This window comes from Engystomops pustulosus, chromosome 9 (genome assembly GCF_040894005.1).
Source record: "Engystomops pustulosus chromosome 9, aEngPut4.maternal, whole genome shotgun sequence".
Classification (NCBI taxonomy): Eukaryota; Metazoa; Chordata; class Amphibia; order Anura; family Leptodactylidae; genus Engystomops; species Engystomops pustulosus.
In genome coordinates this window covers 76,301,295-76,371,575 of record NC_092419.1, presented here as the reverse complement: position 1 = coordinate 76,371,575, position 70,281 = coordinate 76,301,295, and the positions used below count along the sequence as shown (strand labels likewise).

Below are 70,281 nucleotides of genomic sequence, written 5' to 3'. Positions count from 1 at the left end.
TGCTGTTTTGTGTGATGACCCAGCAGCTGCCACCTCTACACTGACCATCTCCACAACAGGGGCAAGGGAGGACAACCACTCTCATCATACATACAAGATATCATACAGTGAGTAATGTCAGTGACTGTATGATAGAAGACAGTCATCTGGGCTTGTGTGTCAGTTTTGTGATGTACAAGCTCTGAAATAATCGCAATGCTTTGCAAATCGCCAGACAGGGCATGAGGGAGATGCAGACAGCGGCGCCTGCGCCCTCGCTATAACCTATGAACTTTCATGACTGAAAGGTTGCAGGTTACTAAGCATTTCCACACCTGTCTGATTGTAACCGATCTATTACAATGTGCGATTTGCACATAGTAATAGATGATTGGGAAAATCCCCATATACTGCCATAATGTAGTATGGCAGTATATGGTAGGATCAATCAGACAACCTACAGTTAAAGTACCCTAGAAGTTATAGTATACATATTTGTTATTTAAACTATAAATATCAAAAAATTATGTTTTTTTGTCAAGGTGACACACCACCCGAGTTATGCTCGGTTTTTTGGCGAATTTTGACACACCAGGCTCAAAAGGTTGCCCATCACTAAACCAACATGGGGAGAGAAAAAGAACTGGACCGCACATCCACACATCACACAATGATCTAATGCCGCTAGGCTACATTATATAACGAACTCGAGGTTCTTAGTTACATTTTGATCAAATTGTATAAGCCCACCAACCACTTCACGGTGACCTCTTTATGGTGGGTCCCTACGCTATTATGTGCAGCATCACATGGCGTCCACCCCCGCTGCAGCACAGCACCGGCAGGGACCAAGACCCGGTTGCCCCCCAGTACCCATACTGGCGGGCATAGCCCCCATGGCTCCGGGCCCAGGCCCCCACCAGCACCGCACCACAGAAGCGGCGGACGCCATGCAACACCGCACCATGTGAACAGTACATTCTATACCTTCATTTATTTTGTTTTTCCTGGTACCAGCACTCCGCCCCATTCGACCCAGGTGTTTTTAAATTAGCAGGAGACTGCATTTAGGGGCCGCCTACTTCCTCTCAGCCAGTGTCTGAGACCACATGGAACGGTGAGTAGTTAACACCTGTTCACACTCGGTGAGCCTTTTTTCCTGTTCACATGGTGCGGTGTTGCATGGCGTCCGCCGCTTCTGTGGTGCGGTGCTGGTGGGGGCCTGGGCCCGGAGCCATGGGGGCTATGCCCGCCAGTATGGGTACTGGGGGGCAACCGGGTCTTGGTCCCTGCCGGTGCTGTGCTGCAGCGGGGGTGGACGCCATGTGATGCTGCACATAATAGCGTAGGGACCCACCATAAAGAGGTCACCGTGAAGTGGTTGGTGGGCTTATACAATTTGATCAAAATGTAACTAAGAACCTCGAGTTCGTTATATAATGTAGCCTAGCGGCATTAGATCATTGTGTGATGTGTGGATGTGCGGTCCAGTTCTTTTTCTCTCCCCATGTTGGTTTAGTACATTCTATACCTTCATTTATTTTGTTTTTCCTGGTACCAGCACTCCGCCCCATTCGACCCAGGTGTTTTTAAATTAGCAGGAGACTGCATTTAGGGGCCGCCTACTTCCTCTCAGCCAGTGTCTGAGACCACATGGAACGGTGAGTAGTTAACACCTGTTCACACTCGGTGAGCCTTTTTTCCTGTTCACATGGTGCGGTGTTGCATGGCGTCCGCCGCTTCTGTGGTGCGGTGCTGGTGGGGGCCTGGGCCCGGAGCCATGGGGGCTATGCCCGCCAGTATGGGTACTGGGGGGCAACCGGGTCTTGGTCCCTGCCGGTGCTGTGCTGCAGCGGGGGTGGACGCCATGTGATGCTGCACATAATAGCGTAGGGACCCACCATAAAGAGGTCACCGTGAAGTGGTTGGTGGGCTTATACAATTTGATCAAAATGTAACTAAGAACCTCGAGTTCGTTATATAATGTAGCCTAGCGGCATTAGATCATTGTGTGATGTGTGGATGTGCGGTCCAGTTCTTTTTCTCTCCCCATGTTGGTTTAGTACATTCTATACCTTCATTTATTTTGTTTTTCCTGGTACCAGCACTCCGCCCCATTCGACCCAGGTGTTTTTAAATTAGCAGGAGACTGCATTTAGGGGCCGCCTACTTCCTCTCAGCCAGTGTCTGAGACCACATGGAACGGTGAGTAGTTAACACCTGTTCACACTCGGTGAGCCTTTTTTCCTGTTCACATGGTGCGGTGTTGCATGGCGTCCGCCGCTTCTGTGGTGCGGTGCTGGTGGGGGCCTGGGCCCGGAGCCATGGGGGCTATGCCCGCCAGTATGGGTACTGGGGGGCAACCGGGTCTTGGTCCCTGCCGGTGCTGTGCTGCAGCGGGGGTGGACGCCATGTGATGCTGCACATAATAGCGTAGGGACCCACCATAAAGAGGTCACCGTGAAGTGGTTGGTGGGCTTATACAATTTGATCAAAATGTAACTAAGAACCTCGAGTTCGTTATATAATGTAGCCTAGCGGCATTAGATCATTGTGTGATGTGTGGATGTGCGGTCCAGTTCTTTTTCTCTCCCCATGTTGGTTTAGTACATTCTATACCTTCATTTATTTTGTTTTTCCTGGTACCAGCACTCCGCCCCATTCGACCCAGGTGTTTTTAAATTAGCAGGAGACTGCATTTAGGGGCCGCCTACTTCCTCTCAGCCAGTGTCTGAGACCACATGGAACGGTGAGTAGTTAACACCTGTTCACACTCGGTGAGCCTTTTTTCCTGTTCACATGGTGCGGTGTTGCATGGCGTCCGCCGCTTCTGTGGTGCGGTGCTGGTGGGGGCCTGGGCCCGGAGCCATGGGGGCTATGCCCGCCAGTATGGGTACTGGGGGGCAACCGGGTCTTGGTCCCTGCCGGTGCTGTGCTGCAGCGGGGGTGGACGCCATGTGATGCTGCACATAATAGCGTAGGGACCCACCATAAAGAGGTCACCGTGAAGTGGTTGGTGGGCTTATACAATTTGATCAAAATGTAACTAAGAACCTCGAGTTCGTTATATAATGTAGCCTAGCGGCATTAGATCATTGTGTGATGTGTGGATGTGCGGTCCAGTTCTTTTTCTCTCCCCATGTTGGTTTAGTACATTCTATACCTTCATTTATTTTGTTTTTCCTGGTACCAGCACTCCGCCCCATTCGACCCAGGTGTTTTTAAATTAGCAGGAGACTGCATTTAGGGGCCGCCTACTTCCTCTCAGCCAGTGTCTGAGACCACATGGAACGGTGAGTAGTTAACACCTGTTCACACTCGGTGAGCCTTTTTTCCTGTTCACATGGTGCGGTGTTGCATGGCGTCCGCCGCTTCTGTGGTGCGGTGCTGGTGGGGGCCTGGGCCCGGAGCCATGGGGGCTATGCCCGCCAGTATGGGTACTGGGGGGCAACCGGGTCTTGGTCCCTGCCGGTGCTGTGCTGCAGCGGGGGTGGACGCCATGTGATGCTGCACATAATAGCGTAGGGACCCACCATAAAGAGGTCACCGTGAAGTGGTTGGTGGGCTTATACAATTTGATCAAAATGTAACTAAGAACCTCGAGTTCGTTATATAATGTAGCCTAGCGGCATTAGATCATTGTGTGATGTGTGGATGTGCGGTCCAGTTCTTTTTCTCTCCCCATGTTGGTTTAGTACATTCTATACCTTCATTTATTTTGTTTTTCCTGGTACCAGCACTCCGCCCCATTCGACCCAGGTGTTTTTAAATTAGCAGGAGACTGCATTTAGGGGCCGCCTACTTCCTCTCAGCCAGTGTCTGAGACCACATGGAACGGTGAGTAGTTAACACCTGTTCACACTCGGTGAGCCTTTTTTCCTGTTCACATGGTGCGGTGTTGCATGGCGTCCGCCGCTTCTGTGGTGCGGTGCTGGTGGGGGCCTGGGCCCGGAGCCATGGGGGCTATGCCCGCCAGTATGGGTACTGGGGGGCAACCGGGTCTTGGTCCCTGCCGGTGCTGTGCTGCAGCGGGGGTGGACGCCATGTGATGCTGCACATAATAGCGTAGGGACCCACCATAAAGAGGTCACCGTGAAGTGGTTGGTGGGCTTATACAATTTGATCAAAATGTAACTAAGAACCTCGAGTTCGTTATATAATGTAGCCTAGCGGCATTAGATCATTGTGTGATGTGTGGATGTGCGGTCCAGTTCTTTTTCTCTCCCCATGTTGGTTTAGTACATTCTATACCTTCATTTATTTTGTTTTTCCTGGTACCAGCACTCCGCCCCATTCGACCCAGGTGTTTTTAAATTAGCAGGAGACTGCATTTAGGGGCCGCCTACTTCCTCTCAGCCAGTGTCTGAGACCACATGGAACGGTGAGTAGTTAACACCTGTTCACACTCGGTGAGCCTTTTTTCCTGTTCACATGGTGCGGTGTTGCATGGCGTCCGCCGCTTCTGTGGTGCGGTGCTGGTGGGGGCCTGGGCCCGGAGCCATGGGGGCTATGCCCGCCAGTATGGGTACTGGGGGGCAACCGGGTCTTGGTCCCTGCCGGTGCTGTGCTGCAGCGGGGGTGGACGCCATGTGATGCTGCACATAATAGCGTAGGGACCCACCATAAAGAGGTCACCGTGAAGTGGTTGGTGGGCTTATACAATTTGATCAAAATGTAACTAAGAACCTCGAGTTCGTTATATAATGTAGCCTAGCGGCATTAGATCATTGTGTGATGTGTGGATGTGCGGTCCAGTTCTTTTTCTCTCCCCATGTTGGTTGCCCATCACTGTTCTATGGAGTCATTTTTGCGGGACATGATACCTAGTGTTGAGCGGACCTGAACCACAAAGTTAAGTTCCGTCCTGAATGTTGCAGGTTTGGGTCCTCTGATCCGGACCCTGAGCATCATTCAGAGTCTGGGTTTAGCTCAACTTGCCCGCCATTAATGCCAGTGATCAGTTCTGGCAGTGAATGCCAGGGCTATGGAGTTGGGAAGCCAAACCTCTGACTCCTCAATTTCCTGGTCACGTAAGCTTCACCAACGGGCCACATTCGGCCTGTCAAGCCATGAGTTGCGGATTGGACCCTGCTGACTGTCTGAGTGCAAGGACCACTTCCATAACTGATGTAAGCTTTCATTTGTGCAGGAGGCTGTGTAGCAGTGAGCCTGGAAAGGAGAGGATTTTTTTTTTATTTTCTCCACTCTGGTCTTTAGTATTAGTTTTATGTTCTAGGGGTCTCTAGTATTGCCGTCTATTTTTTTGGGGGGTCCAATATTTGTCTTCACTGGGGCTCTCTAGTAATACTACTGGGGGTCTCCAGTAGTATTGTCTGCTTTTGAATGTAGTGTTTGGTTACTGATGCTTCCTGGGAATGCATGAAGTTTATAGCCAAAGAGGGAGCATAATCCAACAATACCATAAGGGCCCTTTGGAAGGGGGACGTCAGATCGAAGCTCAGCAACATCCATTTTACTGGGGAATTCATGTTTGGCCCGGAATTGGATGATATTTCAGAATGCGCTGCTGATGAGAAGAAAGATTTCCCAGGTATAATTTTTGCCCCTTCAGATCACAGCCTCTTAACCCCTTCCTGACATTTGACGTACTATTACTGCATCGCGGGAGGTGCGTTCCCGCAATGTGCAGTAATAGTATGTCAAGCTTCTGGCGGCGTGTCGGGGGCATTTAGCTGGGAGGGAGGGGGGGGGGGGAGATAGGTGGTACGAGGCTCTGATCGTAGCCCCGGGACTGTGCGATCTCCTTTCGGCTGTGACACACTGAGCATGTGTTACATTACACAGTGTAATACATCTGTATTACACTATATTAGGTGAAGAATAGCTTCAGTGGATCGCTTGTTCAAGCTAACCGGTAAAAGTAAAGAAAAATAGTTAAAAACACTAAATAAACACACTTTTTTTTAATAAAAAGAATTAAATAAAGTCCCCTAAACACAAACATTTCCTATATACATCTAATAAAGTAAAAAAAAACCCTGAAAATCACCAAAACACCCCACGTATTTGGTATCGCCACGTCCGTAAAAATCTGTACAATAAGTCAGAAACATTATTGGACCCGCTCGGGGAACGCCTTAAAAACAAAAACTGAAAAACTCGCCAAAAATTTAAATTTTCATAAAATCCCTTCACAAAAATGTTCCAAAAAGTGATAAAAAAAAAAGTTATGTGCACCAAAATGGTACCACTGAAAAGGACAACTCAACACATAAAAAATAAGCCCTAAACCAGCTCTGTCAACCAAAAAATAGTTATCCGAAAAGATGGCGATGAAAAAACAAATGAGATTTTCTTAATTCTTTTTTTTTTTTCCTGTAAAATATATAAAAAAAAAGCTATATAAATGGGGTATCACCATAAGAGGGAAGGGCAAAGGTGGTATCCAGACAGGATCCAAAACAATGACTTAAAGGTAAACTGTCACCACATTTTTCACAAATACGTTGAGTGGCCCTAGTAACTTACTGGCACCCTTCTTTTGGCTAAAAATTGTTCCCCTCACGTCCCCATATATTGCACTTTATAATTTTACCTGCCATGCGGGGTTATCTATAGCGAGTCACACCCACCACGGGCTGAATCCAGCAGCTCATACCTATGTTCTCTTAGCATGCAGCAGTATTGTCATATGACCAGGGTAACCTCATCTCAGGTCCTTTAGCCTCATAACATTACCAAACTGCACCATGCACCTATCTGAGCACATGAAATCAGAGGCCAGCTTGGAGAGGATTAGAAGTAGTAGCAGGCATGCTGTGATTTTATGTGGTCAGATATGTGCATTGTGTACAGTGTACTACTGTTAAGAGGCTGAAGGACCTGAGATGTTACCCTGATCACATGAAAATAGGTAAGTTTACACACATTAGGGTTTTATTTGACAAAATTAGTACAACGTAAAAGAGATGTTACCCTGATCACATGAAAATATGTAAGTTTACAACTGATTTTATGGAGATGTGTAAAAAACAATTTTTAGCTTAACCCTTGCCCGTCGCAGCCCTTTTTTTGTTTTTGCTTTTTATTTGTCCATGTACAGAGCTGTGTGATAGCTTGTTTTCTGCGTAACAAATTGCGCTTCAAAATGGTGGTATTGAAGCGGGAAAAAATTTCCAAACAAAGTGAAATTGGTGAAAAAACAAATTTGCACCATTTTCTTGTGGGCTTGGATGTTACATATTTCACTGTACGCTCGAAATGACAGGTCTACTTTATTCTTTGGGACAGTACAATTACGGGGATACCAAATTTGTATAGGTTTTGTTTTCATGCTTTTACAAAAAATTAAAACCTCCGGACAAATTTTATTTTGTATTTTGCCATCTTCTGGCACTAATTAACTTAATCAACTTTAACCCTTTAACTCTCTGGGGATGGCACTGCTAATACCCTGCAATACATTAGTATTGCAGGGTATTATCATGAACAAGCAATCAGATGATTGCTTGTTCATGTCCCATTGTGGAAAAAAAGTAAAAAAAAAAGTTATTCAATAAAAAAAAAAATCAATAAAAATATTCATAAGCCCCATAACATATGAGACATATAACCCCCCAAAAAGTCTAAATCATAACACAAACCCCACATACATAGTATTACCGCATCTGTAACAACCAGTAGAATAAAAGTAAATAATTATTGCACCCGCACAATGAACGCTGTTAAAAACCGTTAAAAACGAGGCAAAAATTATGATTTTTTTTTTACCTATACAATCCCACAACAAAATGCAATAAAAAGTGATTAAAAAAAAAAAAAAAACACGTACTCCAGAATGATGCTGTTGCAAAGTACAACATGTGCCGCAAAAAAAAAAAACAAGCCATCAACCAGTTCCATAGCCAAAAAAGTAAAAATGTTATGCCACTTGGAAGACGGCAATGCAAAAATTATAGATTTTTCCCACATTAGGGTTTTATTTGACAAATTTAGTACAGTGTAAAAAAATATTCATATGTGGTATCCCTGTAATCGTTTTGACCTATAGAATAAAGATAACATGATTATTAGGCTATACAGTGAACACCCAAAAAAAAAAACGTAAAACATCCAGTACAGAATTGATGTTTTTCTACTCCTGCCCTCAAAAAAAAAGTTCCAAAATTTTCAACAAAAGGGAATAACAACCCCAAAATGGTAACACTGGAAAAAGCATCTCGTCCTGCAAAAAAGAAAATGCTGTCACATGACCCCAATAATGAAAAAGCGAAAATTTTATAACCTACAAAAGGGACCAATGAGGAAACTAAAATCCTGGCAGCTGCAGGGTGATCCTTCCCTTCTCCGCCTCGCTGTGCGCCCATAAAACAAGCAACGGCCACATGTGGGGGGTCTCTGTGCTCGAGAGATATTGCAGAACAAATTTTAAGATGGGTTTTTTCTTTTTATCTTTTGAAAATTTTAGGGCTTAATGAATGTATAACCGGCACAATTTGACCATTCTAAATTTTGCCTTCATTTTGATTCCGCTACTAAGATCTCAAGGGGTTACCGATCTTCCTAAAAGCTGTTTCTGATAGTTTGAGGGGTGCAGATTTGAAAATGGGTTGATTATATAGGGGGTTTTGATGCTAAATATGTAAAATTGCATTCAAAACAGTATTTATCCCCAAAATAGTCAATTCTGAAAATCCAGAAAATTGATATTTGATTTGTAAGCCTCGTGATATCAAAATAAATTATCCAAACATTTCAAAAATTATGAAAATGTAAATTAGGCAAATGGGAAATGTTATTCAGCAACTTATTTAGGTGGTAAATCTATCTGCCTGAAAACGCAATGATTTCGAAAATGGCAAATTTAAAAAATCATTTTTTCTTAAGTTTTGCGTTTATTTACAAAAAAAATCTGTCAAAATTTACCACTAAAATGAAGTACATGTGGGGAAAAACTCTCAGAATCGCTTTGATAAGTAAGGCCTCTTCCACACTAGCGTTGCGTTTCACGTCAGGGTGCAATGTGTGAAAAACTGACGTTTTTGGCTGCGTTTTTGTTCCATTTTTCCTTGGAGTAATTAGCGTTTTTGCGTTTTTCACGCGCGTATTGTTAGCGTTTTTGGCGCATTTTTCACGCGCGAGTCAATGGGAGACTCGAGCATTTTTCAAAGGGACCATGGTTTGGGATTAAAATGTGTTATTTAATTGAAAAATAATGTCTTCTGATAAGTTGCAAACATCTGCGATCTATTCTTCACTGTTCCCCGTGTATATTATCTCCCGACAAGTTAGCAGATGTGAAGAACAGTGAAGAATAGAATAAAACCAGTGAAAACAGTGAACACAGGATCATTTAACCCCTTAAGGACGCAGCCTATTTGCAGGTTAAGGCTCGCAACTTTTTTTTGAAATTTGACCAGTGTCTCTTCCTGTGGTAATAACATTTGAACACTGTTACTTATCAAAGCAATTCTGAGATTGTTTTTTCCCCACATGTTGTACTTCATTTTAGTGGTAAATTTTGGCTGATAAGTTTTGCGTTTATTTACAAAAAAAAGAAAAAAAATGATGAATTTTTAGAAAAATTTGCCATTTTCGAAATTCAAAATCACCACGTTTTCAGGCAGATAAATTTACCACCTAAATAACTTGCAGAATAACATTTCCCATTTGTCTACTTTACATTTTCATAATTTTTGAAATGTTTGGATAATTTATTTTGACGTCACGCGGCCTACAAATCGAATAGCGATTTTCCGTATTTTCGGAATTGACTATTTTGGGGATAAATACTGTTTGAAATCAAATTTTACATATTTAGCTACAAAACCCCCTATATAACCAACCCATTTTCAAATCTGCACCCCTCAAACTATCAGAAACAGCTTTTAGGAAGATTGTTAACCCCTTGAGATCTTCATAGTAATTGAATCAAAATGGCGGTGAAATTTAGAATGGTCAAATTTTGTCGGTTATACGTTCATTTAGCCCTAAAATTTACACATTTCCAAAAGATAAAAAGAGAAAACTCACCATAAAATTTCTCCTGAGTGCAGCGACCCCCCACATGTGGACATTACTTGTGTTATGGGGGCACAGCGAGGCGCAGAAGGGAAGGAGCACCCTGCAGCTGCCAGGATTTTAGTTTTCAGGTTGCCCCCTTTTGAAGGCTATAAAATTTTCGCTTTTCCGTTATTTGGGCCATGTGACGGCATTTTTTTTGCGGGACGAGATGCTTTTTCCAGTGTTACCATTTTGGGGTTGGTATCACCTATTGTTGAAAATTTTGGAACTTTTTTTGAGGTCATGAGTAGAAAAGCATCAATTCTGTACTGGATTTTTTACTTTTTTTTTTTTTTCGTGTTCACCGTATAGCCTAATAATCATGTTATCTTTATTCTATGGGTCGATACGATTACGGGGATACCAGACATGAATATTTTTTCTTATGTTTTACTAAATTTGCCAAATAAAACCCTAATGTGGGGAAAAATCTATCATTTTTGCATCGCCGTCTTCCAAGTGGCATAACATTGTTACGTTTTTGGCCATAGAGCTGGTTGATGGCTTGTTTTTTGCGGGACATGTTGTTCTTTGCAACAATATCATTCTGGAGTACATACGTTTTGTTGATCACTTTTTATTGCATTTTTAGTGGGATATAATAGGTAAAAATCATAATTTTTGGCGGGTTTTTAACGTTTTTTTTTTACGGCGTTCATCATATGGGTTCAATAGTTATTTAGTTTTATTCTATGGATTGTTACGGACGCGGTGATACTATATATGTGGGGTTTGTGTTATGATTTAGACTTTTTTGAGCGTTATATGTCTCTTTATATGTTTTGGGGCTTATGGGCATTTTTAGTGATTTATAAAGTAATTTTTTATTGAAAAACATTTTTTTTTACATTTTTTTTACCTGATCCACCATGGGATAGGAACAAGCAATCATCTGATTGCTTGTTCTTGATAATACTCTGCAATACTAATGTACAGATGCAGATGCATAGGCTGACACTTTGCCTTTAAGATGACGTCACAGACGCCATCTTAAAGGTAAACCCTCCAGGCTTCTCTGGGGTCCCGATCGGACCCCAGAGGTGCCAAAACAGCGATCGGACCCCCGAAAACGGTGCGGGGGGGGGCGATCGTGGGGTAAAGACCCCCAGAAGGCATGTTAAATGCCGCGGTCGCGTTGACCGCGGCATTTAACGGGTTAAACACCCGCGATCGGAGCCCACTCCGACCGCGGGTGTTAGCCGGGGATGTCAACGGTAGATTACCGTTGAAATCCCGCGGCTAACGATGCCGGTTGGGCTGCTATACAGCGCTGAACCGGCATCGTCTCTGCGCAGTAGCTGTACTGCGCTGAGCGCTATTCGCGGGACTCAGCGCAGTACAGCTACGGCGCAGAGCGCTAAGGGGTTAAGAGAAAAACACAGTGCAGAACACAGTGCAGAATAGATTACAGATGTTCGGCACATCTGCTTACTTGTCGGGAGATACGCGCGGAACGGTGCGCCCAAAATAGCATGTGAAGAACAATATATATGTGTGTGTGAAGAACAAATTGCAGATGTGTTTTTTTAATTAAATGATCGTTCTTGAGCAGGGGAAATACTGTTATTCTGGTCACCTAGCAACCCTTAAGTTTAAAACGCATTGCACTCGCATTGCACTTGCAATGATTGCGAGTGCAATGCGTTCTTGATGCATCTCCATAGACTTGAATGGGGCGTGAAAAACGCGCGTGACTCGCAAAAGTAGAGCATGCTGCGATTTTGACGCGCATGAAAAACAACGCTAATGAAGAAAGACCCATTGAATACAATGGGACAGAGTGCAATGCAAGTTCTGCGCGTCAAATGCACGCGCAGAACTCGCGCGTGAAAAACGCCAGTGTGGAAGGGGCTTAAGAGTTCAAAAGTTATAACTAGAGATGAGCGAGCACTAAAATGCTTGGGTACTCGTTATTCGAGACTAACTTTTCCCGATGCTCGAGTGCTCGTCTCGAATAACGAGCCCCATTGAAGTCAATGGGAGACTCGAGCATTTTTCAAGGGGACCAAGGCTCTGCACAGGGAAGCTTGGCCAAACACCTGGGAACCTCAGAAAAGGATGGAAACACCACGGAAATGGACAGGAAACAGCAGGGGCAGCATGCATGGATGCCTCTGAGGCTGCTTAATCGCACCATTATGCCAAAATTATGGGCAACAGCATGGCCATGACAGAGTGACCGAATGAGGCTAGATAGCATCTAAAACATGCAATAATTGACCCTGACACTATAGGGGACGGCATGCAGAGGCAGCAGTGGCAGGCTAGAGAGTGACATAGCGACATACCCTAAATTGACTCAGGTTTCACCAAAGGAGGTGAAATGATTTCCTATGTGAACAAAAGGTTGACAGTATATGTAGTCGATAACACAGCATGGTGGCGACATAGTGACCAAGTTCCATAACGTATCTGGTGAAACACCTGAAAAATGAGCCTGACACAGCTCTTTTGATAAGGGGACGACATGTGGAGGCAGCCATGGAGACGACTTCCATGATTAAGATCGACAGTATGGGGCATCCATATTGCGCTTCTATGATTGCAACTTCAGGTCTCCAGCATGGCGGCGACAGATGGGCCGAGTTCCACTATGTATCTGGTGAAACACCTGAAAATTCTCCCTGACACAGCTCGTTTGATAAGGGGACGATGTATGGAGGCAGTGAACTAGTAGTAGATTAAAGGTGCTGCAGTTAAAACTATGTTAGTTGGATCTTGAGATGGAGCTGGCGCCAATCCAAGCCCCTGTCTCTAGGCTACTCCCCAAACAGCACTTCTAAGAACCTTTTGTATAAGATCAAGTGTAGTAGCGTTCTTATAAGTTTAGGATATGGCGGGTGAGGGGAATGTAAATAGATGCGCAAGAAGCGCTGAAATAATATCGGTAAATGATAAAAGTTTGCCAGTATATTTTGTGGATTACACAGCAGGGTGGCGACAAAGTTAACAAGTTTGATGTGGAAGCCATGAAAACAACCCAAAATTCTGCCCGACACAGCTCGTTTGATAAGGGGACCATGTATGGAGGCAGTGAACTAGTAGTAGATTAAAGGTGCTGCAGTTAAAACTATGTTAGTTGGATCTTGAGATGGAGCTGGCGCTCCGCTGCCAGGCAAGCTTTCGCCAATCCAAGCCCCTGTCTCTAGGCTACTCCCCAAACAGCACTTCTAAGAACCTTTTGTATAAGATCAAGTGTAGTAGCGTTCTTATAAGTTTAGGATATGGCGGGTGAGGGGAATGTAAATAGATGCGCAAGAAGCGCTGAAATAATATCGGTAAATGATAAAAGTTTGCCAGTATATTTTGTGGATTACACAGCAGGGTGGCGACAAAGTTAACAAGTTTGATGTGGAAGCCATGAAAACAACCCAAAATTCTGCCCGACACAGCTCGTTTGATAAGGGGACCATGTATGGAGGCAGTGAACTAGTAGTAGATTAAAGGTGCTGCAGTTAAAACTATGTTAGTTGGATCTTGAGATGGAGCTGGCGCTCCGCTGCCAGGCAAGCTTTCGCCAATCCAAGCTCCTGTCTCTAGGCTACTCCCCAAACAGCACTTCTAAGAACCTTTTGTATAAGATCAAGTGTAGTAGCTTTCTTATAAGTTTAGGATATGGCGGGTGAGGGGAATGTAAACAGATGCGCAAGAAGCGCTGAAATAATATCGGTAAATGATAAAAGTTTGCCAGTATATTTTGTGGATTACACAGCAGGGTGGCGACAAAGTTAACAAGTTTGATGTGGAAGCCATGAAAACAACCCAAAATTCTGCCCGACACAGCTCGTTTGATAAGGGGACCATGTATGGAGGCAGTGAACTAGTAGTAGATTAAAGGTGCTGCAGTTAAAACTATGTTAGTTGGATCTTGAGATGGAGCTGGCGCTCCGCTGCCAGGCAAGCTTTCGCCAATCCAAGCTTCTGTCTCTAGGCTACTCCCCAAACAGCACTTCTAAGAACCTTTTGTATAAGATCAAGTGTAGTAGCTTTCTTATAAGTTTAGGATATGGCGGGTGAGGGGAATGTAAACAGATGCGCAAGAAGCGCTGAAATAATATCGGTAAATGATAAAAGTTTGCCAGTATATTTTGTGGATTACACAGCAGGGTGGCGACAAAGTTAACAAGTTTGATGTGGAATCCATGAAAACAACCCAAAATTGTGCCTGACACAGTTCGTTTGATAAGGAGACCATGTATGGAGGCAGCTATATGGACGACTTTTGGAGGCAGCTATGGCGATGACATGTGGAGGTAGCAATGGAGACAACGTGTGGAGCCAGCTAAAAAGACGACATGTGGAGGCTGCTATGGAGACAATTTAATTTGGATAGTGCCTGTATGTGACAGTCCAAAAAAGTTTTCAAACCAGAGGAGCAGGTAGGTGGTCCTCCAGAAAAATTAAATAGATTGAGTGCCTGTATGTGGCACTCCCAAAAATTGTTTAAAACAGAGGACCGGGTAGGTGGCCCTCCAGAAAAATTAAATACATAGAGTACTATAGCTAGAGCCAGTTGGCCCTGGCAAAAAATAGCCACTTTCCTTTGCTTTACTGTACAAAGAGGAGGAGAAGGAGGACAATGAGGAGGAAGAGTGCATACATTATTCAGGTTGAGCTTCTTTCACCTGGTGGAGAATGAAAATCCGGAGAAATCCAGGCTTTATTCATCTTAATAAGCGTCAGGCTGTCAGTCGACAGGCGTGTACGCTTATCGGTGATGATGCCACCAGCTGCACTGAAAACCCGCTCGGACAACACGCTAGCGGCAGGGCAGGCAAGAACCTCCAAGGCGTACAGCGCCAGTTCGTGCCACATGTCCAGCTTTGAAACCCAGTAGTTGTAGGGAGCTGTGTTATCATTTAGGACGATGGTATGGTCAGCTACGTACTCCCTCACCATCTTTCTGTAAAGATCAGCCCTACTCTGCCGAGACTGGGGACAGGTGACAGTGTCTTGCTGGGGTGACATAAAACTGGCAAAGGCCTTGTAAAGCGTACCCCTGCCAGTGCTGGAAAAGCTGCCTGCTCGCCTACTCTCCTTCGCTACTTGTCCCGCAGAAGTACGCCCTCTGCCGCTAGCGCTGTCAGAAGGGAAATACTGTTTCAGCTTGTGCACCGGGGCCTGCTGGTATTCATGCATTCTCACACTCCTTTCCTCTCCAGGGATGAGACTGGAAAGATTTTGCTTGTACCGTGGGTCCAGGAGAGTGAATACCCAGTAATCGATGCTGGAATAAATTCTTTGAACGCGAGGGTCATGGGATAGGCAGCCTAGCATGAAATCTGCCATATGCGCCAGAGTCCCAACGCGCAAGAATTCACTCCCCTCACTGGCCTGACTGCCCATTTCCTCCTCCTCCTCCAACTCCTCTTCTTCTGCCCATACACGCTGAACAGTGAAGGACTGAACAATGGTCCCCTCTTCTGTCTCGCCAACATTCTCCTCCTCATCCTCCTCCGATATGCGCTGAGAAACAGACCTAAGGGTGCTTTGGCTATCAACAAGGGAATCTTTTTCCCCCGTCTCTTGTGACGAGCGCAAAGCTTCCGACTTCATGCTGACCAGAGAGTTTTTCAACAGGCCAAGCAGCGGGATGGTGAGGCTGATGATGGCGGCATCGCCACTGACCATCTGTGTTGACTCCTCAAAGTTACTCAGCACCTGACAGATATCAGACATCCACGTCCACTCCTCATTGTAGACTTGAGGAAGCTGACTGACCTGACTACCAGTTCTGGTGGAAGTTGACATCTGGCAGTCTACAATCGCTCTGCGCTGCTGGTAAACTCTGGATAACATGGTTAATGTTGAATTCCACCTCGTGGGCACGTCGCACAACAGTCGGTGAGCGGGCAGTTGGAGGCGGCGCTGCGCTGCCCTGAGAGTGGCAGCATCTGTGCTGGACTTCCTGAAATGCGCACAGATGCGGCGCACCTTCGTGAGCAAATCAGACAGATTGAGGTATGTCTTGAGGAAACGTTGAACTATGAGATTTAACACATGAGTTGCAGAGCCGCCACCAGGTTACGGCCGTTGTCACACACAACCATGCCTGGCTTCAGGTTCAGCGGTGCCAGCCACAGATCAGTCTGCGCCGTGATGCCCTGTAATAGCTCTTGGGCGGTGTGCCTTTTATCGCCTAGGCTCAGCAGTTTGAGCACCGCCTGCTGTCGCTTAGCGACGGCACTGCTGCTGTGCCTAGAGCTACCGACTGATGGCGCCATGCCCACGGATGGTAATTCGGAGGAGAAGGAGGTGGAGGAGGAGGAGGCATAGTAGGCCTTTGAGACCTGGACCGAGGTAAGGCCCCGCAATCCTCGGCGTCGGCAGTATATGAGCAGCCCCAGGGTCAGACTCGGTCCCAGTCTCCACCAAGTTAACCCAATGTGCCGTCAGCGATGTATAGTGGCCCTTCCCGGCAGCACTCGTCCACGTGTCCGTGGTCAGGTGGACCTTGTCAGAAACGGCGTTGGTCAGGGCACGGAGGATGTTCTCTGACACGTGCTTGTGCAGGGCTGGGACGGCACATCGGGAAAAGTAGTGGCGGCTGGGGACCGAATACCGAGGGGCGGCCGCCGCCATGAGGTTTCGAAAGGCCTCGGTCTCTACCAGCCTATAGGGCAGCATCTCCAGGCTAAGCAACTTGGAGATGTGGACGTTGAGGGCTTGGGCGTGTGGGTGGGTTGCGCTATACTTCCTTTTGCGCTCCAGCGTCTGGGGTATGGAGAGCTGAACGCTGGTGGATGCTGTGGAGGATCGTGGAGGCGAAGATGGGGTTTTCGCATGGGAGGTGTTTGGGCCGTGGTCCTGGGCAGGGGGCTGACTAGCAGATGACACAGGGGAAGTAGCAGTGGTGTGCCTGGCCGGAGGTGAACGGGCTTGGTGCCATTGAGTGGGGTGTTTAGCATTCATATGCCTGCGCATACTGGTGGTAGTTAAGCTAGTAGTGGTGGAACCCCTGCTGATCCTGGTTTGGCAAAGGTTGCACACCACAGTCCGTCGGTCATCCGGTGTTTCTTTAAAGAACCTCCAGACTTCTGAAAATCTAGCCCTCGCCATGGGAGCTTGACTACGGGCAACATTTGGCGCTGATGCACCAGCTCTGGCCCTGCCTCTTCGTCTGGCCCCACCACTGCCTCTTCCAACCTGTTCTGCTATAGGACTCGCCTCCGTCTCAGAAGCGCTGTGTTCACCTGGCCTATCAACCCAGCTTGGGTCTGTCACCTCATCATCCTCCGATCCCTCAGTCTGCTCCCCCCTCAGACTTCCTGCCCTGACAACAACTTCACCACTGTCTGACAACCGTGTCTCCTCATCGTCCGACACCTATTTACACACTTCTTCCACTACGTCAAGAAGGTCATCATCACCCACAGACTGCGACTGGTGGAAAACCTGGGCATCGGAAAATTGCTCAGCAGCAACCGGACAAGTGGTTTGTGACTGTGAGAAGGGTCCAGAAAACAGTTCCTCAGAGTATGCCGGTTCAAATGCCAAATTTTGCTGGGAGGGGGCAGACTGGGGGGAAGGAGGCTGAGGTGGAGGAGCTGGAGGAGTGCTGATTTCGGTGACATGGGTGGACTGCGTGGAAGACTGACTGGTGGACAAATGGCTAGAAGCATTGTCCGCAATCCACGACATCACCTCTTCGCACTGTTCTGGCCTCAACAGTGCTCTACCACGAGTCCCAGTAACTTGAGACATGATGAACCTAGGGAGTGTAGCTCTGCGGCGTTCCCCTGCTCCCTCATCAGCAGGTGGTGTCTCACCCCGCCCAGGACCACGGCCTCTGACCCCTGCAGTAGTTGGACGCCCACATCCACACCCTCGTCCTCTACCCCTAGCCCTCGGGTTAAACATTTTCAAAATTAAAGTGTAAACTTCAAATTTTTTTTTTGTGTTTTTTTTTTTAAACAAAACGATGCTATCCTATTGCTATGGCTAGTTTCTAACCTACACTGACAGCACACAACTGTATTTTGTGCTGTGCCAGATGACTTTGAGTTATAAGATAAATTAACGTAAAAAATAAATAAATCAGCAGACTGTGCCTAATTCAAATCAAACCCCTAATAAATTGTCCCACTTCGGTGTTTGAGGTGGATATGTGTGTCACTAAGAGCTAAACACAACGGTCGCAGGTCTCCCAGCAAATTCCTCACAATATGGTACTAGCTGCACTACTAATGCCAGCAAGCCCAGCCACAAGCAAAGAAAAAAAAAAAGGAAAATATAACACTATTGTATTGTATTGAGGTGGATATGTGTGTCACTAAGAGCTAAACACAAGTCTCCCTGCAAATTCCTCACAATATGGTACTAGCTGCACTACTAATAGCAGCAAGCCCAGCCACAAGCAAACCAAAAAAAAGGGAAATAAAACGTTATTGTAGCCCTAAGAAGGACTGTTGGGTTCTTGTAGAATCACTCCTGCCTAACACTATCAGGGCCGGATTAAGGTTGGTGGGGGCCCCTGGGCGCAAAATCTGGTAGAGGCCCCCACTGAGTGTAGCGTACACATACGTCCTCTTGCTTCATTTCCACTATCCAAAGAGTAAACAGCTACATACAGCCCCCTCGCCCCCAGTAACACAGCTACATACAGCCCCCTCGCCCCCAGTAACACAGCTACATACAGCCCCCTCGCCCCCAGTAACACAGCTACATACAGCCCCCTCGCCCCCAGTAACACAGCTACATACAGCCCCCTCGCCCCCAGTAACACAGCTACATACAGCCCCCTCGCCCCCAGTAACACAGCTACATACAGCCCCCTCGCCCCCAGTAACACAGCTACATACAGCCCCCTCGCCCCCAGTAACACAGCTACATACAGCCCCCTCGCCCCCAGTAACACAGCTACATACAGCCCCCTCGCCCCCAGTAACACAGCTACATACAGCCCCCTCGCCCCCAGTAACACAGCTACATACAGCCCCCTCGCCCCCAGTAACACAGCTACATACAGCCCCCTCGCCCCCAGTAACACAGCTACATACAGCCCCCTCGCCCCCAGTAACACAGCTACATACAGCCCCCTCGCCCCCAGTAACACAGCTACATACAGCCCCCTCGCCCCCAGTAACACAGCTACATACAGCCCCCTCGCCCCCAGTAACACAGCTACATACAGCCGCCTCGCCCCCAGTAACACAGCTACATACAGCCCCCTCGCCCCCAGTAACACAGCTACAAAACAGCCCCCTCGCCCCCAGTAACACAGCTACAAAACAGCCCCCTCGCCCCCAGTAACACAGCTACAAAACAGCCGTCGCGCCCCCAGTAACACAGCTACATACAGCCGCCTCCCCCCCAGTAACACAGCTACATACAACCCCCTCGCCCCCAGTAACACAGCTACAAACAGCCCCCTCGCCCCCAGTAACACAGCTACAAACAGCCCCCTCGCCCCCAGTAACACAGCTACAAAACAGCCGTCGCGCCCCCAGTAACACAGCTACATACAGCCGCCTCCCCCCCAGTAACACAGCTACATACAACCCCCTCGCTCCCAGAAACACAGCTACATACAGCCGTCTCGCCCCCAGTAACACAGCTACATACAGCCGCCTCGCCCCCAGTAACACAGCTACATACAGCCGCCTCACCCCCAGTAACACAGCTACATACAGCCGCCTCACCCCCAGTCAAACATCTTTACATCCTTCACCCGTACCAGATATACAGTCCCACATAACATACACCTCAGCCCACACAGCCATGCAGTCCCAAGCAGTGGTGTAAATAAATATAAAAAAATATAAACATATGTCGGCTGCATTCACAAACGTGTGGTGGCCAGACTATCGCCTGGCAGGCACATGTTGGGCGTTGTGGAGAGGAGGAGAGGTGATCGCGGCTCACCCCTCCCCTCTCAATAGAGAATAGAGCTGCATGGTCGTTCTTACGGCCATAGATAGAGCACGCTCTCTCTCTTTTGCGGCCACAGCACGAAACAGTGAGTACTCGTTGTGCTCACCGTACCGAGCCCAGGCGCTATAGATGCCTATGAGGGAAGTATATCCGGTAACAAATTTGCAGCCAGATATACGCCCCCCATACGTTCTTGTGAATGTACCCTTATACAGACATGTTTATACAATTACACACTGATATATACACACCATTATATACTTAGATACACACAAATAAAGTTCTACACACGTATACTTGCACCCATATATATACACACACACACACAAGTATACACATTCAGTATATAGAGCTTATAAATACATACCATATACACAGCATATACAAAAAACACATCATTCATATATATATATATATATATATATATATATATATAAATGTGCACATATATATGCGTGTATAAATACAGTAGATGCATATACACACAGTATTTACATATATACACCTATACACAGTATATACACAGTATATACACCTATACACAGTAGATGCATATATACTCATATACACAGTAGATACATATATACACAATAGATACATATATACACAGTAGATGCCTATATACACAGTATATACATATATACACATATACACAGTATATACACATATACACAGTGGATGCCTATATACACAGTATATACACAGTATATACACAGTAGATGCCTATATACACAGTATATACACAGTAGATGCCTATATACACAGTATATACACAGTAGATGCCTATATACACAGTATATACACAGTAGATGCCTATATACACAGTATATACACATATACACAGTAGATGCCTATATACACATATACACAGTAGATGCCTATATACACAGTATATACACATATACACAGTAGATGCCTATATACACAGTATATACACATATACACAGTAGATGCCTATATACACAGTATATACATTGTAGCGGGGTCAGTTTTAATGTGACAAAGTCCAGAGACACAGACAGGCTTGACGGCAGAAATGCGGTTTCCTTGCGGCTTTTATTGGCAGCCAAAACAATGCAGCTTTACAGGCAAGTAAAATAAAACAAAGCAGGGAAACAAAAACGGGCTCGTCTGAGCGCTACCTGTACATCGGTAAGTCCCTCTCTAGCAAAGCAGCGTACTCACAGCGGCTAGTGACACACGGCTGGCAAGCCTTCCAGAGCAATGTCTCTCACACAGAGCTCCAGCCCAGTATGCAGCTCTGGGATAAAACCCCTTCTCCCAGCTGCACTTGGTAATTAGGGCTGTGCAGTCTCTGGTCAGTGCATTAACCCTTTACCCCAGGTATGGAAGTAACCTGAAAGGAATATATACACCATCTATTACCTTTCCAGCCGCTGTCCTACATACCCTCTCCCTCTGCTCAGACCTGTGGGGAGGAGCACTTTGTGCCCCTAGAGCAGTGGTGGCGAACCTATGGCACGGGTGCCAGAGGCGGCACTCCGAGCTCTTTCTGTGGGCACCCGGGCCATCGCCCCAACACACCAGGCAGGTCTTAAAGAATTTTCCTGTAGTTCCAAGCAACTTAAAAAACGCTGCTTTCAGTGATGTTTTAAAGTGACTTGCTTGGCTACTTAGGACTGTAGGAAAAGGGAGAATGTGTAGGCAGGGCCTAAATATCTTTTGAAGGACCTCCTGCTGGCCCCATAATTCTCTGTGTTCTCTGTTTTTGTCCTCATGAGGCCAGTATGATTGAACGTTGTTGAAGAACATGAAGCGATAAGATACTGCTTTAATTATTTTTGTTGGCACCTCACAATATATGAAGTGGATTTGGGTTTGCAGTTTGGGCACTCGGTTGCTAAAAGGTTCGCCATCACTGCCCTAGAGAGTGGACACGGGACAACGCATCAGCATTACCTTGCTTAGACCCTGGGCGGTGTTCCACATAGAACTTATAGTCCTGCAAGGTTAAAAACCACCGGGTTACCCTGGCATTTTTCCCTTTATTCTGAGCCATCCATTTTAAGGGAGAATGATCTGTCACCAACCTGAACTGTCTCCCTAGTAGGTAATATCTTAGGGACTCAATGGCCCACTTAAGCGCAAGACATTCCCTCTCAATGATGGCATAATTCTTTTCTGCAGAGGACAATTTCCTACTCAGATAGTCAATGGAGAAGAACATCCTGTTGTTTATCTGTGAGAGGACAGCTCCCAAGCCGACATTAGAGGCATCTGCCTGGACCACAAATTCTTCTCTGAAATTTGGTGCTATCAACACTGGCCTTTTGCACAACATCTCCTTTAACTGTTGCAACGCTTTGTCTGCTTTCTTATCCCAGTTAACCATAGCAGATTTTGACCCTTTGGTAAGGTCTGTGAGGGGTGCTGCAATTGTGGCAAAGTTTGGCACAAACCTTCTATAATACCCGGCTATTCCTAAAAAAGCCTTTACCTGCTTTTTTGAAACAGGTTTAGGTCAATTTCTTATAGCCTCAACCTTATCCATTTGGGGCTTAATGACACCTCGCCCAATGGTATATCCCAAATATCTGGCTTCCTCCAGGGCTATGGCACATTTTTTTGGGTTGGCTGTCAAGCCCGCCTCCCGAATTGAGTCTAACACCCCTTGGACCTTTTTTAAATGTGACTCCCAGTCTGGGCTAAAAATAACCACATCGTCCAAATATGCAGACGCATATTCCTTATGAGCCTGTAAAATTAGGTCCATCAGTCTTTGAAATGTAGCCGGCGCACCATGCAGGCCAAAGGGGAGAACTACATATTGGAAATGACCATCAGGCGTGGAAAATGGTGTTTTCTCCTTCGCCGCTTCAGTAAGTGGCACTTGCCAATAGCCTTTGGTCAGATCCAAAGTAGTAATATATCTTGCCGGGCCTAATCTTTCAATCAGTTCGTCTACTCGTGGCATAGGGTAGGCGTCAAATTTTGAAACTTCATTTAGCTTTCTAAAGTCATTGCAGAACCTAAGACTGCCATCAGGTTTGGGAATCAGAACTATGGGGCTTGACCAACCACTGTTAGACTTCTCTATAACCCCCAGAGACAACATTTTTCCCACCTCCTCTGAAATAGTCTGTCTTTGAGCCCCTGGCTCTGTCACTATGTCGTGCTGTATGACATTGGTCCGCCCTGGCAGGTCAGAAAAAGTCTCTCTATTTCTCTGTAGGAACTCCTTGACCTCCTGTACCTGTACTGCAGACAAGGCTTCTGATATGTGGACTGCTGGTAGTTCATGACTAGGTGAATCTCTAGGCCAACTTCCAGCAGTCAGCACCTCTCTGTCTTTCCAAGGCTTAAGCAAGTTCACATGGTTGATACACCCTATAGTTTACCTCACTAAGTTTTTCCCGAATCTCATAGGCACTAACACACGGTCACCGGGTTGAAAAGACCTGATATTTGCAGACTTATTGTACACCCTAGCTTGAGCTTCTTGAGCCTGCAACATGTGCTCTTTCACAATGGGCATTATGGCGGCCATCCTTTCCTGCATTTCACTCACATGTTCAATAAGGCTACGGTGTGGTGTGCGTTCCTGTTCCCAAGTATCCTTGGCTATATCTAATAGCCCCCTGGGGTGTCTACCGTACAACAATTCAAATGGGGAAAACCCTGTGGATGCCTGTGGCACCTCCCTTATAGAGAACATCAAGTAGGGCAAAAGGCGGTCCCAGTTTTTCCCATCTTTGTCAATTACCTTCCGAAGCATCCCCTTTAAGGTTCTATTAAACCTTTCGACCAGACCGTCAGTCTGTGGGTGATAAACAGACGTACGCAATTGTGCAATGTTGAGGAGATTACACAGCTCTTTGGTGACCTTTGACATAAACGGTGTCCCTTGGTCGGTTAGTATCTCTTTAGGGATCCCCGTTCGAGTGAACATTTGGAATAGTTCCCTTGCTATTGCTTTTGAAAAGGTGTTTCTGAGAGGGATGGCCTCGGGATAACGTGTGGCATAGTCAAGTACGACCAAAATATGCTGGTGCCCCCTGGCAGACTTCGGAAGGGGCCCAACCAAATCCATAGCTATGCGCTCAAAGGGTATTTCAATTATGTGTAGTGGGATCAGCGGACTACGGAAGTGTGGTCTAGGGGTGTGTATTTGACACTCTGGGCAAGACTGGCAGAAGTCCTCTATTGCCTTATAGATACCGGGCCAAAAGAACCTCCGCTCTATACGTTCCCTCATCTTTTCTGTCCCCAGGTGCCCACCCAGTACATGTGAATGGCCCAGCTCCAATACCAAGCGTATGTGGGACTGTGGTACCACAAGTTGCTCCACAACCTCAGAGTCTGTTTTCTTGACTCTATACAGCAAATCATTATTTACCATAAAATGTGGATACACCAACTCTCTACCTGGTTCTTGGGAAACACCATTGATCACCTTTACATTCTTCCAGGCATTAGCTAGGTTGGGGTCCCTCAACTGTTCTGTACCAAAGTTTCCCTTTGCAATTTGTAGGGCAGAGAACTCAGTCTCAGGCGAAGTTTCCTCTGAGTCTCCAGCGAGGACCTCAAAAGGAAAGTTCTCCATTTCCCTAGGTGCTTCTGTCACCGTGTTTGAAAGTTTACACAGATTTTTCACATTTTGATTTGACCTACACACCTTAGCTTGCTTATTTTCCCACAGGTTCCAAAACAGAGGAAAATCACACCCCAGTATGACTTGGTGCATCAAGTCTTTAACCACGCCCACTTCATGCCTCACTGACCCACATGGAGTCTCCAGTTTCACCAAGGCTGTGGGATAGTCTTTTGAATCACCATGTATACACACCACCCCCATCCACCGGGTCTGAACTTGATCAGGGTCGACCAGACTGGCATGCAACAAAGTCACTAGACTTCCCGAGTCCAGCAGGGCCATCACATGACGCCCTCCAATCTTGACTGGGCACACTTGCCGCTCACTTACAATGTCTTTTTGGGCAGCATATGATGGCCTTGCAAAATAAGACCTGCGCCTGCCCAAATCGCAGTCCATGGGTTTAGTTAGTTCTGGACAACTTGCAGCAACATGTCCTAAACCACCGCAACGCCAGCAAACTATCTGTGCCCGAGCACCAGGCACAGCGTCCCTTCGAGGATTTGATAGTCTTTTGGCTTGGCCCTCTGAGGGGACACCACCCTCTTTAACAGACAGTCTCATCCCTTTAACAATAGGAACATTCTTACCACTGTATGGTTTTCTTTTGTTCCCAGGGTTACGCACATCCTGCAGGTACTCTTCTGTAGCGGTGAACCTCTCAACTGCAGAAACCAAATCATCAATGCTTTTAGGATTCGTATATCCAAGGCCGCGCTGCATCCTCACTGGTAGGGCGCGGATGAAACGATCAGAGACCACACGGTCCACAATCTGGTCTGTGGAAAGGGCTTCCGGCTGCAACCACTTGTTGGTGAGATTGTAGAGGTCATACATCTGAGACCGTACAGGCTTTTCAGGATCATATTCCCAGTTGTAGACACGCTGGGCTCGGACAGCCAAGGTAACCCCTAGCCTAGCCAGGATTTCCCCTTTCAGCTTTGCATAAACTTTTGCATCAAAGTAGGCTTTTTGGGGTTCTCCTGACAAAAATGGGGCCAACACATCCGCCCACTGGTCCTGGGGTAGACTCTCTCTCTCGGCAATCCTTTCAAAGGTACCCAGATACGCCTCAATGTCATCTTCCGGAGTCATCTTTCTTAGCGTCTTTTGCACCAAATGGCGTGGCATAGACTGCAATGCTGGAGCTGTCACTTGTCTCTCAGCCAAGACTTGTAACTGCTGCTGGAGGGACTGGTTCAGCTGCTGTTGCTCTCTCACCGATGTCTGGTGCATCTTTACCGCTTCCTCATGCACTTGTCGCTGCAGAGCATTTGCTTGTTGGAGGTTGATGTTGGACTGCACCAGCTGCTTTATAAGCTCCTCCATGTTTAGTCAGGCCTTTGTCTGTTGCAACCGTCCCTTTAAGAGTACTGTCTCTTTAAGAAACTGCCCGCATCCTCCACCAAGATGTAGCGGGGTCAGTTTTAATATGACAAAGTCCAGAGACACAGACAGGCTTGACGGCAGAAATGCGGTTTCCTTGCGGCTTTTATTGGCAGCCAAAACAATGCAGCTTTACAGGCAAGTAAAATAAAACAAAGCGGGGAAACAAAAACGGGCTCGTCTGAGCGCTACCTGTACATCGGTAAGTCCCTCTCTAGCAAAGCAGCGTACTCACAGCGGCTAGTGACACACGGCTGGCTAGCCTTCCAGAGCAATGTCTCTCACACAGAGCTCCAGCCCAGTATGCAGCTCTGGGATAAAACCCATTCTCCCAGCTGCACTTGGTAATTAAGGCTGTGCAGTCTCTGGTCAGTGGATTAACCCTTTACCCCGGGTATGGAAGTAACCTGAAAGGAATATATACACCATCTATTACCGTTCCAGCCGCTGTCCTACAACATATATACACATATACACAGTAGATGCCTATATACACAGTAGATGCCTATATACACTGTATATACACATATACACTCATATACATATATATACACATATATACAGACAAATACATGTATATACTTACCCCCGGTAACCGACCGTGGCGTCAGGCTGGCGTTCGGGCGGGTGCTTGTTCGGGCGGGGGGTGTCGGTCGGTTGCTTGTTCGGTCGGGGGGGGTTGCTTGCTCGGCCGGGGAGGAGGGGTGGCGGGTGCTTGTTCAAGCGGAGCGGAGCCGTGCGGGAGCAGGGGGTGGGGTCGGGCGGGAGCGGGGGGCGGGGGGGTGGTATCGTTGGATGACTCGACCATAGCGGGGGATGGGGGGCCAGGAGCCGGCTACCTGTGTCGGGTGGGGGGAGGCGGAGTCACCTGTGCTGTGCGGGGCGGGCGGCTCCGCCATGCTGTGGTTTGTAATGCCAGGGAGGCCATGCAGGGGGATGGGCGAGCTGGGAAACAGTTACCTGTGGCGGGGGGAGCGCGCTTGCGGAGGCGGAGTCACCTGTGCCGTGCGGGGTGGGCGGCGATGGGCGGGCAGCGGGCGGCTCCGCCATGAAGCGTTATGGACGGGCGGGAAGGCCATGCAGGGGGATGGGCGAGCTGGGAGGCGGTCACCTATGCAGAAAGTTGGCCGGGGAGGCGATCACCTATGTCTAGGGGCGGCGGGCGGCTCAGGAGAGTGTGCGCGGGAGGAGCGGGGCCAGCCAACCACTGGCCAGCCAACCACTGCTATCGACGTGTAAGGGTACCACGTCATGCTGGGTGGAGTGCAGAGTCTCCTGGCTTGTGATTGGCTCTGTTTCTGGCCGCCAAAAAGCAAAACGGTGGGAGATGCCATTTTCTCGAGCGGGCGAAGTATTCGTCCGAGCAACGAGCAGTTTCGAGTACCCTAATGCTCGAACATCTCTAATTAAGATGTGTGCAAATAAGTGCAGAAGACAAGACTTAAGTAAAATGGCACACATGGATGGAGGACCTTTGGGAGGGTGGATGAAAGTATAGCAGTCAGGTTATTGTGTAATGTAGGTGATCCTATATAGGTGGGTTTTCAAGTCATGTGTGTTAGGCTGTTCCAGAGTATAGGGCAGTGATAGAGAACCTTTTAGAAACTGTGGGGCACATTTACTAAGAATGTGGGAAACTGCAATAAAAGTGCTCTGCCTGTGTGTAATGCTGGGTGTGCCAGATTCATTAAAAAATCATGAATCTGGCGCTTCCTCGTGACAGACTTTCCATGATAAATCTGGCGCACGGTCCGACTGAGCATTGGAACGCCCCCTTATTTGTGTTGCGTGATGCCTAGTGCAGTTGCGCCACAAAACAGTGACATACGACACATTTGTGGTGCAGACACTTCTTCAATACTTGTGCAAGCAGTTTACACTAGAAAGAATGTACAAAGTCTGACAGAAAACTGGCGCACAACCCTAAGTAAATCCAAAATCCATTTATTTATTGCAAAGTGCCACCATAGCAATTTAAGCAGTAACTTACTTGTCATAGCTTTAAATCATATCAACACCCTGAGGACACCAATACAATATAAGGAAGGGTCCACTGAACAGGTAGAATCACTGGGCCCGGAGGAAGATCTACAATGATAACCCGGAACTGCCCAAGCTGTCCCTCCAGTAGTCCCACGCACTGCTAGCACTGAGTGCAGAAAGTCCAGGGCTCTCTGGGACTGCATGAAGATACCTTGGGTACTCGCTGTGGGTCCCCACCACTGGAATAGGGAATTGTATAAGAGAGAAGTCTTGGAGATGGTTGTGAGAAGAGCAAATAGGAGAGCAAAGCGTCTTGTAAGGAACCCCAGTAGCAGGTGGTTAGGGCACAGGGGGGGTGCAACTTCAGAAGTCATTATCAGTATTTCAAACTCATGGAGTTGTACTTGTATATTTACTGTGATTGCATTAAAAATAATTTTTTTTTCGCCAAAAACAATGTGTAAAAACATTGCACCAATAGGCTGTAACTGATATGAGGAAGACATGCATCAGCCGCACGGGGCTAAGTCATGTGTTTTCCATGCTCCCTCCCACTGTTTCTGGGACACGGAGCAGCTCCTGTGCACGGGTCACCTTCACCTGGAGGTGGGATAGAAAGGGCTCGAGTACAACTTTATTAAGGGGGGATATATTTATTCTCATCGCGGCAGAAGCCTCGATCACGGACGGCACGACTATGCTTCCGGATAGAGCGGCTACTACTACTTATACCAACAGACGGCGCCTAAGCTGCTAAAACACTACAGCCATTTCCGGCTCTCCCGGAAGTGGTTCTTACGAACCACAGACACCGGAAGTGATTACAAAGGTTATGCAATGAGCGTTCCCCGGATGTTTTTATGATTTGCGGGAAGTTTAAATCTTCGTTGTTCTCCCCAGATACCTCCAGCGCCATGGCCGCCGAATCCCGGAGCCTCCTGGAGAGGATCTCAGGCCGCATATCAGGGGCCCAGCCTGTGAGTGACTACATTGCTGGGTGTGTCAGGGAGGATCATCCCTGTGAGCCGTCCGTATAAAGAGGAATATTAGTGATTCTCTGACATCCTAGCATACGATCTCTAGGTGTGGGACTATAAGGTTATGTACCTGAGGGGCAGTGACTATGTGAATCTGACACCAAGGGATTGCAGGATAGAAAAATGTGGAAGGATCACTAATATCTAGAAAGAAAATCTACCATTTAATCGGAACATAAACATCTCTGATCTTTCAGCTCACCTCCTGTCAATGCCACTTGCACAGGAAAAGTGCTTGGTGACCAGTACTGCTTAATCCATAAGATAAGAAAACATGCAGCACCAGGCAAAAACGCTTGGGATCCACAGAGAATTAGATTTCATGTGTTTCAAAGTGGGACCTTAAAGGAAACCTACCACTTGAAGTGGTAGGTGTAAGAAGGAAATACTGAGCACCAGCTCAGGGTGAGCTGGTGCCGGAGCTTATTTTTGTTAGTGTTTTAAACCGCGGTATCGCGGTTTAACCCCTTAACGCTGAAGCCACTTTTCACCTTCCTGACACGGCCCATTTTTTAAAATCTGACATGTTCCTATTTAAGTGGTTATAACTTTGGAACGCTTTAACATATCCAGTTGATTTTGAGATTGTTTTTTCGTGACACATTGTACTTCATGCTGGTTGAGAAATTTAATCAATATATTTAGTATTTATTTATGAAATAAATGGAAATTTGGCAAAAATTTTGAAAAAAACAATGTTTTCCAAATTCAAAATTTTCTACTTTTTGGAAAGTTGGTCATATCACTAAAATAACTTGATAACTAACATTTTCCATATGTCTGCTTTAACTTGGCATCATTTTTCAAACCTCTTTTCCTTTATGTAGGATGTTAGGATGTTTATAACTTTAGGTGCAATTTTTCAGATTTTCACGAAAATCATCAAAACCTACTTTTGGAGGGTCAGTTTAGTTAGAAGTGACTTTATAAGGCCTACATGACAGAAACCCCCCACAAATGACACCATTTTAGAAACTACACCCCTCAAAATATTCAAAACAACCTTTGGGAATTTTGTTAACCCTATTAGTGTTTCATGAGGGTGAAAGATAAATGAAAGTGAAATTAGAGAAATGTAATTTTATCTTACTATAAATTCATTGAACACTAAAATTTGCACCTTCACAATGGGTTAAAAATGAAAATGCATTTTACAATGTTTAGGGCAATTCCTCTTGAGTATGCCAATACCCATTTTGTCACTGTACCCTGCTGTACGGCCACAGGGGGGCACTTAAAATGGAAAGAGCGTTGTTTCGTTTTTGCAGGGCAAATATGGCTGAAAAAGTTTTCATGTGTCAGGATGCATTTGGAAAGCCATAATGGTACCAAAACAGAGGAAAGCCCCTACATGAGACACCATTTTGGAAAGTACACCCCTTGGAGAGTTTAGCAACGTGTAATTTGTGTATTTTCCCCAACAGGTGTTTGATTCAATTAGGCCCCAAAAGGGAAAAAAGGTGAAAATTTTCTCAAAAAAGTCACTTTTACCCCAAATTTTTGTAAGACACAAGGGATAAAAGATGAAACAACCCCATAAATGTGTAAAACTATTTCTCCTAAGCACAGAACTGCACCACTTTTGCATATAAAGTGTTGTATGGGTACACAGTAGGGCTCAGAAGGGAAAGAGGGGCTTTGGCCTTTTAGAAGCCAGATTTGACAATCATCCTTTACAAGTGTCAGGATGCATTTGGAGAGCCCTAGTGGTACCAAAACAGAGGGGAACCCCAACAAGTGTCACCATTTTGGAAAGTGCACCCTTTGGAGAATTCAGCAAGGTGTAATACGTGTATTTTCCCCTACAGGTGTTTGCTTCAATTAGGTCCCTAAAAGGAAAAAGGTGAACATTTTCCCAAAAAAGTCACTTTTACGGCTAATTTTTGTATCCCATAAGGCATTAAAGATGAAACAACGCCAAAAAATGTGTACTAGCATTTCTCCCAAGTATAAAATTGCCCCACACATGCAAATAAAATGTTGTATGGGTACGCAGTGAAGCTCAGAAGGGAAAGAGGGGCGTTGGCCTTTTAGAAGCCAAATTTGACAGACATCCTTTACATGTGTCAGGATGCATTTAGAGAGCCGTAGTGGTACCAAAACAGAGGGGAACCCCAACAAGTATCACCATTTTGGAAAGCACACCCCTTAGAGAATTTAGCAAGGTGTAATATGTGTATTTGTCCATAAAGGTGTTTGATTTAATTAGGACTTAAATAGATAAAAGGTGAACATTTTCTTATAAAGGTCATTGTACCCCTACTTTTTTATAGCCACAAGGGATAAAAAAATTTAATAACCCCCCAAAATGTGTAAACCTATTTCTCTCAAGTGTAGAAGTACCCCACACGTGTATATAAAATGTTGTATGGGCGCACAGTAAAAGGAAAGGGGAATGTTTGCCTTTTAGAAGCCAAATTTGACAGAAATGTTTGACATGCATTTGGAGAACCCTAGTGGTATAAAACAGAGAAGAATCCGAAAAGTGACCCTAATTTTTGAATGCACACCCCTTAGAGAATTTTGCAATGTGTAATATATGTATTTGCCCCTACAGGTGAATGATCCAATTAGGCCCTAAACATTAAAAAGGTGAACATTTTCCTATAAATGTCACTTTACCGCTAATTTTTGTAAGCCACAAGGGATAATATATTAAATAACCCCAAAAAAGGTGTAAAACTATTTCTCCCGAGTGTAGAAGTACCCCACATGTGCATATAAAATGCTTTATGGGCGCACAGTAGAGTAAAAGAGGGATGTTTGTCTTTTAGAGGCCAAATTTGCAAGAAATCCTTCACATGTGTCAGGATACATTTGGAGAGCCGTAGTGGTACCAAAACAGAGGAAAACCCGAAAAGTGACCCTAATTGTTGAATGTACACCCCTTGGGGAATTTAGCAAGGTGTAATATGTGGTGTAGGGTAATACACATGGTGAAATGAGCATTTTGAACATATAGGTGGTTTCCAAATACGATGTGCAATGGAGTCCAAGATGGAAATTGCAATTATTTCTGGAAAGTTCAGTGCCCGTTATGTGGTGCCCCTTATGAAATAATGGACGGGTATAGGGAGCAAAGGGACCTAACAGTTGTTACAATTATTCATTTTACCGAAATTAATTCACAACAGGTTGGGCGTGAATTGTGAATGTGTTGTGTATAAGGAGGTAGAATAGACCAGGGGACCATCTAAACTTTTGTCACTCTGGAGTTGTCGCAGGTCTCTTAGTAGTATGTAGTGTCCATCCTAACTTCTCTTTTGGAACAGACTCTTTATTGAGTCCTACCATTAGAAGCAGCAGAATTCACCGGGAAAATGCTGTCCTAGCAAAACACAGGAACATCTAAACCAGAGGTACTGGGGCCGCGTCCTTCTTGTCCCAATATTAGTTTCCTAATATCTTCCTCTTGAAAACGGAGAAATGATACGGCAGGACGTGCACATTGGAACAGCTCGTAAGAGTTGTACAGCATAATCTGTACAATGTGCACGGCCAGCGCTTTTGTACCATATCTTCGTTTTAGTAGGGAAATTATAGCCAAGTGTTGCTCTTATTCACCCTAGCGATGCCCATTGTGACGAATATTGCTGCTTTTGGCTGGACCAAATCGACCAGCCAATAGCGACAAACATGGACAGAGGGGGGCAACAAAACCCCTCTGGACCGCAAGGCAAAATTGGTGGCTGTCAGGAACAGCCGCCACCCTGCCCCGATCACCGTGTCTACAGACATAGTGACCGGTATTACAGACGTCATAAGTAAATTCGCTGCTATCGGCTCGTCTGAATTGATGAGCCAATAGCAACGATAATGAACTGGGGGGGGGGGGGTGCGGGGGGACGTAACCCTTCTGGTCCATGGGGCAGGATGGATGGCTGTCAGGAACAGCCGCTGTCTTACCCCGATCAGTGAACAGCCGCCGTCTTACCCTGACCGGTGTTGGAAAGTCACTACCCGCCGCACCGTTCTATAACAACGCTCGTTGGGAATAGGCTATACAATCTTTATTTATTTTTTAAGCAATTTAGACAAATAAGGGCTTATTTTTTGCGAGACGAGATGCACTGTAAAAAAAACTTAATTTTAGTGGGTTTTTAGCTTATTGAAGCAATTTTATTAACTTTTTACGTGTGGAGGAAAATAAAATAATCAATTCTTGTTTTGGATTTTTAGCATTTTTTGGGGGGGTGTTCACTGTAGCATAACAATAATATATTATCTTTATTCTACGGATCACTACGATTACGGTGATACCTCATTTATATAGTTTTATTTTTATTTGTCCAATTTTATTGAAGGAAAACTAGAATAGAAAAAATTGCATTTGTTTTAGTATTGCCATTTTTATAGCGGCATAATTATAGTATTTTTTGGTTTACGGAGCTGGTTGTAAGCTTATTTTTTGCGTGACAAGTTGCTCTTTTTATTGGTATCATTTTGGTGCTTGTAACTTTTTCGGATCACTTTTTAGAACATTTTTTGTAAAGCAATTTGATAAAAAGTTTTAATTTTTGGCAAGTTTTTGGGGTTTTTTTTTTTACCACGTTCACCGAGCGGGTCCAATTATGATTAGGATTTATTGTACAGATTGTTACGGACGCGGCGATACCAAATAAGTGGGGTTTTTTAGTGATTTAGTGTTTTTTATACTTTATTACTTGTGTAAAGGGAAATGTGGTGTTTGGGGGAACTTTCACTTTCTTTTATTATTTATTTTTATTGTAAAAAACGTTTATTTATTTTTTACTTTTTTTACAGGTAATGACATCTAAGCTTGAACAAGTGATCTTCTGATCACTTGTTCAAGCTTTTTTACAGGTTACACAGTGCAATACAGATGTATTGCACTGTGTAATGTAAGACACTGAGCATGCTGCGCATGCCCAGTGTCTTACAGCCGGGTCCTGCCAGGAGGCAGGGACCCGGCTTCCGGAGGAAGATCTCGCAGCCCCGGGCACCGGCAGTCCCGGGGCTGCGATCGGAGCAGCGGACCCCCCCGGTAAGCGCCGCGGGGGGGTCCGATTCAACTTCTATTAAATTTAAATGCCTCTGACACGCCGCGGTCAGCGCGACCGCGGCGTGTTAGGGGTTAACACCCGCGATCGGAGAAATCTCCGATCGCGGGTGTTAGAGGCAGGTGTCGGCTATAATATATAGCCGACACCCGCAGCTTCTGGCGCCGGCTCCGTTCAGGAGCCGGTGCCAGAAGCTTGACGTAATAATACTGCATTTTGCGGGAACGCACCTCCCGCCATGCAGTACTATTACGTCAAATGTCGGGAAGGGGTTAAAGCACTTTTTAAACTTTATAGCCGAAGCTGCTTCGGCGCACGGAGGTACGCGTTCGGCGCTTCCCGTGCGCGCGGCTACATAGGAAGTGAAGGAGAGCCGTGCGCATGGTAAGCGCTGAGCGCGTACCTCCCTGCGCCGAAGCAGCTTCGGCAAAAAGTTTAAAAAGTGTTTTAAACAGCGATACAGCGGTTTAAAACACTAAAAAAAAATCAGCTCCGGCACCAGCTCACCCTGAGCTGGTGCTCGGTATTTCCTTCTTACACCTACCACTTCAAGTGGTAGGTTTCCTTTTAAGGTTTTTTTTTTTTAATGTGGCGTTTTTAAAAAGTATAAAATCTTTTTTGCTTGGATACTGGATTTTTCTTATTTTATGAATAAATCAGGGTCTCTTACTCTGATCTAGGCTCTGTTACTTTGATGATCTTCTTACGTATGTATATATCCTTTGCCTCCTGCCTTCTAAAATTAAAAAGTTAATTTTATATGTAAAGGTGCATTCACATGTTCAGTTTTTCTGATGCAGTTTTTGAAGCCAAAAACAGGTGTGGATCATAATGGGTGAGAACATGTTATTGAGAGAAGCTGTTCCTCGTCTCTTTTTTTTTTTTTTTTTTTTTTTAATTTTTTTATTTATTTATTTAACTCCACTCCTGGTTTGGACATCAAAAACTGCACCTGAAAAACTGAATGTGTGAATGCACTTTAAGGCTGCATTCAGCCGGCCGTTGGGGGGGGGGACGTATATACGTCCCCTATAGTCCGGCAATGGACGTGCAGTGCCGCTACCTGGGAGAAAGATAGGACGTGTCCTATCTTTCCCCAGAATACGGCGCCATACATGCTATAGACAGGGGCACTGCTAACCCCCTGCCCTCCTCTCCCACATATGGTATGGTACGGTGGTCACGCGTTCGTCTGAATTTAGCCTTAGGCTGCGTTCATATGTTGCGTATTGGTTGCTTTTAGATTGCGTTTTTAAACTCTTGTACAACAGCTGAGAAGAGGTGATTTGTCTAATTACATTACTGTTAATTTAGTATTTTTTAAACGCAATGTAAATGCGCCATAAGGAGACCATGGATAATAAATATAAGTAGATTACCGCAGTCACAGCGACTGGATCTATGTTTAAATCAGCGGTTCTCAACCAGTGGGTTGCGACCCTGACGGGGGTCGAACGACCAAAACACAGGGGTCGCGATTCTATTACATTTTTGACGTGATTCTCGGCAAAAACGGAATAAAACATGTGTAATAAGCACTCGCTGCTTAAGGACCTGTGGCTGCTGCAAGCTTGAGGACCTGTGGTGATGTCATCATCACATGACCCTCTATAGTCGTCGCGTCCTTGTACATGGGGGGGGGGGCGGCATGATAGTCAACGCGTCCTCGTAGATTGGGGGGCGGCATTATAGTCGTCGCGTCCTCGCACATGGGGCAGGGGCGGCATTATAGTCGTCGCGTCCTCGCACATGGGGCAGGGGCGGCATTATAGTCGTCGCGTCCTCGCACATGGGGCAGGGGCGGCATTATAGTCGTCGCGTCCTCGCACATGGGGCAGGGGCGGCATTATAGTCGTCGCGTCCTCGCACATGGGGGAGGGGCGGCATTATAGTCGTCGCGTCCTCGCACATGGGGGAGGGGCGGCATTATAGTCGTCGCGTCCTCGCACATGGGGGAGGGGCGGCATTATAGTCGTCGCGTCCTCGCACATGGGGGAGGGGCGGCATTATAGTCGTCGCGTCCTCGCACATGGGGGAGGGGCGGCATTATAGTCGTCGCGTCCTCGCACATGGGGGAGGGGCGGCATTATAGTCGTCGCGTCCTCGCACATGGGGGAGGGGCGGCATTATAGTCGTCGCGTCCTCGCACATGGGGGAGGGGCGGCATTATAGTCGTCGCGTCCTCGCACATGGGGGAGGGGCGGCATTATAGTCGTCGCGTCCTCGCACATGGGGGAGGGGCGGCATTATAGTCGTCGCGTCCTCGCACATGGGGGAGGGGCGGCATTATAGTCGTCGCGTCCTCGCACATGGGGCAGGGGCGGCATTATAGTCGTCGCGTCCTCGCACATGGGGCAGGGGCGGCATTATAGTCGTCGCGTCCTCGCACATGGGGGAGGGGCGGCATTATAGTCGTCGCGTCCTCGCACATGGGGGAGGGGCGGCATTATAGTCGTCGCGTCCTCGCACATGGGGGAGGGGCGGCATTATAGTCGTCGCGTCCTCGCACATGGGGGAGGGGCGGCATTATAGTCGTCGCGTCCTCGCACATGGGGGAGGGGCGGCATTATAGTCGTCGCGTCCTCGCACATGGGGGAGGGGCGGCATTATAGTCGTCGCGTCCTCGCACATGGGGGAGGGGCGGCATTATAGTCGTCGCGTCCTCGCACATGGGGGAGGGGCGGCATTATAGTCGTCGCGTCCTCGCACATGGGGGAGGGGCGGCATTATAGTCGTCGCGTCCTCGCACATGGGGGAGGGGCGGCATTATAGTCGTCGCGTCCTCGCACATGGGGGAGGGGCGGCATTATAGTCGTCGCGTCCTCGCACATGGGGGAGGGGCGGCATTATAGTCGTCGCGTCCTCGCACATGGGGGAGGGGCGGCATTATAGTCGTCGCGTCCTCGCACATGGGGGAGGGGCGGCATTATAGTCGTCGCGTCCTCGCACATGGGGGAGGGGCGGCATTATAGTCGTCGCGTCCTCGCACATGGGGGAGGGGCGGCATTATAGTCGTCGCGTCCTCGCACATGGGGGAGGGGCGGCATTATAGTCGTCGCGTCCTCGCACATGGGGGAGGGGCGGCATTATAGTCGTCGCGTCCTCGCACATGGGGGAGGGGCGGCATTATAGTCGTCGCGTCCTCGCACATGGGGGAGGGGCGGCATTATAGTCGTCGCGTCCTCGCACATGGGGGAGGGGCGGCATTATAGTCGTCGCGTCCTCGCACATGGTTTGGGGTCGCCGCAACATGAGGAACTGTATTGTTGGGTCACTGCATTAGAAAGGTTGAGAACCACTGGTTTAAATGAATTTAGGGTAGAATTCCTATAAAGGGTTTATCTAGGCTCTTCATGTTCGTGTTCAGGGGATCATTCATTTTAAGACAGGTGGGGGTCTACACTGGAACTACATGCTGGATGGAGCAGTCTGTTCCTGGCTCTGCCCAATATGTAGTGGTGGCTGCTGCCTCCATCCCATAAATCAGCTGATTGTTGTGGGTGCCCGGTTGTTGCACTCATATTGTTGATCTATCCAGTGTGTAAACCACTCATTTGTAGAACTTGAAAACCACTAAATACAGTGTGAACTAGATTATTTTCCCCTTTCTTTCTTATGCCAAAGCTTTTCTCCTCTGCCTTATCACCCATTGCATAGCAGTTCTTGAATCCACACATCAAAGGGGCACAGAATTGATATACTGCTGCTCTAAACTCCTCATTGAATGCTATTTATTTCCCGTAGCGTTTGGATGATGAGAGAAAATCTTCACAAAGCGAATTATATCGGCTTTGTTATTCAAATTACACCTCAAAATGCAATTTTGGCCCTTTTTTGTTCTGTTTTTAAGCATGCATTTTTAGTACATTTTAAAAACGCATTCGTTTTTGACAGTTTACCATGCGTTTGGAAGCTTAGAATCTGCTTATCTATTGCTATAATCTGGAAAAAAAGATGCGTTTTAAAAACGGATTGAAAACGGAGCATAAACGCCATGCGTAGCATCGCCCAAAAAGTGCTTTTCCAAACACCTCAATTCTGTAAAATCTACAGCGTTTACACATTTGGGAGCAAAACTCAACCAATTTTGCATACAATAGAGTTTTATTTTTGTGTTTCTAATCTTATGGATCACAAATTAACATTTTACAATCTTGTCACGGCCAGTATGTTCTTTCATAACAATGATATGGTTATTTTTTTTACTTCTTTTTTTTCCTTTTTTTTGCTCTAGTCCTATGCAAGTCAAAGGTCTACAACTCTGCCCCTGAGCCCAGAAGGTGATTTCAGTCCCCAGCCCCCATCTTGTGCACAGGAGCTGATCCTGACAGATTCAGAGGAGGGTACTCCTCCAAAGATACTGCCCCAGAAAAGCCAGCAGGCCAAAAAAGCAGGTAGCTGTGTTTCACACACACCTAACTTTTCAGTTTACTTTTTAGGGTACAGTCACGCGTACCGCTAGCGCTGTGTTTCCTGCCTCGGCCGATCTCATTAGTTTCCAGTGAAATGTGTGTTTTTCACTGCAAACGCATATGAGTTCAGGCTGAGGTACTACAGGCAGTCCCCGGGTTACATACAAGATAGGGTCTGGAGGTTTGTTCTTAAGTTGAATTTGTATGTAAGTCGAAACTGTATATTTTATAATGGAAGTTCTAGACAATTTTTTTTCTTTTGCCCCAGTGACAATTGGAGTTTCAAAATTTTTGGTGTAATTGGACCAAGAATTATCAATAAAGCTTCATCACAGACACCTTACAGCTGATCATTGCAATCTGGGACTATAGTAAAGCATCCAGAGAGCTTCACCAGAGGTCACAGTGGGCAGAGGGGTCCGTCTGTAACTATGGGTTGTCTGTAAGTCGAGTGTCCTTAAGTAGGGGACCGCCTGTATTCCGTTTTCAAGCACAGCCGCGGTACAACCCTGTTTACAAGCGCACTGCTAGTGGTGTGTGTGAGACTGCACCTTTGAATTAAGGGTGCATTCACATATTGAGTGTTTGCGTTATACCATGCGTTTTGAAACGTATCACTACATCTGAGAAGAGATTTGCCTAATTACTTCGCTGTCAAAACCCATGCGCTAACGAGTGTATTTTGTAAATGCAATGTTGACAGCAATGTAATAAGGCAAATCTCCTCTTCTCAGCGGTTCTAAGGCTGCGGTGACGCATGGCGTTTTGAACCTGTTTTTTGGCCCGTTTTTAACCCCTTAACGCTCTGCGCCGTAGCTCTACGGCGCAGAGGTATAAGGGAAGTATGAAGAGGGCTCACGGGCTGAGTCCTCTTCATACAGAGGTGGGGGTTTTTGCATTTTGCACAAAACCCCCACCGCTAATAACCGCGGTCGGTGCTTGCACCGATCGCGGCTATTAACCCTCTAAACGCCGCCCGCAAAGTCGCGGGCGGCGTTTAAAAGACGGCGGCGCGCGGGCGCCGCCATCTTTTTTTCGATCGCCACGCCCCCGAACGTCATTGGGGGGCGGCGATCGGTTACCATGGTAGCCTCGGGTCTTCTCTTGACACGAGGCTACATGGTTTATGCAGGTTCGTTACAATGAGCCAGTGGCTCATTGTAATGTAAGACCTGCAAAAACGCCATATATTGCAATACTGTAGTATTGCAGTATATGGTAGGAGCGATCTGATCATCTAGGGTTATTGTACCCTAGATGGTCTAAAAGATAGTGAAAAAAAAAAGAAAAAAAAAAGTTTAAAAAATAAAAAAAATTAATAAAATATTAAAAGTTCAAATCACCCCCCTTTCCCTAGAACGGATATAAAACATAACAAACAGTAAAAATCACAGACATATTAGGTATCGCCGCGTCCCAAAATGCCCGATCTATCAAAATATAAAAACGGTTACGGCCGGCGGTGACCTCCGAGGCGGGAAATGGCGCCCAAATGTCCGAAATGCGACTTTTACACCTTTTTACATAACATAAAAAATGAAATAAAAAATGATCAAAATGTCGCACAGACCTCAAAATGGTAGCAATGAAAACGTCGCCTCATTTCGCAAAAAATTACCCCTCACACATTTCCGTGCGCCAAAGTATGAAAAAGTTATTAGCGTCAGAAGATGGCAAAAAATTTTTTTTCTTTTTTGTACACATTCGTTTAATTTTTGAAAATGTATTAAAACACAATAAAACCTATATAAATTTGGTATCACCGCGATCGCACCGAACCAAAGAATAAAGTAGGCGTGTTATTTGGAGCGAAGAGTGAAAGTCGTAAAAACTGAGCCCACAAGAACGTGACGCACGTGCGGTTTTTTTTCAATTTTTCCACATTTGGAATTTTTTTTCAGCTTCGCAGTACACGGCATGTTAAAATAAATAACATTACGGGAAAGTAAAATTTGTTACGCACAAAATAAGCCCTCACACAGGTCTGTACACGGAAAAATGAAAAAGTTATGGATTTTTGAAGTTGGAGAGCGAGAAATGAGCCGGAAAACCCTCCGTCCTTAAGGGGTTAAGCAGTTCATTAAAAAACACATGCTTAAAAACGGGCCAAAACCGGGTTCAAAATGCCACTTGTGACCGCAGCCTAATGCGTTTCAAAATGCAATGAAAATGCCACCAAAGCGCACCGTTTGAACCCGCCCTCAGGGTGCTGACACACTGCGTACTTGGACCGGTTTTGAATGCCCTGAATATGCACATGTTTTTGTATGTTCACCATGCGTCTGGCTGGTTTGAATCTGTTTATCTTCTTTTCTAGTGTAGGCAACGCACTGTGTGACAGCGCCCTAAAGCAGACAGAACAAGTACCAGTATTATACCATGCCTCTTTAGAGTTAATAATGACAACTCTCAAAAGCAGCAACACCACCACATAAAAAAGATAGAGCACAAGGAGTTTAATGCAAAGTTATTGAGCATATAATCCTGGGTCATTAATGGTTTTAAGACTCCCTTTTAACATTTTTAACGAATACTGGAATTTGTTGTTTTCAGAACCCAAATGTTCTTACACAAGTAATCTCTCCAGCGTTGTACAGGAAAAGCCGAGGTAGGTCCTATATATATGTCGTATTTATCATTTCTACTAATAATATTTGTTTACTATGCTGAGCTGCCCAATAGGTTTTAGTTTTCTATTGATTTAGTTACAGAATGAGCATATGTGTAGGTAGAGCAGTACTTTTCTTCATCCTCAACCTGTTATGTGTCAGGGTGGATCCATCATTTGCTGCTGGTAACTGCTTTGCCACTGTACACTATTGCATTATAAATGGTAAACTTGATACGTATGTGGCCAGAGATATGTGAACTGCCCAAAATCCTCAGCTGATGAAAACAGAAGTATATTGGGTAGATCATCTAATAACAATGAAAGAGCGACTTGTATAAGATGGTTAAATCTTTTATTTTCTTTCATCTCTGCCTAGGATCTGTGTGGTGGTAACTGATTCCAGTGATGAAGAATTTGAGAAATGTGAGCATTGTATTTGGGTTACTGATTTTATATGGATTTAGTTATTTAAAGGGGATCTATGTTTGGGATAAATAAACTTTAGCTTTTGGGTGGTCTGACTCTCTGCACCTTTGCTGATCAGCTGTTTTTGAAATGACTATAGGGCAGTGGTGGCGAACCTATGGCACGGGTGCCAGAGGCGGCACTCGGAGCCCTTTCTGTGGGCACCCGGGCTATTGCCTCAGCACACCAGACAGGAATTTTTCTGCAGTTCCAGTCAACTTCGAAGCAAAGATGCTGTTTTCAGTGATATTTTAAAGTGATACTCACTTGGCTACTTGGGACCGTAGGAAGAGGGAGATTGTGTAGACAGGGCCAAATTATCCATGGAGGACTTTCTGCTGGCCCCATGATTCTCTGTGTACAGAGGGACACTGGAAAGAAGCTACAGTTATGCAAATTTTCCCTCCTTCTTTCTACTGTGTTGTGTACTCATGAGGCCAGTATGATTGAACGTTGTTGAAGAACAGGGAGCTATCGCTTTAATTTTTGATTGGCACCGCGCGATAATTGAGGGTTTGGGGTTGCAGTTTTGGCACTCTGTTGCTATAAGGTTTGCCATCACTGCTATAGGGCTTTGGCAAGTAATGTGACTTTGATCATCAGACACAGAAGGGGATTTTGTCTAAAGCTTGCGTATTGTGTGCCCGCTGTCGATGTCTTTCAGGCCCTGCCTGGTGAAAAATTGTGCTATGAACTGTTAGAAACTGGCGCAGACTATAGCTCATGTAGTGGCCATGTCTGGTACTATAGTCCAATCCCACTTTCCTGAGTGGAAGTTGGGGGATTAGTATGTTTCAATGCAAGCCTGTGTGTAAGGGTGTGTTTTGGTTGCGTCAGGTTTTTTTTTTTTTTTTGCAACATGTAATACATTTTTCAACCATGAAGATTGCACGTAATTGGATGCTGGATCCCCTGCACCTTGAACATTTTTTTTCTTGTCAAATAAACGTAACACAATGTCACACAATGTCAATGGAATATTAGCAGCCATTAGATGAACATGGAAAAAAACTCACAGCACAATATTCATAATAGCTTCTCTGACATTGCCTGCCACTGATTGGACAGTATGAGAGAAGATTAGCATAACACACGCCTCCAGCCCCTCCTCTCTGACCAAACACAGATTACTATGGTCAGAAACTGTGAATGATATCTCCGCAACTGCGGGGGCTAGAAGAAAAATTCAAAGTGCCCCTGAATCTGTGTAGCAGCCCCTACAGGATGGTATGATAATCTTCACATGTGTGAGGTGGTGAAAGGTCCTCTTTAACAATATGGTAATAGGACAAATCGCCTGTCCTCAGCTTTTCTAATGTGTTTCAAAAAGCACTGTTTAAATGCACCCTAATAGTGAAACTACACAAAAAAAACCTGTTCGATGTGTTTCTACATTGTGTAATGTTGGGAAATCTCGTATGGCAGTGGTGGTGAACTTATGTCATGGGTGCCAGATGTGGCACTTGGAGCTCTTTCTGTGGGCACCCAGGCCTTCACCCCAATACAGAGTTTGCCAGGTAGCACTCAAGGCTTTCTCCTGTGATCCAAGACGGCCATGCTCAGTCCTATTTTAAAGCGACATCCTTGGCTGCCAGGACTACAGGAGGAGCAGGAAGGTTTGGATAGAGCTGGATTGTCATGGGAGCAACAATTCAAATTTCTCCATCTTTCTATTGTATTGGTGATCTCAGGGTGCAGGGATCAATAAGTTACTGCTTAAATTGACATGTTGGCACTTATAACATATAAGTGGGTTTTGGTTGTAGCTTGGGCACTCGGTCTCCAAAAGGTTCGCCGTCCCTGTCATATGGTGTGTATTAATTTTCTTTGTTTCACATAAGCTATTAACTACTATAACATTCATATTTTTTTATAGTTTTAACGCAGCTGAAAACACCTAAAGCTTCATCAAACAAAGCTTTGGAAAAAAAGAGCAACAGGTATGGTTAGATATGTGCCAATAGATGAATACATCTGCAATATTACACATTTATCTTGTCATTTTTATTACTGAATGGTTAATAATGAATTGTGCACACCTATGTAGATGAATCTGCAGGCAGCTTGTTATATAACATGATTTGTTGAGAAGATATAAGCATTGTTTAGAGAAAAATGGAGGCCATTGACGCCTTTATTTTTTTTTTTATTATTGATCTTCTCTTCATGCTTTCATAAATAATATATATCCAAATGGCTGTATCTTCTCTCAGACATCGGGCACTGGGGTTTTCACTTGCACAGGTAACATGTTGTTATCATCTGTCAGTTTCTCGATTGCAAAAGCACTCTGATTTATCTGACATTGCTTCATATGAGTGATACATCTCAATACTCCCTCCCTTGTGTATCAGACTGAACTGTCTGCTGTGAGATAGGAGGGAAACATCAGAACCTGCTGTATCAGACTGATATGTTGGGTCTGGGATCAGATAAGTGTGCCCCACCTGCAGCATATGTTGAAGCTTTAAGCGGTAGTTCCAGCATGAGAGGAGGGGAGAGCATTTCATATCTGAATGTTACTCAGAAGGGTTTTGGTGACAGATGAGCAGGAGAGTTGTGCTGTGTGTATGCAGGCTGCAAGATTTGAGTGAATAAAGGTGTACATAGCCCTTGAGCAGTGGCATCTGTAAACCTAACTCCGATTACAAATCCACCAAATGGTCACCTACTCCACAGTGCTGGTTTCCTAATGACTTTAGCAGTTGTAAGATGAGTGCATTCGTTCCTTTCTAGTGCCTTTTTTTTTTCCCTCTGATCCTTAGCTTCGCTATTGAGCATGTACATGAACTGCGGCAAACATTCTTTTTCTACTGAAAGCCTAGAAGAGGATGCATAACCCCAGTCCAATGAGCACTTCCATAACTGATGGAAGTAAACATTGGTGTAGGAAGCCGGGTAGCGGTCAGTTCAGCTCCTCACTGCTCCCAAATCCTGTCCTGCTGCTCTTCTCAGTGTCCTAACTTCGTATATACTCTGCATCCAGATGCAGAGCATCCCCAAGAGCAGGAGAGGACCAAGGAGTGGTAAGTGCTTGACGGATGTACTGTACTGCACTGCACTGTTCCAAGGTCCTGCTCTACTCTGGGTCCAGACCATACAACCAGCAAGGGACACAGAGCAGCACATGGAGGAGAGAAGAAGTGGCACTGTGGTGCAAGGAGCCCCAGAGGAGCCAGGAAAGTAGAGTATTTTTTGGTCTAGTTGGTTTAGTGCTATTCTATCCCCTCATTTATTTTTGTGCCTGGTTCCAGCACTCCGCCCTATTCAACCCAGTTTTGCTCCGTGTCCTGTCCCCATTGTCTTCCTTCTCCCAGCAGCAGGGAGGACTGATAACTGCAGTGAAGCAGACGGTGCTCTGCTGGGTGACCGAGCCCTACACTGTGTGTGACCTGTGCTGCGGCTGCTGGACAGACACTGATAACAGGAAATTGGTGTCTGCTCCTTGTGATTTAAAGTGGTAGCAGCTATTTATTTTCACCCATCAGAGCCCCCCTCCTCCCTGTGCTCCCTAATCTGCCCCTGTCCTCCTGCTCATTTCATGGCTGCATTGCTTTAGCATCTATAGGCTGGCATCTAAATGTTAACCCTTTAGTGGAACCCTCCTTCCCAAGTAAGGTAATGGGACACATTTATAAAGCCATCTTCCCCAGAATACCGGTGCAGACTGGTTGCACATGTATTGTGCTAATATTATGTCGCAGCCGCATTGTGGCACTTTGGGCGCAAACTCTTGCGATCGGCAACAGTCCTCACCTCTTTTGCATCTAATGCACAAGGATAGAAAGAAAACGAAAAAACTATAGTTGTTAACTATATGTATTACTTAAAATTTCACTATATGCAGTAGGAGACTGCATATAGTGACGGCCTCCATCCTCTCAGACCACATGGAACAGTGAGTATTCAAGACCTGTTCACACATGGTGAGCCTTTTTCCCTGTTCACATGATGCGGTGTTGCATGGCATCTTCTGCTTCCGTGGTGCAGTGCTGGAGTCAATGGGGCTATGCCTGCCAGTATGGGTGCTGGGTGGCAACAGGGGTCTTTGTCCCTGCTGGTGCTGTGCTGCAGTGGCGGTGGATGCCATGTGAGGCCGCACCTTATAACGTAGGGGCCCACAACAGCGAGGTCACCGTGAAGTGGTTAGTGGGCTTATGCAATTTTATCAAAATGTAACTATGTAGCCTAGCGGCAGTAGATCATTGTATAGTGTCTGGATGTCCGGTCCAGTTGTTTTCTCCCCTTTTTTTCTTTTTTTTTTTTTTTTTGGATCACCAGTATTATCTGTCTGCTCTAGGGTCTCTTCATTATTATTGTCTCCTCTGAATGCAGTATATAACTTCCGGAGTACTATCCATTTTGTGCTATACTGTGGTATATCTAGGGTCTGGTTACTGTTATAACCTTTAATATTGAGCAGTATGACAAAGTGGCCCTCACACCAATAAATGTTGCCCTAAATTCTTAGATCATGAATAGAACAGACATTTAAAGGACTAAGTACTGTATTTTTTGGACTATAAGACGCACTTTTTAGCAAGAAAAAAATCTTGCTAAAAAGTCCCTGCGTCTTATAGACCGGAGGTGAGGAGGATCGGGCACTGCCTGTAATCCTGACCCTGTAATGGAGATCGGGTGATGCCCTGACACAGGGCTGCACCGATCTCCCAGAGAGGAGCCTCTGTACTGCTCTCTTCCTACAGGTACAGGACCTGCGGTCAGAATCATGTGACTGATCACATGCGTCTTACTTCACCACAGGTCTGATACTGCCATGCTGTGCTTGGACAGGGTATGAAGAAGGGCAATGGTGAGCGGTGTGTGGCTGAGCGGTGTGTGTGGCTGAGCGGTGTGTGTGGCTGAGCGGTGTGTGTGGCTGAGCGGTGTGTGTGGCTGAGCGGTGTGTGTGGCTGAGCGGTGTGTGTGGCTGAGCGGTGTGTGTGGCTGAGCGGTGTGTGTGGCTGAGCGGTGTGTGTGGCTGAGCGGTGTGTGTGGCTGAGCGGTGTGTGTGGCTGAGCGGTGTGTGTGGCTGAGCGGTGTGTGGCTGAGCGGTGTGTGCTTTGCTTTAGTGCGACCAACAGGGATATTTTAATTGGTGTAAAATAATGCTATGTTAAAATGGACCGGCTCAACAAATATAGGTTAGACTTAAAGGACCCTTTGTCTTTTTCCAACTTTATATAAGAATTAAACCACAGTTTTTCCCCATAACCTGTGATATTTTTGCTCTTGGTAATGGTATCATAGTATATAAGGTTTGGAAAATGATGCTGGTCCCTCAACTCCCACTCCATAGCCCTACATAATCTTTCGGTATAACTTATCAATTATGACTTGATGAACGTTTCTAAGCATAGTTAAAAAAAAAAAAAAAGCAAATGAATACCAGGGGTTTACTAGGCAAGTATGTATCCTTGGCAGAAAAATGTCTTTGAAGCTTTTGTATAAACGGTTGCTGAAATCTGACTGGTTTGGATATCCAGCTAGGATTATTATGCTGGACCTCTCTAGCTGCATTTTACTTCTATATTTATCTCTTTTGTGGCAAGTGGATTTTTTGACAATTTACAAAATATATTTTCCCACAGTTTAAAGGAATTCATAGTCTATTCTGATGATGATGAATTTGATTCTGTATTTTCTAAGAAGGGGACAACATCAAAAGCTAAAAATGGTAGGTAACACAAGTGTATTTTCATATTGTTTGGAAATCTCAGGATAGGTCATAAATACATAGATGAGATTTACACAGGAGCCATGTATAGCTCCCGGGATGAGCATCTGGAGCTTTATGCAGACGATCTTCCTTTATTCCTATCCAGCCCTGAACCATCGCTACACCGAGCTATTGAGCTGTATTGATAATTATGGAGACTATTCCAGTCTACGGATAAGCTGGGACAAATCCAGTGTGTTTTTAAAAGAGGGGCCGTCTGACAACACAAATGTTGTACCTTTGCCACCATATTTTAAGGTTTTAAGTTTCATATTTGGACTTCCTCTTTCTGTTGCCAGCCATATTAATCTTATTTAAATAGGGGTTCAGCCTAAATGTTTATAGCATATGTCTTTTCTCCCATAGCCAAGTCCTTTTTTTAAATCCCTCCCTTTTTTCAGTTCAGGTAACTCTAAATTAAACTGGCTAAGTTGGAGTGGCCTAAAATGCTGGCTGGGATGGCCCTCTCTGCCTTTTACCTTTGTTATTTAGCTGGGCAGCTCAGTTTCCTTAGATGCTGGTTGTCTCCTGACACATTAGAACCCCCTGAACTGCATCTAGCATCCAGTATTAGCGCTTCTAGCCTTAGGCACACATTGGTGAACATTTACTTACACGGTCCCCGAACCGGACTGTCCGACGAGGATGAAGTCCGGAGTGATTCACTAAGATTGTGCTCCCGATATCCTGCATGTGTTGCTTCCCCGCTGAGGTCCGCCGGAGTTCACCTTTTTCTTCCTGGTGTATGTAAGTGCATCGTCTTGCGACACAATTTGAATTTTAAATCCCACGCTTAGTCCAAATCAGTCGGGTTGTCTGAAGGCTACGTCCCCCGATTTGTGTTGCATCGTTAAATGTGGCGCAAATCGGAAATAGTCGGGAAACCCCATGGAAATTTGGTCCGCAGACCCTTAGTAAATGTGGCCCAATGTCTACTATTGGCACGCCTGGTTTGGAGAGATGCTAAAAAGCTAACCTCTTCTCTGATATCCCCTTGGTACGGAATCCAGTGAATGTGAAACGCCTATAAGGACAGTGCTCAACAACAATCATGCATCTTGAGATTGTATATTGCATGGGATGAATCGTTTTATTTTGATGTTATATTTGCGACGCGTTTCGTACTCTTACTTAGACCTTCATCAGGCATTTACATATAATATCCCCATGTAAACTCCCTTATGGAACAACCCCAGTTTAACACACTTGAGTCTTGACTTGGATCCCCAATTTTGGCAGTCTCATGGTGTAAATGTAGTGGGAAGAGGTCAGGGAATTCCCAACCTTATTTACCCTTTGACCAACTGGCTCTAACTTTTGATACACTCCAACAAGGTTTCTACAGGTTCCTCCATCTATGTCATGCCTTGCAGTCACAGTTCCTCCAATGATACATCTGTATTTTCCACCTGTACTCTTATAGTTGTGGTTCGCTCACAAGGCCCTGGTGGCCTCATATCTACGATCTGCTCAATCTTATTCAGGCCAAATACAATTCCCAGGTACCCAAAGCTCTTGAAAAATGTCAGACACTCATTCCATCACTAAGCGAGGAGGACCTTTGCTTTATTTGAGTCTCGCTTGTATGTATCACCTGCTGTTAATAATAAACTTGTGTAGCTGTACATCATTCGTCAATGCTACCTCACCCCCTTGTGCCTGTATAAAATGGGCCGTGTTTCAGATCTAGGTTGCCATAGATGTAGGGCCATCTATGCCCTACATACCTTTTGACATATAATGTGGGAATGCCCACTGCTGCTAAAGTTTTTGAATGATGTGATATTCACCCTGTTGGATATTGTGGAGCTTCCTATAGACTTTAGGTCGCATAGATGACAATGGTTAGTGTGGCACTGTACCTCTCCATACACAGGCAAAAGACAGGACATGTCCTATCTTTCCCCATGTGTACGGCCCATATGTTGTGTATTTCTATGGAGAAGGGAGGGGTCACTACTCCTCCACTCCATCACGCCAGATGTATGACCACCTGGCTACAGGATAAAGGCCGAATTTACACAAACTATGGCCTCGTTGTGTGAGAATTTTTCCTTTGAGAAACTTTGTCCTTCCATAGCTATCAGTGGATCCATGCCTAACTAAATTCTCCAAGTGGAAAGAACTAGTTAATGCCATAGTAACCTTTGAAAAATATGTATGTAAAATCAGGCACAGCCCTAAGAAATTTGGCAAAATCTGGGGTAGATGGTGTGATTCCTCATTGACTTTGTTCTTGGTGTAGACCCTATCCTCCTCGCTTGGAAACTTTTCTTGATAATTTGCCTCCAGACTCATTGTTATTTTGCACTGGTATTTTGGCCTGATTTAACAACTGCACAGTAATATCTGATTAAGTGACATAATTATGCTTTATATATGCCATGTACTTTGTTTTGTGTTACTTCTCCGTTGCATTCTGCTCCTTGACATGTAACACTTTGATCGTTGTCAAAAGTATTTTTTGCCTACTTTCATTGTGCACATGTTGTTTGACCCTTTAATAAATGAATTAAAAAAATACACCATAGATCTGAATCCCACCCATATCTTAAATACAGATGCGTTGCATCCTGTGGATATGTCCTAAATGATAACATCCCTTTAATTTCCTAGTTGTCTATAAATTGAGACCATGTTTCTGGTATCTCGCTATTTGTTTGTAGAACTCAAGACCAACAATAGAGGGCATGAAGGACCTCAGAGGACCACTCCGTCTATGCGGTGGGATTCACCAGTGTTCATAAGTGACAGTGATGAAGATTCCATTGTAATTAAAAGTACCTGGCGTGACAGACATAGAACAAATCCAGACATAAAGACCAATAATGGGCATACGTCAAGTTCTATCAAAACAAATAGGAAGGAAAATACTCCTGATGTAGACAAGTTGGAAAGACCGAAAACCGAGTCCTTGCCAGCAGAGAATCTGTTCTGCACTCCTGTCAGCTCTGATGATGAGTTTGAACGTCTAATGGACCGCATCAAAAACCGGACAAAGAACCAAACTCCTGGTTCAACTGCAAGTAAAATCAAACCAAAGACTGCTGCCACAGGTCAGCTATTGAAAGTTTGCTGTTTCATGGGTGGGTGTTGTTCTTGGTGGCCCAAAACACACGAGGAAGGGGCACACTTTTTAAAGGGAACATCTCTGTCCCCGGTATAAGAGACTATTATAAATGTACTTATTTACACTCAAGAAGGACTGTAGCTGCATTCTCTTGATAGTTAGGGTGCAGTAAATGAGAGAAGACTTGTACAGGCGGTCCCCTACTTAAGAACACTCGACTTACATACGACCCCTAGTTACAAACGGACCTCTGGATATTGGTAATTTATTATACTTTAGCCCTAGGCTACAATAAACAGCTGTAACAGTTATCAAAGGTGTCTGTAATGAAGCTTTAGTGTTAATCCTGATTCTTATGACAACCCAACATTTTTAAAATCCAATTTTCACAGAGACCAAAAAAGTTCTGGCTGGGATTACAATGATAAAATATACAGTTCCGACTTGCATACAAATTCAACTTAAGAACAAATCTACAGACCCTATCTTGTATGTGGGACTGCCTGTATCTCCATTTTTAGTGATCAGTTGTGGTCCCAGCAATGAAACCACTGTGGATAGGTGATAAAAATCCATTTTGATAAAATCAATGTAAGAGTATTTGGGTGTTCAAACAAGTGAATATATTTCTAAAAATCAAAGATTTATGTTAAATTATTTATTTTCTAAATCATTCAGTTAGTTATTACTTTTTTTTTTGTGGATAGAACCATCTAAAATGCCATGCTTTGATCTAACCAACACGGAGGCAAGGAAACCCCAATCACAGACAGACCTGTGTTCAAGTCCATACTTCTCTAAAGATAAAGCTCTGAAAGATCCAGTCCATTGTGTGGAGAAGACTACCTCAGAGAAAATGTGAGTCACCATATTATGGTGATCTGTGCTCCCTTGTCCACGGTTGAGACAAGATGTGGACTTCTGCTTTGTGTAACTAGTCTATGGAATTCACATTTTATTCATGGAGTCTAGCTTTGTAGCCTGTAGTTTTTTTTTTTTTTATATTTTACCAGGAGACGTCTTTGTAAAGTAGAAGGCTGCTTCCTCCAGGAGCTTTCCTGTTCCTCATCCATGTATGTGAAGAACTTCAAGCAGAAGAAACTTGAATTAACAACACGATTATACAGTCTTTACAATCAAACAATATTTGAGCAGAAGGTATCTTGTTTTAAAACCATGGCTTATCCACACACCTATGTCAAATACCTAAATATAGTGATTCGGTGTAAGATTTCCATGCTGCAGAATCCCACCCCTCCTTTTTCTTTTCTTTTTTTTTCCTTTATTCTGTTAGATTTTTCAGATGGCATTCTGCTATTTAATGGAGTTTTTTTCTTCCATCCTATTGATCTATAGAAATCTTTTTAATCTAAACCCAGCAGCCTGCTTGATATACAGAGGATATTATGTGGATAACCCTTTTATAACCGACGATGAGCAGTAATAAAGATGACAAAATCATAAAATTTCTCATCTCTTTGGGATTGCTGAAAACTAGCCTTCTGGCTAAGAAACTATTCCTATTTAGACACATTGATATACTTTGGTCCAAGAATTTTATAAGCCCTATCCAGGACCTCAAAATTTTCAAACGAGTTGGGCAGATGATTCCATACTTCCTTTTTTCATAACCCCTGTCCTACACGATCTTTTATTTCTAAGGAAATAAAATATGTAAAATGGTATACTACAACGATGTCCATTACAATTCTTTTGGTGTCTGATATTTTACCAGACAAAAACATGCTGCATGCAAGAACTTTTTACTGATCTAGAGTTCACGTTGTTTGTGGTGTCACTGTATTTTCAGCTTCCTGGAAACTTGGAAATAACTTGGAATAAAAAGATGAGAAAGACTGCTGGTTACTGTGTCACTGGGCAAAAGAGGCAGACACTGGAACGATATGCTAGGATAGAGCTATCTGAGAAAGTTTGTGATTCTGCAGGTGGGTTTTGATATTTTATATATATTTTAAAGCATTTCTTGGATCAACATGTTTGGAAGTTGCTGTGTGTCCGTAGAACTTATCATACAAGGGTTTTAAAGCTTAGAACTTTCTCCTCAGATCGTCTCCGAGATACATTAATCCATGAAATTTGCCATGCTGCTACTTGGCTTATTAATGGAGTGAGAGATGGACATGGACAGTACTGGAAATTTTATGCCCGAAAGGCAACACTTGTTCATCCTGAACTACCAATGGTCAGCCGATGTCACTCGTATGAAATCAACTACAAGTTCACCTACGAGTGCTCACGCTGTAAAAACACGTAAGTTACGAGTTCATGGGATTGAAAATGCATTATGCAGGGTTACCTGCTGTATCTTTTATGTGGTTTTGACAATATGGCATCTGTTGTAAAGTAGAATTGCGAGACAGCCAATTCTGATTCAATTACAATTTTTAAATATTTTATATTTTTAAGAATTATTTTACTCTTGGTGAATTTAACCATGCAACCAAAAAGGTAAAATCTGACAACAAAGACTGGAAGGTAATCTGTAGAACCTAGCTGTTAGAATTCACATCATGTGCATAAACAGTAAAAATGTCACTTGTAGAGTGCAGCAGTCTGGACATGCTGAGGAGGTAAGACCTTACAGGTAAATAATTTACTATCTGTGACCTCTTCCAGCAGTAAGGTAGGAAAAGGTTATAATGCATCTGCCAGCATTGGGCTACCTGCACACGAACATGTGCAGCCCATGGAAACTCCCTTGTTTGGTCCGATCCCACAGACTGCACACACTGCACAGTGTCTGCAGTGTCACATTAAATACTTAAAAAAAATTTACTATTTTGCAACCAGAAAAGACTAAGCCCTATCCATAGCCGATAAGTCTTTGCTGCATATTTCAGCAAAGACTTACCGGTACCAACCACGATTGATGCTAGCACCGATCGTAGGTGTTATCCCGTCGATCAGTGACGACGGCTTCAGAAAGATGGCGGCGGTCGTCGCTCCCCCTTACAGTTTGACACTCATGTCAGGATTTATATCATGATGCAATTCTGCCTCTATAAGTCTATATGAACAGAAGATGCACATGAGATTACATATTTTTCTCTCTGTTCGCCCCTCACCACGACAGCACCACCGGAGAGAGGGGTCTGCCCCCAGGTACAGGAAACACAGACATAAAATTTCCATTCCGCCTCCTCTGCCTCAGTTTGGTTTCTTGTCATTGTGGAAAATCCAGCAAGAACCTCAGTGTGGTGCTAGTCAGAGTGAGGGGTTTCCGGGAGTCGCCTGTGTCCCCTGAGTTGGCTGTGGAATGCTGGATTACCTGGAGTCTGGTAAAGCCTGGGAGCCGTGAGGAGAGTCTCCGAGGCTGCGCCGTACCTGCTGCAGGGATCGCATTGCAGAGGTTTGCTCGCTGAGTGTTGGTGTCCTTTCCTTACTTCCTGTGGTGCAGGAAATTCAGACATAAGGAGACCCTAGCTCACTAGTCTATGTGCTGTCCATGCTCCCAGCTGCCCTCAGGGTTGCTGCTCACCATTCCTGCTGCCTATCTCCGTACATGCCCATCGTGTGTGTACAGTGTACTGTATTTTCTCTGTGTGTATATATGTGTGTATATATACACATATATATGTGTGTGTGTGTGTTAGACTGCTGTTATCTATTTGCTGTGTTCATGACTGCACCTGCTATCCTACCTGCGTCCGCTTAAACCATACCACATTGAGTGAAAACTCTCGTTAGGAAAGCCATTAGGAATAAGACTTGTAGGATTTGTGGAGATGGCTTTCCCTCATCCTATGAGAAATCAGCATGTGCTGTCTGTATCCGGCACATTGTCGGCCAAGAGTCATCTGTAATTTTGTAGAATATGCGGGTGTAATACAGGAGGAGGTTCGCATCTCCTTAAAGCAAGCATAAAAAAACACAAATCAGTTATTGTTACTGATTCTTCAGGTCCCTCTAAAGGTCATCTTTCGGATTATTCAGATGAGCATATCACCCTAGTGTCAGATCGGAAGAGCAGTCTGGAAGACCATTGTTTCCCTTAGAGGATACTGACCACCTGATCAAACTAGTTAGATCAACAATGGAATTTGAGGAGCAATAGGAACATCGTTCTGCCCAGGACATTATGTTTCAAGGACCAGGAGAAAAACAAAGACAAGTTTTTCCCTTTCACTAAAATCTCTCTTCCCTCATCCACATGGAATGGAAGAAACCAAAGAAAAAATGCTACATCCCGCGTGTTAAGAGAAATGAGATGCCTGGATGGAAGCGAGGCTAGTATAGATTCTAGAATAGTTTTGCCTGTAGAACTACTTCAGTCCCTTGATTGGTGCTTGTCCCCTACAAATCTCAGTTGTGCCAAACCAAATGATCAACGCAAAACAAATGACATAAATCTGAGGTGTATCCCCCTTTTCCATAGCGTCCCCCATGACGGCACCTGGAGGTTGCACCTTGACCTTTGGTAGGGACAGGATGTTGCGAAAGTTATAACCCTCCTCTGCCGCTGTTCCCCAGTGTATTCCTGTCCCTACCAAGGGTCAGGGTTGCGAGACCTCGTCTCTCCCCTTTGGGGGGGGGGGGAGGGGAGATGGAATTGGAACCCCCCGGGACTGGTCGCGAGCGGGGGTCTTGCCTCCCTTCCTGGCCTGGTGTCCTGCAGGACGCGGTCCTGACCCCCCTCCTCCCGCAGCCCAGAGCCAAAGCCGAGGGGGGTACGGGTCTCCGGACCCTGGATGAGGTGCCTCCCGGCCTCCGGGGGCTACCTCCCACAGCTATTTCCCCCCAGAACGCCGGCGCGTGCTGCGCGACGGCCGTGTATCGCCGGCCGGTTCGCGCATGCGCAGTACGCTTGACTTCCGGGTTCGGGCCACGTGATCGCTAGAGAAGCCATCTGATTGGCTTAGGGGGTGGCGGGAAGCTTAAAAGTGCTTCCTGCTTAGTGTCAGCCTCTATACCACCAACGAGTTCACTACTGAAGCTGTGGAAATATCCTTTACTATGGCGGACGACCTTGGTTCTTCCCCCATTGTCCCGGGTACCGTGAGTACAACCAAAAAACTTTTCTTAAAGGGGTAAAATATTGTTGTGCACTATTTTGTGGATTTTAATATAGTCTGTCTCCTTGTCCTAGGACGACCCTTCAAGACCTAAGGACAAGGAGAGGAAAGACAAGGACCCCAAAAAAGGAAAATGTGTTACTAAATCAAAAAGATGCCTTTCTTGTAATATAAGATTGTCAGATTTATATCCAAAATCGCTATGCTCTGAATGTCTAGCCAGGGCTTTACAACAAGAAAAGGAGTCAATGTTAAATGAGCTTAAAGCGGCCATGCGGGAGGAATTCCAATCCTCCCTTATGATGTTTACTAATTTAAACCGACCAGTACCGGGACTAGGTCCTGAGCCAAATCCTGAACCTGAACCAGACCAGGATCCGGATTTATATCCAGAGCCAGCTTCTAAAAGACTTAGATCTCTAGATACTGATTCTGACTATGATAAACACTCTGCGGCTCCTACCTATTCTTGGAAGGACTCGCTTGAGGACGTCTCCTTGGTATCTGAGGACAAAGGAACCTCAAAATACCTCTTTTCTAATGATGAACTGGATAACCTCCTTAACCCCTTAACGCTGAAGCCACTTTTCACCTTCCTGACACAGCCCATTTTTTAAAATCTGACATGTGTCTATTTAAGTGGTTATAACTTTGGAACGCTTTAACATATCCAGTTGATTTTGAGATCGTTTTTTCGTGACACATTGTACTTCATGTTGGTTGAGAAATTTAATCAATATATTTAGTATTTATTTATGAAATAAATGGAAATTTGGCAAAATTTTTGAAAAAAACAATGTTTTCCAAATTCAAAATTTTCTACTTTTTGAAAAGTTGGGCATATCACTAAAATAACTTGATAACTAACATTTTCCATATGTCTGCTTTAACTTGGCATCATTTTTCAAACATCTTTTCCTTTTTTTAGGATGTTAGGAGGCTTATAACTTTAGGTGCAATTTTTCAGATTTTCATGAAAATCATCAAAACCTACTTTTGGACGGTCAATTTAGTTAGAAGTGACTTTATAAGGCCTACATGACAGGAAACCCCCACAAATGACACCATTTCAGAAACTACACCCCTCAAAATATTCAAAACAACCTTTAGGAATTTTGTTAACCGTATGAGCGTTTCATGAGGGTGGAAGATAAATGAAAGTGAAATTACAGAAATGTAATTTTATCTTACTATAGATTCATTGAACACTAAAATTTGCACCTTCACAATGGGTTAAAAAGGAAAATGCATTTTACAATGTTGAGGGCAATTCCTCCTGAGTATGCAAATACCCATTTTGTCACTGTACCCTGCTGTACGGGCACATGGTGGCACTTGGAATGGAAAGAGCGTTGTTTCGTTTTTGCAGGGCAAATATGGCTGAAAAAGTTTTCATGTGTCAGGATGCATTTGGAAAGCCATAATGGTACCAAAACAGAGGAAAGCCCCAACAAGAGACACCATTTTGGAAAGTACACCCCTTGGAGAGTTTAGCAAGGTGTAATTTGTGTAGTTGCCCCAACAGTTGTTTGATTCAATTAGGCCCCAAAAGGGAAAAAATGTGAAAATTTTCTCAAAAAAGTCACTTTTACCCCAAATTTTTGAAAGCCAAAAGGGATAAAAAATGAAACAACCCCCAAAATGTGTAAAACTATTTCTCCTAAGCACAGAACTGCGCCACTTTTGCATATAAAATGTTGTATGGGTACACAGTAGGGCTCAGAAGTGAAAGAGGGGCTGTGGCCTTTTAGAAGCCAGATTTGACAATCATCCTTTACATGTGTCAGGATGCATTTGGAGAGCCCTAGTGGTACCAAAACAGAGGGGAACCCCAACAAGTGTCACCATTTTGGAAAGTGCACCCTTTGGAGAATTTAGCAAGGTGTAATATGTGTATGTTCCCCTACAGGTGTTTGCTTCAATTAGGTCCCAAAAAGGAAAAATATGAACATTTTCCCAAAAAAGTCACTTTTACGGCTAATTTTTGTATCCCATAAGGCATTAAAGATAAAACAACCCCAAAAAATGTGTACTAGCATTTCTCCCGAGTATAAAATTGCCCCACACATGCAAATAAAATGTTGTATGGGTACGCAGTGAAGCTCAGAAGGGAAAGAGGGGTGTTGGCCTTTTAGAAGCCAAATTTGACAATCATCCTTTACATGTGTCAGGATGCATTTAGAGAGCCGTAGTGGTACCAAAACAGAGGGGAACCCCAACAAGTGTCACCATTTTGGAAAGCACACCCCTTAGAGAATTTAGCAAGGTGTAATATGTGTATTTGTCCGTAAAGTTGTTTGATTTAATTAGGACTTAAATAGGAAAAAGGTGAAAATTTTCTTATAAAGGTCATTGTACCCCTAATTTTTTATAGCCACAAGGGATAAAAATATGTAATAACCCCCCAAAATGTGTAAACCTATTTCTCTCGAGTGTAGAAGTACCTCACATGTGTATATAAAATGTTGTATGGGCGCACAGTAAAAGGAAAGGGGGATGTTTGCCTTTTATAAGCCAAATTTGACAGAAATGTTTGACATGCATTTGGAGAACCCTAGCGGTATAAAACAGATAAGAATCCGAAAAGTGACCCTAATCTTTGAATCCACACCCCTTAGAGAATTTTGCAATGTGCAATATATGTATTTGCTCCTACAGGTGAATGATCCAATTAGGCCCTAAACATAAAAAAGGTGAAAATTTTCCTATAAATGTCACTTTACCCCTAATTTTTGTAAGCCACAAGGGATAATATATTAAATAACCCCGAAAAAGGTGTAAAACTATTTCTCCCGAGTGTAGAAGTACCCCACATGTGCATATAAAATGCTTTATGGGCGCACAGTAGAGGAAAAGAGGGATGTTTGTCTTTTAGTGGCCAAATTTGACAGAAATCCTTCACATGTGTCAGGATACATTTGGAGAGCCGTAGTGGTACCAAAACAGAGGAAAACCCGAAAAGTGACCCTAATTGTTGAATGTACACCCCTTGGGGAATTTAGCAAGGTGTAATATGTGGTGTAGGGTAATACACGTGGTGAAATGAGCATTTTGAACATATAGGTGATGTGCAATGGAGTCCAAGATGGAAATTGCAATTATTTCTGGAAAGTTCAGTGCCCGTTATGTGGCGCCCCTTATGAAATAATGGAGGGGTATAGGGAGCAACGGGACATAACAGTTGTTACAATTATTCATTTTACCTAAATGAATTCACAATAGGTTGGGCGTGAATTGTGAATGTGTTGCGTATAAGGAGGTAGATGATACCAAGGGACCAACTAAACCTTTGTCACTCTGGAGGTGTCGCAGGTCTCTTAGTAGTATGTAGTGTCCATCCTTAGTATATAGTGTCCATCCTTACTCCTCTTTTGGAACAGACTCTTTATTGAAGCAGCAGAATTCACCGGGAAAATGCTGTCCTGGCAAAACACAGGAACACCTAAACCAGAGCGACTGGGGCCCCGTCCTTCTTGTCCCAATATTAGTTTCCTAATATCTTCCTCTTGAAAACGGAGAAATGATACGGCAGGACATGCACATCGGAACAGCTCGTAAGAGTTGTACAGCATAATCTGTACAATGTGTACTGCCAGCACTTTTGTACCATATCTTCGTTTTCCGTAGGGAAATTATCGCCAAGTGTTGCTCTTATTCACCCTAGCGAAGCCCATTGTGACGAATATTGCTGCTTTTGGCTGGACCAAATCGACCAGCCAATAGCAGCAAACGTGGACAGAGGGGGGCAACAAAACCCCTCTGGAGCACAAGGCACAATTGGTGGCTGTCAGGAACAGCCGCCACCCTGCCCCGATCACCGTGTCTACAGACATGGTGATCGGAATTACTGACGTCATAAGTAAATTCGCTGCTATTGGCTGGTCTGAATTGATGAGCCAATAGCAGCGATCATGTGGGGGGGACGTAACCCTTCTGGTCCATGGGGCAGGATGGATGGCCGTCAGGAACAGCCGCCATCTTGCCCCGATCACTGTGTCTGAACTGTGTTGGCAAGTCGCTACCCGCCGCACCGTTCTATAACAACGCGCGTTGGGAATGGCCTATACAATCTTTATTTATTTTTTAAGCAATTTAGACAAATAAGGGCTTATTTTTTGCGAGACGAGATGCACTGTAAAAAAACCTTCATTTTTGTGGGTTTTTAGTTTGTTGAAGCAATTTTATTAACTCTTTACGTGAGGAGGAAAATAAAATCATCAATTCTTGTTTTGGATTTTTAGCATTTTTTTTGGGGGGTGTTCACTGTAGCATAACAATAATATATTATCTTTATTCTACGGATCACTACGATTACGGTGATACCTCATTTATATAGTTTTGTTTATATTTGTCCAATTTTATTGAAGGAAAACTAGAATAGAAAAAATTGCATTTGTTTTAGTATTGCCATTTTTATAGCAGCATAACTATAGTATTTTTTTATTGACGGAGCTGGTTGTGAGCTTATTTTTTGCGTGACAAGTTGTTCTTTTCAGTGGTATCATTTTGGTGCTTGTAACTTTTTCGGATCACTTTTTAGAACATTTTATGTAAAGCAATTTGATGAAAAGTTTTAATTTTTGGCACGTTTTTTGGGTTTTTTTTCTACCACGTTCACCGAGCGGGTCCAATTATGATTAGGATTTATTGTACATATTGTTACGGACGCAGCGATACCAAATAAGTGGGGTTTTTTTGTGATTTAGTGTTTTTTTATACTTTATTACTTGTGTACATGGAAATGTGGTGTTTGGGGGGACTTTCACTTTCTTTTATTATTTATTTTTATTTAAAAAAACTTTATTTATGTTTTAACTTTTTTTTACAGTAATTGACATCTTAGCTTGAACAAGTGATCTTCTGATCACTTGTTCAAGCTCTTTTACAGGTTACACAGTGCAATACAGAAGTATTGCACTGTGTAATGTAAGACACTGAGCATGCTGCGCATGCTCAGTGTCTTACAGCCGGGTCCTGCCAGTAGGCACGGACCCGGCACCGGCAGGAAGATCGCGCAGCCCCGGGCACCGGCAGTCCCGGGGCTGCGATCGGAGCTGCGGACCCCCCCGGTAAGCGCCGCGGGGGGGTCCGATTGACTTAAAATCCTTTTTAAATGCCTCTAACACGCCGCGGTCAGCGCGACCGCGGCGTGTTAGGGGTTAACACCCGCGATCGGAGAAATCTCCGATCGCGGGTGTTAGAGGCGGGTGTAGGCTATAATATGTAGCCGACACCCGCAGCTTCTGGCGCCGGCTCCGTTCAGGAGCCGGCGCCAGAAGCTTGACGTAATAATACTGCATTTTGCAGGAACGCACCTCCCGCCATGCAGTACTATTACGTCAAATGTCGGGAAGGGGTTAAAGCCGTACGCAATACGCTTAATGTGGAAGAGGTGGTGGAGCCTAAATCCATTCAAGATGAACTTTTTGGAGGGTTAAAATCCAAAAGGAAAAGGGTTTTTCCCATAAATCAAACCCTAAAGGATATCATCCAAGGGGCGGGCAAACATCACTAAAGAGTTCAGAAACAGGTTACTCTTTGACCCCAAAGAGACAGAAACCTGGGACAGCCCCCCCAAGGTAGACATCCAAGTGTCTAAGGTGGTGAAAAAAACGGACCTGCCTTTTGAGGACTCTTCCCAATTAAGAGACCCCATGGACAGGAAGGCTGATGGCCTACTCCGTAGAGTCTGGGAATCTTCTATGCTTAGCCTCAAGTCTAACATAGCCGCTACTTCGGTAGCAAGAACTCTGTTTTTTTGGTTGGGAGAATTAGAAGACCACCTTAAAACAGATGCGGACAGGAATCTCCTTCTACAGACGATACCGCTGCTGCGTTCAGCGACAGGATTTCTTGCTGATGCTTCAGCAGAAAACATCAGACTGTCAGCAAAAGAAGGGGCGCTATCAAATTCAGTCCGCAGAGCTATTTGGCTTAGACAGTGGGGAGGGGATGTAAAGTCCAAGACGAAGCTCTGCAACATCCCATTCACAGGAGACTTCATGTTCGGCGCTGAACTAGATACTCTTCTGGAAAAAGCCTCTGCTAAAAAGAAAGAGTTCCCGGAAATTAAAAAACCTCAGAAAAACTTTTCCTTTCGGAATCCCAAGGATCCTAAAGACTCCAGAGGCAGAGGAAAACAGGGCCGCTGGCCCTTCAACAAAGGTGGAAGAGGTCGAGGATATCTATTCTCCAACCTTCCACATCAATCAAAAAAACAGTGACTACCAGGTAGGGGGGCGTCTTCTTTTCTTCCTCCACAGATGGAAGACGATCACATCAAACAAGTGGATCCTGAGTATCATCAAATCAGGTTACCAGATAGAATTCAGCTCCCCTCCACAACAAAAATTTCTTGTCTCCAACCTAACATCTCGGAGAATGACAACACAGTTATGGAAGAATCTTCAAGAACTATTAACAATGAAGGTAATTGTTACAGTTCCCAAAGAAGAAGAAAAGAAGGGCTTCTACTCCCCCTTATTTCTTGTGAAAAAGCCAAAAGGGACCCTTCGACTTATCATAAATCTCAGACGGCTAAACAAGAACATAAGATACAAATATTTCAAGATGGAATCGGTGAAGACAGCCACCCCACTAATTCCTCCAGGCGCACAAATGTGCACCATCGACCTAAAGGACGCCTACTATCATGTCCCCATACACAAAAATCATCAGAAATTCCTAAGATTCGCGGTAGAATCGCCACAAGGGAAGGTCTGCCACTTTCAGTTCAGAGCCTTGCCTTTCGGAATTTCATCAGCCCCAAGAATCTTCACAAAGATCATGGCAGAAGTGACGGCATTCTTGAGGAAAGAAGGTATCTCCATTATTCCATATCTGGACGACCTCCTCATAGTGGCAGACTCGACCCTGACTCTTCTCAACCACAGAGATCGGACAATCCGAACCCTGGAAAATCTGGGCTGGATTATAAATCTCCAAAAGTCTCATCTAGACCCCCAGAGGGAGACAAGATTCTTAGGGGTGACGTTAGATTCCAGGCGCCAAGCTTCTTTTCTCCCACAGGACAAGAGAGAATCCCTTACCTCTTTCATAGACAAATTCCAAAGGAAAAAGTCATGCAGTGTCCGCTCAGCCATGAGACTGCTAGGTCACTTAACAGCTTGCCTAAACTGTGTATCATGGAGCCAGTTCCATGTAAGAACACTACAGGCGTGGACATTAAAAATCTGGGACAAGAACTTGGAACATTTAGACTTCAAGAAGGTCATTCCTCTGGAAGTCAAAAATTCTCTAAACTGGTGGAAACACCAGCAACATCTAGAAAAGGGAATACCATGGAACCCGACTCCAGTCCTGGTCATCCAAACAGACGCCAGTTCCTCAGGATGGGGAGCCGTTCTACCAGACCGTTACCTTCAGGGGTCATGGTCCCCTTGGATGAGAAGACAATCTTCAAATCTAAGGGAATTATCGGCAGTGTGGGAAACACTAAAAAGGCTACCCACGACCCAGGTAAAAAATATCAGGATCCTGTCAGACAACGTGACTACAGTGGCCTATCTTCGCCGTCAAGGGGGCACAAGATCCTCGGACCTGATGGAGGTCACCAAGAAGATTTTTTCCTGGGCAGAGAATACTTAAATTCCTTAACAGCGGTGTTCCTAAAAGGGTCAGAAAATCAGTCGGCGGACTTCTTGAGCAGAGAAAAGATGGACCCACACGAGTGGTCCCTGAACAGGGAAGTCTTCCTTTCCCTAACCCAGAAATGGGGCTCTCCGTCAATAGATCTGTTCGCTTCAAAAAAGAATACTCAAATAGAGGTATTTTTTTCCATCTCACCCAAGGACAACCCTCTAGGACTGGATGCCTTAAGCCAGTCATGGAAGACAGATCTAGCATATGCTTTCCCTCCATTTCCCCTAATCTCCAGAATCTTACAAAAAATTCAATCAAGTCAGACGACAGTGATCCTAGTAGCGCCATTCTGGCCGAAAAAACCATGGTTTCCACTTCTCTTAAAATTAGCAATCTCAGGACCCATCTTCCTTCCCTGCAGAAGGGATCTGCTACACCAGGGCCCTCTTCTTTACCCAGACCCGAAGTTTCTGAACCTAGCGGCCTGGCTCCTGAAAGGGAATTGCTCCTAGCTAAAGGAATCTCTCACCAGGTCATACAGACCCTAATAGCAAGCAGAAAACCAATCACCAACAAAATATACTACAAAATCTGGAAAAAGTATATATCTTGGTGCGAGGACCTTTCCCCGATTCCAGGCAAACCAAATATCGCTAAAATTCTTGATTTTTTACAGGATGGGTTTTCTAAAGGGTTAAGACCTAACACCCTTAAGGTCCAAATATCGGCCCTAAGCGCCTGTTTTGACTTCCCCCTTAGCAGAGCACAAGTGGGTGAAGATGTTCATGAAAGCAGTCTTAAGACTGCGACCTACAATCAGATCCGATATTCCTAAGTGGAACTTATCACTAGTCCTAAACTCCCTTATGAAGCCTCCGTTCGAACCACTCTCGGAATGCAGCCTGAAAGACCTATCTCTCAAAACTTCCTTCCTTGTGGCCATAACATCCGCCAGGAGAATTGGAGAACTTCAGGCCCTATCCTCCAAAGAACCCTTCCTGATCATCTCGGAAAACAAAATAGTACTGAAATTAGATACGTCTTTTCTTCCAAAGGTAGTCTCAGACTTCCATAGAAGTCAGGAAATCGTTTTACCATCCTTCTGTAACAACCCAAGGAATGAGAAGGAAGCACTCTGGCATACTCTTGATGTCAGAAGAGCTGTCATAATTTATCTAGACAGAACCAAGTCTTTCAGAAAGTGCAGAAACCTATTTATTCAGTTTGGGGGAAAAAATAAAGGAGAGAAATCATCAAGTTCCACCATTGCTAGGTGGATAAAACAGACTATCTCTAAATCCTACCAGCTGCAAGATGTGAGTCTTTCAGAAAGCATAACAGCCCATTCTACTAGAGCTATGTCTACTTCCTGGGCAGAGAAACGGGGAGCATCTATCTCCCAGATCTGCAAGGCAGCTACGTGGTCAAGTACATCGACATTCCCAAAACACTACCACCTGGATCTACCCTCTAGCCATGACTTGAGCTTTGGACGGAAAGTTCTCCAGGCTGTGGTCCCTCCCTAGTCTATTTATCTGGTAAGTCTCCAGGTGCCGTCATGGGGGACGCTATGGAAAAAGTGAATTAGTCTCACCGGTAATTCTGTTTCCATAAGTCCACCATGACGGCTATATATACCCTGCCCTGTGTTATTAATGATGTCTGGCTAATATCTTCTAGCGCTCTACCAGAACCTCCGGTGGTTATTTGGAAGACACTGGGGAACAGCGGCAGAGGAGGGGCCTTATAACTTTCGCAACATCCTGTCCCTACCAAAGGTCAAGGTGCAACCTCCAGGTGCCGTCATGGTGGACTTATGGAAACAGAATTACCGGTGAGACTAATTCACTTTATTTGAACCCACTCAGACAACTATACTCAACCCACAATACTTATGAGTGAAGACCGGTTCATACACCATTTATCACAAGGTGGTTTAAAATTCAATTCATTTTATTTGATAAATGCAATTTAAAAAATATCACTACGTTGTGGAAATGCATAACAAAATTAATTGTTTCCGAAGATCCATCTGATACATCACCGCATCACCAAAACACATTTAATTCTCAGTTATTTTTTCTCATTAGACGACTTGATGTGTGCAGACTAATACAGTTTCTATAACAAAGTGCCAGTGCAATTGTATGTCAATCTGTCATATAAATTTATGAATGTCATGATTGTCTATGTAACTCCAACAAAAAAAAAAGATGCACATAAGGGTAATAATTAGAATTTCCCATTATTTTCTCTGAAAATGTATTTTCTGAATCCACCTACCCATAATGTGTGAGTGCTTGGTGAGCGGGAATGCGCTACCACGACGCGCTTTTCGCGTGTCCCCGCTTCTCAGTTGGGGTCTACCCTAGAAGCGGGAAAACCCTAAAGTGTTAACTACAGATATAGCACCTGGGGTTGGGGGCACATTTAAAAGATTGGGTCTTCCAGGGAACCTGGGCTAATTCTCACATTTTACGGACTTAGCGGCTGTGCAGGAGGTCTGAAAAGATATATAAAATATATATATATCTCTATCTCCAGTTTTAATGAAAACATTTTGTCAGGCAATGTAATTTTACAACAAAGAGCAGATGCAATAGTGGAAAAAGTAAATCTTTATTTAGTACAAAAATATAAAATCATTAAAAAAAAAAAAAAAAAAAAAACGCCCCAGGAGAAGGGGATAAGAACAAGAATGTTCCGAATCCCAGCACATAAAAGTAGAAAAGTGCAGCTATAATGTTAGTTGTATTCATGCAGTATATAAAGACGACAATGCTCCAGTAGTATGTATGCGATGAGGGATAATCCTCATATGGTCGTTCAGACAGGTATACTGCAATAATTCATGCTATAGTAAACAAAAATGTATAGTCACATTAACTTAAATATCACGGCTTGGGATAAGGGAGAACAATGATGCCCCATGTGTATCGCTAAACTGCTTCCTCATCCCCTGAACTTCAAGTGCTGAGATTCTTCCCTTAAATCCACAAAATGGGCCTTGGGGTGTGGATGCACTGTCAGTGAAGAGGTAGCTCAGGCTAGCTTATGCTCTTAGTCCTGAGAGAGTTATCAATGTTGGACCCCTGGTTCCTTCCCAACTGAGCAGACCATCTGTTTCAGGGGCCAGTCTCTTATCCCATGAACAGACTTCACTTGACGGCTTGGGTCTTGAGGGGCTAATCCTAGTTGGGAACAGGCTTCTCAGAAAGAGCAGATCCTGCCAGAGGGGGCACACACCACAATGTCTGTATGTTTGGTTTACAATCCTTGATCTGTTGATAGATGTCTTTTAAGGTGCAGGTCTCTGCATTGGCCTTTATTTAAAACTTCTCAGGACTGTATCTTGTATATTTCTTACCTAAAAAATAGTTCCCACTGGGATTTAACAGTACTAATGGGTAATTACGTACCGGTAATTTTCTTTCCTTGAACCACAACAGCACCGTTTATTTCCCTCCCATTTATTTTACTTTCTCTCTGTATTTCTAACATGGGGGGGGGGGGATAAGTGGAAGAATGGGTACCTCTTATTATTAAGTATCTTGAGGTAATGTGGGAGTGGTTGTTTAACATAAAATTTTACAAGTCTCGTACAGTTCTCTGAAACACATTGAGGCATAGAAATTTTAAAGTCTGGCTTTCCTATCCCTGGGGACAGATCCCCTCTCTTTAGCGGTGCTGTTGTTATTCAGGCAAAGAAAATGCACTGAACTACAATATTTGCGTACCTAAAATTTTGTCCTTCCTTGTTTTTCTAACCAGTTATCTTTCTTTTGAAATAGAATTGGACGTCACTCAAAATCTCTAGACACAGAGAAATTTGTCTGTGCCTTGTGTAAAGGAAAACTTGTTCTGCAGACCAACTCCCGAAAAGATGGAAGTCCCTCTGTCAATCAACTTACTCCATTTGCCAAATTTGTTAAAGAGAATTATGGCTCAACAAAGAAAGAAATGCTTGGAATGAGTCATGCAGAAGTAATGCGCAAACTTAGTGCTGATTTTTCCTCCAAGACAAACATTTCCAATTGAATTTATTGTTAATGTGAATTTTTTTTTTCAACTGTGAAGTTGTGCCCCCAAAGCATCCTTATTTAATGTATTGAGTCCGCGGGGCAATCTGAAGCTTTCCTTTTTGTAACTGTCTGTTTTATATAAATATTTTACATTTAATAAAATAACTTTTTAAAAAAAATATATCTACATCTATTTACTTAGGGTAGAGCTTAAGATATCTAGGCGATAGAAGGCTAATTCCTCTATTAAAAAACACAAAACATTTTGAAATTTTCTGCAACTAAATGAGCAATGGGGAAGATGCATTAATGTGTCACTCTTTTGACCAGTGCAGAGTAGAATTGGACAGCACAGCGTCTGATTAATCACTGCATTTGATTAACCCCTTAATGACCACCGTCTCGGGTTTTTACAGCGGCCATTAAGGGTAGTTCTTCTGACGCGCCGCCTTTCTACGTGAATGCGTCAGAAGAAGATTGTGGGGCATCAGGTTCTGCTGGTGTTGTGGCTAGCCTGTGTCATCACAGTGTAGACCCGGCACTAACACCAAATTTGGATTCCGGGTGTTTCACCCCTTACTCGAGCATGATCGCGGCGTGTAAATATGTCCCCTGTGGCTTGGACCCCGGGTGTGCTTACCGTAGGATCCGATCCAGGATGTCGGCTCCTCTTCACACTGGCAGTACCCGGCTGTAACAAACTCTGTTGTATTTCGGTGTAAGGGCATGAACAAGCGTTTTGGATGAAAAGTCTGGAAAAATTAAATGTAAAACAAAAAGAGAAATTTTTTATTAAATAAATGGTGAAGACTAGGGAGTCGTACTTTGCACCTCCTAGTAGTTGCTCTAGATAGCTGTGCCACAATACTGCATTTTCTGGTGCACTGATTATTTCTTGCATATTTTCTTTTTTACACATAGATAGACATGACATGATATGGTGGAAACGTGTTACCTGCAGCATCTCTGGTAACTCGTTGAGCATAGTCCTTAACCTCAGGGATACAAAGGAGCCCATGCAAATGATAGCATGTGATGTAGACCCTGTTTATTCTGTCAGTCCAGAATGAGCATAAACAGTCAACAATATTAATTTTAATCTCATCAAATGTATGCAGGAGGAATTAACATATGATGACCTACTATGTAAGATGTTAACATCCTCCTGTATTTTGTAGTTCCGTTCCTGGGCAGAGCAAGCGGATTAGAGCTTTTGTCTAAAGAAAAGCTTTCTGCCAGTCCTCTGACGAGATCCACAGAAGAGCCGAAGTGTCAGACTCTTGTATTAGGAGGGAGTAGATTTGGGATAATCCATGGACTTCTGAGGGGGAGGGGGGGGGAACACATTTTAAAGCCTCTGATTTACTGTAGTTACATTTTTAAAGTTACTTAGATGGCTAAATATCTCAGATTCTTTAAGGAGTAATGGAAAGAGGATACAAGGCTAGGAAATATAGGTTAGAAGATCGTCTGCGAACAGAGCTGTCTTATATTGGTTCTTTCCAAGCTGTATTCCATGAAAGTCGGGGTTATTACAAATGGCATACACCAAGTGCTGAGAGGGGGCAACCCTGTTGTGTGCCATTCCAGATAGGGAATGGGTCCGTTAGGGCCCTGTTGAAGCGAATACGGGCTGCGGGGCCAGGATTTTGCCCATGTAAGGTCCCAACCCTATTTGCTGCAATGCAGCCATCATAAAGCCCCAGCGCACCCGGTCAAACGCCTTTTCTGCATCCACAGATCGCAAATAAGAAGAGAATGATTGGGCCTTGGCATCAATAGAAAAGTTTTGTTCAAATTGTTCCTCGCTTCCCTACCTCTAACAAATCCAACTTGATTCTTGTTAATGATAGAAGGGAGGTGAGGAGCCAGACTGTCCACCGGGATTTTAGAGTACAGCAAGATGCTGAGATGTCTATGCTGAGTAGAGGGATGGGACAATAGCTGGAGGGCAGAAGAGGATCTTTGCCTGTTTTAGGGATGACTGTTATGTTCGCCTCTGACTGGACGGGAAATAAGGTGTCCGGGGAGCCAGACCTGAAGGTCCTTGCCAGGAATGCAGAGAGGGAAGCATTCAGAAGCTTATCAAAAGCTGACGTAAAGCCATCAGGGATTTTTTAATGGCGTTGTACACCTCCTGTTCACTGATCTCCTCGACCACCCCGCCCTCCAACACCGGCAATCAAGTTTCAGTGATATAAGAATCAATCCGGCGTTTGAGAGTGGCCTGATCCTGGTCAGAGAAAAGCCCTTTAATGTCATACATACTGAAGTAATGTGTAAGTGTGAAACTCTTTACGTATCTCATTTGGAGCCACTCCAAGGATGGAGCAGTCGTGACAGGGGCCTACCGCATTTATTAGAGTGGTTGTACATGTAGCTGTGAAGCCATGTGCGTTGACACAAGTATTTTTGATCGAGCAAGGAGCCAAGTGACTCTCTAGCTATACGCAGTTCTACTTCTATCTCAGGGGTTTGGGACTTTTTATGTTGGGTCTCTAATGTCTGGAGCTTCTTAAATAGTGCTGCAATCTGTGCCCCTTGGCCCTTTTTGAATCTAACTCCATGTTTAATTATGGTGCCCCTTAGCGATCCTTTGTGTGTCTCCCACTGTTGAGGTAGTCGGCTGTTTGCCAGATCATGGGATGAGAGAAAGATGTCTAGTGTCTGCTTAAGGTCTGCCACTCATACCGAGCCATTAAGTAGGATATCGTTGAGTCTCCACGACCACGGTCGCTGTGCCATGAATGGAAGAACGAGATAAATATACCGGGGCATGGTTGGACAGAGGGGGGACATTGGTGCAAAGCTGGGGGTCTATGTGAATAAATGGTATGAGATAGGTGTCGCTGCTGGTATAATATGAGCCGCCTGAGCTCATAAAAGTGTACTACACAATAGAAGACAAAATAGCAATATACCTGGGCTGACTGTGATTACTGATGCAAACAGTGATATATGAAGTGAAGAGCTGTATTGGCTAAACGGGTAACTCACCTTATTAAAATCAGTCTTCAATTGAGGAGATGATGATGATCAGGAAGTTTGTCCGCGGTATGAATAGTCCCACAAGGATAGTAGGTATCCAATGTAGTAGATGCCTTTTTCTGTGAGCTAAGTTTGAAGTCAGTCCAAGAGCAGAGCAATTCAGTGTGGGAGCCCCGGCCGGTGGTTCGACCACATGATGAGTCAGAAGTTAATATTGACGTCACTCTAAGTTACGGATGGAGCGGTGGGACATAGGTGAACAGGCACCGAACACGTTTTCAAGAGCTACGGCTCTCTTCCTCAGGGTAGAGTTCAACCTTCTCTGCCACTGCCATAATTCATCAACTTCCAACAGAGCTCTGCCCGCTTGTTCTACCTTCAATCTTCTAAGTGCGGTAAGTGAAAAATTCATCTATATGTTGGTTGATATTTATTTGCAAAT

General features: G+C 44.7%; 1 protein-coding gene across 4 annotated transcripts; it reads left to right on the top strand.

Moving 5' to 3' along the window:
• Positions 1 to 28,353: 28,353 nt before the first annotated feature.
• LOC140076905 (germ cell nuclear acidic protein-like) lies at positions 28,354 to 67,030 on the top strand. Of its 4 annotated transcripts, none has more exons than XM_072123691.1 (13): positions 28,354 to 28,465; positions 28,760 to 28,836; positions 38,152 to 38,197; positions 40,883 to 40,937; positions 41,317 to 41,363; positions 43,282 to 43,345; positions 46,997 to 47,082; positions 49,791 to 50,180; positions 50,902 to 51,052; positions 51,208 to 51,352; positions 52,005 to 52,140; positions 52,261 to 52,465; positions 66,621 to 67,030. In XM_072123691.1, the coding sequence occupies exons 1-13, from the start codon at positions 28,390 to 28,392 to the stop codon at positions 66,865 to 66,867; spliced, it is 1,725 nt and encodes a 574-aa protein (XP_071979792.1). In that variant the 5' UTR covers positions 28,354 to 28,389; the 3' UTR covers positions 66,868 to 67,030. The 4 variants fall into 4 exon arrangements, with proteins under 4 accessions (XP_071979792.1, XP_071979790.1, XP_071979793.1 ...); XM_072123689.1 differs by having other exon boundaries at positions 38,152 to 38,311; XM_072123692.1 differs by lacking the exon at positions 28,354 to 28,465 and adding an exon at positions 28,634 to 28,688 and having other exon boundaries at positions 38,152 to 38,311.
• Positions 67,031 to 70,281: the final 3,251 nt, after the last annotated feature.

What these genes read in the sequence shown, in the direction of transcription:
- LOC140076905 (XM_072123689.1), top strand. Translation starts at nt 28,390, where the DNA reads ATGTGTTTTCCATGCTCCCTCCCACTGTTTCTGGGACACGGAGCAGCT. An exon ending in CCAGCAGGCCAAAAAAGCAG is followed by an intron (nt 38,312 to 40,882) that starts GTAGCTGTGTTT and finishes TGTTGTTTTCAG; the next exon opens with AACCCAAATGTTCTTACACA. An exon ending in TTGGAAAAAAAGAGCAACAG is followed by an intron (nt 43,346 to 46,996) that starts GTATGGTTAGAT and finishes ATTTTCCCACAG; the next exon opens with TTTAAAGGAATTCATAGTCT.